At 40.5% G+C, this 72,089-nt stretch overlaps 1 protein-coding gene across 1 annotated transcript; it reads right to left on the bottom strand.

Annotated features, from left to right (window-relative positions):
- Positions 1-39,833: 39,833 nt before the first annotated feature.
- Positions 39,834-54,368, bottom strand: ADH7 (alcohol dehydrogenase 7 (class IV), mu or sigma polypeptide). The gene is given in 11 exon segments (XM_010805967.1): positions 39,834-39,864; positions 39,970-40,108; positions 42,751-42,804; positions 42,807-42,872; positions 44,814-45,087; positions 50,226-50,442; positions 50,535-50,622; positions 51,239-51,326; positions 51,328-51,378; positions 52,251-52,351; positions 54,353-54,368. Coding segments are annotated over 11 exon segments (1,125 nt in total).
- Positions 54,369-72,089: the final 17,721 nt, after the last annotated feature.

The following is a 72,089-nucleotide window of genomic DNA, read 5'->3' as shown; positions in this document are numbered from 1 at the left end:
GCATTTCAGTTCAATAGAGGCTACAGGTCCCCTGACCCATTGCACCAGATTTTGTGTTTTTTTCTTTATTCTCATCGCTGGCTCCCAGACCATTAGAGCAACAATTGGAGCCCAACCTGGGGCTGGAGCGAAAGACCGCTATGAGCAAAAGTGAAACTAAAGCGACACAGAACCTGGGACAGTTGAGAGGCCTCTGAAAATTCCCGCTTGTACGTCCTTCAGGCATTTAATCAGGGTTGAAGTGGGAAATGTGGAGCGTACAGAACACTATTGCACCTATATTTATTTATTAAGACAGCTCTTGAAAGCGAGAGGAGCTTCTATTAGTGAAGGGTGATTATTAGAATTGTAAGCAGTGGATAAATATTGCTGCTGGTTCCCGTCAATAGGGACCTTAGGTCTGAAAGTCTGGGAAAAGGTTGTAGCCGGGTTAAAGAAAGAACATACAAAAAGAACTCCGTTCCCTTTTTCTATTTGAACTACATGGGCCTTAATTAAATCAGTACTGGAACTTTTGCAGACTTCTGATTCTTTTGATGAAAGTGATGATGACTCCTTAGAAAGAATTTCAAAGTCCAGAATATGTGGAGTCTGAGGGAAAGGGCAAGCCATCTGCAAAACCCGCCCCCTTGGCTCCCCAGGAGGATGATGAGGGATTTTTTTCTCTGCCTCCTTCCCCATCCTCCACTCCCACAACCTGCTTCTGGAGAAAACATCTTCAGTCGAGAGTCTATGCCCACGCCTCATCTTTCATCCATACACAAAGGAATTTTACAAGCACAACAGGAAGGAAATTTAGAGGCTTTTCGTACTGCCTTGCCCGTGCCTATTCATGAGAGGGTAACTCCTGGTGTGAATCCGAACAACCCTAATGGAGTCTATGAGGCTGTTCGTGAACCTTTTCCTTTTAAAATCGCAAAGAAATTAAAACAAGCAGTACAATATTATGGTGTAAATTTCCCATCTATGGTGGGAATAGTTTAGGGTGTGGCAGAGGCCAATCACCTCATTCCAGCAGATTGATGACATTAGCAAAAACAGTCTTAGCTGTGGTGATGAAAGGACGAAAGAGCAGATAACCAAGGAGGGTTTTGGAATGCAGGAATGGAAAAACCAGACCCTTGTGCCCTTCCTTCCCCCATGTTGTAACTATTAATGGAACAGTATAATCTGTCTCCCCTCCTACCTCATATGGAAGAGGTATTTGCCTTACTCTTCCCCTCCCACCAAGTATACATGCCTCATCCAATCAGCAAATGACCCACAAGACCCCTATCCCATTCCTCCTACCCTGGGTATAAAAGTGGACTAAGGACTCCCATTCAACGTTGGTTCTCCCTTGAGCTGGCCCACTGTTCTAACAGCATCTACCATTCTGATAAACTTTATTTCCCTCTCATTCTGTCTCATGTCTGGCAATTCTTTTCCAACATGCACCCAGACCATGACATTAGCCCCAGGGGAATTTCTTCAATTTAGAACTTGGTGGCAAGACCATGCTGAGACTTTGACTGCACATAATCAGACTCATAATATCCCTATTTTGTTGGAAAAACTGTGGGGATAGGTCCATGGGGGAGAGTGCAAGATTAAATACGTATGAATGATCAAGCCATAGAAAAATTGCGAAGATATTGCTTAAGGGCCTGGGAAAAAATGGAGTAAAAAAGCAAGACTTCTGTTTCCTTTCAAAAAATTGTCCAGGGTCCTAAGGAACCCTATACTGAATTTATTGCCCAATTATGAGAGGCAAACTGCCAGCAAGTTACAAATGCTGAAGTGGCAGATGTCATATTACAATTGTTGGTTTATGATAATTCTAACACTGATTACAAGAAAGTAATGAACCCTTTCAAAGGAAAAGCTAGTTTGAATGATTATGTTAAACTATGCCAGGGAGTAAGAACTGTTAAGTAGTTAGAATAGGAAAAAGGAGTCCAGAATGGTGGTGGCTAAAAGACAAAGAAGGGAAAAGCCTGCAAAAATAGAACAAAGGAAGGTCCAAGGACCTGAGTGTAGACCTGATGTAACACAAACACCCTTCTTGGCTAGCCCAATTTACATAGGGCAGGGTCAGGGGGAGAAGAAAAAACATAAAAAGAGGAGCCAAAATTGAGCTGGGGTGGGGGTGGGGTGGGGTGGGTGCCCGGGTGGTGGTGGTGGTGTGTGTGTTGGGTGGAAGGTGGGGGTGGGGGTGGGAGGATGGTTCTCTCCTCTTTGCATCTTTTGGGTCGGCCCTCCCTCATGCCTCAAGGATGTATTTTCCTTTGCTTGCCAATAAAACTGAGCTATAACACTGGGCCGTCTGTAGCTTCAAATTTTTGCTGTGGAGAGACAGAACCGAGGAAATTACAAACTTCCCCAACAGAACCAAATCCTTTAAAGCTGATTTATTAGCTCAGGCTATGGCTGGATTATGACTTCCTTAAATTCTCCGATTCTTGTTTTAATTGTGGGAAACCTGGACATACTAGAGTTGAATGTAAGTTCAAAAAAGGGAACTTTCAAAAGAGTAATTCACAAAAGGAAAATGTCCCTGACCTCTGCACAAAATGTAAAAAAAAGAAGCCATTGGGCAAATCAATGCCATTCTGAATTTCATAAGGATGGCCCCTTTTGGGAAATGGCCTCTGGGGAAATCTCCCAGCCCCAAGAAACAAGGGAGCCTATCCTGTTCAGACTCCACAAATGTCTTTCCCAACTACTCCTGCCAGGAACAACAACAGTCAGAATTACTATGCTGTGTCTTGGAATTAAAAGATGCTTACTCCTTGGAAGAAAAGTTATGACCAAACTAGACAGCATATTAAAGACCAGAGACATTACTTTGCCAACAAAGGTCTGTCTAGTCAAGGCTATGGTTTTTCCAGTAGTCACATAAGGATGTGAATTGATGTGAAGAATTGATGTGGTGTTGGAGAGGACTCTTGAGAGTCCCTTGGACTGCAAGGAGATCCAACCAGTCCATCCTAAAGGAAATCAATCCTGAATATTCATTGGACGAACTGATGTTGAAGCTGAAACTCCAATGCTTTGGCCACCTGATGTGAAGAGCTGACTCATTTGAAAAGACCCTGATGCTGGGAAAGATCGTAGGTGGGAGGAGAAGGGGAAAACAAAGGGTGAGATGGTTGGATGGCATCACCATCTCAATGGACATGGGTTTGAGTAGACTCTGGGAGTTGGTGATGGACAGGGAGGCCTGGCATGCTGCAATTCCAGGGAAGCCTGGAATGCTGCAGTCCATGGGGTTGCAAAGAGTCAGACATGCCTGAGAGACTGAACTGAACTGACTGAACTGTCATGGAATTATCCCCAGCAACCCAAAGAAACACAGCCTTTGATATAAATAGTAAACAGGATATTATTGTTACTCCTGGAGAGACACCAACTATTATTTTGACAGGAATATTTGAATCACTTCAACAGGGAACTGTTGGATTATAGTTAGGAAGATTGGGATTAACTTCCCAGGGAATTCAAATTCATACCAGAGTTACAAACATGATTATGAAGGCAAATTAAAGGTTATGGTCTCTATCACTCTTCCTTGGAAGGTTTCTAAAGGGGATAGAATTGCTCAGCTTTTAATTCTACCTTATGTGGAAAAAGTTGGCTTAAAGCTCAACATTCAGAAAACGAAGATCATGGCATCTGGTCCCATCACTTCATGGCAAATAGATGGAGAAACAGTGGAAACAGTGTCAGACTTTATTTTTTTGGGACTCCAAGATCCCTGCAGATTGTGATTGCAGCCATGAAATTAAAAGATGCTTGCTCCTTGGAAGGAAAGTTATGACCAACCTAGATAGCATATTGAAAAGCAGAGACATTACTTTGCCAACAAAGGTCCATCTAGTCAAGGCTATGGTTTTTCCAGTAGTCATGTATGGATGTGAGAGTTGGACTGTGAAGAAAGCTGAGTGCCAAAGAATTGATGCTTTTGAACTGTGGTGTTGGAGAAGACTCTTGAGAGTCCCTTGGACTGCAAGAAGATCCAATCAGTGCATCCTAAAGGAGATCAGAACTGGGTGTTCATTGGAAGGACTGATGTTGAAGCTGAAGCTCCAATACTTTGGCCACCTCATGAGAAGAGTTGACTCCTTGGAAAAGACCCGAATGCTGGGAAGGATTGGGGGCAGGAGGAGAAGTGGACAACAGAGGATGAGATGGCTGGATGGCATCACCAACTCGATGGACGTGGGTTTGAGTAGACTCTGGGAGTTGGTGATGGACAGGGAGGCCTGGCATGCTGCAATTCATAGGGTGCGAAGAGTCAGACATGACTGAACTGAACTGAACTATGTGGGTATAGGATATTCAGACAAAAAGTGGGGCTCTGGAGGATTTGGAAGCACAGGTCAGGCTGTTATTTTTCTCAATGAAAAGATTTTGGAATCCAGATCCCCTTGTCAAGTCAATATAAGTGGCAAACACTTTCAAGGTTTACTAGATACTGGAGCCTATGTTTCTATCATCAGCTCTCAACAATGGCCTAAAACATGGCCAACTAGGCCTGCTCCAATATCTGTTGCAGGTCTAAGACAGACACAAGGACTAAAACAAAGTGCTATGGTATTGTCTTGTTCAGGGCCTAATAAGCAACCAGTCACTATCCAACCTTATATCGCTGATATACCTATCAATCTATGGGGTCACGATCTCTTAAAACAATGGCATGCTGAGATACATATTCCTCCAAATCATTATAGTCACCAAATTATGTTCAATCAAGGTTATATACCAGAATTGGGACTCAGCAAAAATCAACAAGAAAGAATTTATCCTTTGACTATTCAAGAGTTCAAACCACCTCCTTTTCACTAGTGGCCACTTCTCTTATTAATCTTCCTCCACTCACACCCATACCTCTTAATTGGAAAACTGATCAACCTGTGTGGATAGAACAGTGACCTCTAAAACAAGAAAAATTAGAGGCTTTACATAAATTAGTTAATGAACAACTTAACAAGGGACATATTATTGAGTCCTTTAGCCCTTGGAATTCTCCAGTGTTTGTGATACAAAAGAAATCTGGCAAATGGAGAATGGTTACTGATATGAGAGCTGTTAATGCTGTTATTGTTCCAATAGATGCTTTGCAGCCTGGTCAACCTAATCCTAGTATGATTCCAAGAAATTGGCATTTGTTTGTTATTGATCTCAAAGATTGTTTTTTCATTATTTATTCCTTTATATCCTGATGATCAACCTAGATTTGCCTTTTCAGTTCCTTCCATTAATTTAAAGGTGCCACATAAAAAATTTCAATGGACGGTATTACCTTAAGGTATGCTTAACTGTCCCACTATTAGTCAAAATTTTGTAGCCAAGGCTTTACATCCAATGCTACAATTCCCTCATGCATATATCATTCATTATATGAATGATATATTATGTGCCTTACCTGAAATTGATAGCCTGCAGGAGTTGTTTTTAAAGCTAAAGGTATGTTTAGAATGTGCTGGCTTATATTTCACTCCTGATAAATTACAATACACTGAACTTTTTCAGTACTTAGAAAATATAGTCATTTGTACTACAATCAAACCACAAAAGGGACAAATACACAGAGACTTAAAACTTCAAATGACTTACAAAAATTACTAGAGATACTAACTAGATTCAGCCTAAGTTAGGGATTCCAACTTATTTTTTATCCCATTTACTCTCTCTATTAAGAGGAAATCCAGAGCTTAATAGCTCCCAACAACTAACTCCTGAAGCTAAAAAAAAAAAAAACCCAAAAACTAAGAATTATAAAACAAACTGTACAAAACTGCCAAATAGACAAAATGGACCCTTCAGAGCCTCTCCAGTTATTTGTCTTTCCTACCCCTTATTCCCCTACTGGGTTGATTATACAAACTCCTTTAATAGTTAAATGGATATCCTTAGCTAATTCACAAACAAAATCTATTACCCCTTATTTAGCTATGATACCCACTATAATTCTAAAAGGAAGAGAGATTGTTCAACAACTTACTGGACATGATCCCTGTGTTATTTTCACTACACTAACTTCCAAAAAATTAAAACATTCTCTTCAAAATTCATCATCTTGGCAACTAGCTCTAGCTGCCTATGTTGGACAAATTGACAACCACTATCCTGATTTGCCTATCTTACACTTTTTAAAACAAACAAGATGGATTTTGCCTAAAATTACTAATGTCAACTCCATTCCCTCCATTCCTTTCATTATTACAGATGACACTCAGATCAGATCAGATCAGATCAGTTGCTCAGTCGTGTCCAACTCTTTGCGACCCCATGAATAGCAGCATGCCAGGCCTCCCTGTCCATCACCAACTCCCAGAGTTCACACAGACTCACGTCCATCGAGTCAGTGATGCCATCCAGCCATCTCATTCTCTGTCGTCCCCTTCTCCTCCTGCCCCCAATCCCTCCCAGCATCAGAGTCTTTCCCAATGAGTCAACTCTTCGCATGAGGTGGCCAAAGTACTGGAGTTTCAGCTTTAGCATCATTCCTTCCAAAAAAATCCCAGGGCTGATCTCCTTCAGAATGGACTGGTTGGATCTCCTTGCAGTCCAAGAGACTCTCAAGAGTCTTTTCATTTTTTTTTTTTTTTTAAATTTTTTAATTTTTTTTTTTAAAAAAATTTTTAAAAAAATTTCAAGAGTCTTTTCAAACACCACAGTTCAAAAGCATCAATTCTTCGGCGCTCAGCCTTCTTCACAGTCCAACTCTCACAGCCATACATGACCACAGGAAAAACCATAGCCTCGACTAGACGGACCTTTGTTGGCAAAGTAATGTCTCTGCTTTTGAATATGCTATCTAGGTTGGTCATAACTTTCCTTCCAAGGAGTAAGCGTCTTTTAATTTCATGGCTGCAGTCACCATCTGTAGTGATTTTGGAGCCCAGAAAAATAAAATCTGACACTGTTTCCACTGTTTCCCCATCTATTTCCCATGAAGTGGTGGGACCGGATGCCATGATCTTCATTTTCTGAATGTTGAGCTTTAAGCTAACTTTTTCACTCTCCACTTTCACTTTCATCAAGAGGCTTTTGAGTTCCTCTTCACTTTCTGCCATAAGGGTGGTATCATCTGCATATCTGAGGTTATTGATATTTCTCCTGGCAATCTTGATTCCAGCTTGTGTTTCTTCCAGTCCAGCATTTCTCATGATGTACTCTGCATATAAGTTAAATAAGCAGGGTGACAATATACAGCCTTGACGAACTCCTTTTCCTATTTGGAACCAGTCTGTTGTTCCATGTCCAGTTCTAACTGTTGCTTCCTGACCTGCATACAAATTTCTCAAGAGGCAGATCAAGTGGTCTGGTATTGCCATCTCTTGAAGAATTTTCCACTGTTTATTGTGATCCACACAGTCAAAGCCTTTGGCATAGTCAATAAAGCAGAAATAGATGTTTTTCTGGAACTCTCTTGCTTTTTCCATGATCCAGCGGATGTTGGCAATTTGATCTCTGGTTCCTCTGCCTTTTCTAAAACCAGCTTGAACATCTGGAAGTTCACGGTTCACGTATTGCTGAAGCCTGGCTTGGAGAATTTTGAGCATTACTTTACTAGCATGTGAGATGAGTGCAATTGTGAGGTAGTTTGAGTATTCTTTGGCATTGCCTTTCTTTGGGATTGGAATGAAAACTGACCTTTTCCAGTCCTGTGGCCACTGCTGAGTTTTCCAAATTTGTTGGCATATTGAGTGCAGCACTTTCACAGCATCATCTTTCAGGATTTGGAATAGCTCAACTGGAATTCCATCACCTCCAAAGCTCACTAGCTTTGTTCGAAGTGATGCTTTCTAAGGCCCACTTGACTTCACATTCCAGGATGTCTGGCTCTAGGTCAGTGATCACACCATCATGATTATCTGGGTCGTGAAAATCTTTTTTGTACAGTTCTTCTGTGTATTCTTGCCATCTCTTCTTAATATCTTCTGCTTCTGTTAGGTCCATACCATTTCTGTCCTTTATCGAGCCCATCTTTGCATGAAATGTTCCCTTGGTATCTCTGATTTTCTTGAAGAGATCCCTAGTCTTTCCCATTCTGTTGTTTTCCTCCATTTCTTTGCATTGATCGCTGAAGAAGGCTTTCTTATCTCTTCTTGCTATTCTTTGAAACTCTGCATTCAGATGTTTATATCTTTCCTTTTCTCCTTTGCTTTTTGCTTCTCTTCTTTTCACAGCTATTTGTAAGGCCTCCCCAGACAGCCATTTTGCTTTTTTGCATTTCTTTTCCATGGGGATGGTCTTGATCCCTGTCTCCTGTACAATGTCACGAACCTCATTCCATAGTTCATCAGGCACTCTATCTATCAGATCTAGGCCCTTAAATCTATTTCTCACTTCCACTGTATAATCATAAGGGATTTGATTTAGGTCATACCTGAATGGTCTAGTGGTTTTCCCTACTTTCTTCCATTTCAGTCTGAATTTGGCAATAAGGAGTTCATGGTCTGAGCCACAGTCAGCTCCTGGTCTTGTTTTTGCTGACTGTATAGAGCTTCTCCATCTTTGGCTGCAAAGAATATAATCAATCTGATTTCGGTGTTTACCATCTGGTGATGTCCATGTATAGAGTCTTCTCTTGTGTTGTTGGAAGAGGGTGTTTGTTATGACCAGTCCATTTTCTTGGCAAAACTCTATTAGTCTTTGCCCTGCTTCATTCCGTATTCCAAGGCCAAATTTGCCTGTTACTCCAGGTGTTTCTTGACTTCCTACTTTAGCCAATTAGAAAAAGAAAATATATAGGCACATTTACACTAGTTATTGAAACACCTAGATATTCTACACAACAAACAAAAATTCCAGCTATTACACACACATTACAAAATATTCCCAATTAATATCTTATCTGATTCTCAATATTCTGTACATGTCACTATATATATAGAAACAACAACTATTAAAGATACTATCCCTTTCATATTATATACACTTTTTACAAATTTACAACAAGTGATTAGACACCAAGAATTTCCATTCTACATTACCCATATTTGGGCTCAGACTAATTTACCAGAACCTTTAACAAAAAATAACGCTCAAGCCTTTTATTTCCAACCTTTACAGAGACATCAGCCTTTCATGATCTGACACATTGTAATTCAAAATATTTAAAAACCAAGTTTCATATCACTTGGACTCAAGCTAACAGATTATATATACTTGTCCTACATGTCAGACTGTTGCAATAACCACATCTCCAACAAAAGGCAGGGAAATTAGTCCCATGGCCTAAAGCCAAATCAGATCTGGCAGATGGATGTAACTCACATTCCATCCCTTGCAAAGTTTGCTTATATACATATCACGGTTGATACTAACTCTAAAGTTATCTAGACAACTGCTTGCTCTAGAAAATCTACAAAACATGTGATTACACATTTGCATAGGTGCTTTGCTACTATGGGCCTCCCACAAAATATAAAAACAGACAATGGACCAGCTTACACTAGTACTGCCTTTAGAGATTTTTTAAAATCTTGATTTATAAAACTTCATGCAAAAATCCCCTGTAATCCCCAAGGGCAAGCTATTGTAAAATGAGCTAATCCCCAAGGACAAACTATTGTAAAATGAGCTAATCCCCAAGGACAAGCTATTGTAAAATGAGCTAACAGATCTCTTAGAAAAATATTACAAAAACAAAAAGGGGGAGATGGACTGTCACTTCCCCCACAGCAAAAGTTACATAAAGCATTATTTACTTTAAAATTTTTGCATCAAGATAATGATTTCACTGCAGCAGAATGACATTTTACAAAGGAACAACAACAGCAAAAAAATTCACCCCAAACCATCTATTACATGGTATGATCCAGTAACACACTCATGGCATAGGGGGGAAATCTGATAACCTGGGGAAGGGGTTTCGCTTGTGTTTCACCAGGTGATTCAGAAACACTTATTTGTATTCCCTCACCACCATCTGAAACTGTATCATGAGCGAACTCCTGCAGAAGAGATGCTTTGTATGGGACAGAGAGCACCCAGTAATGAGTTTCAAAGGCCTGAGTCTGAAACAAAGATAACGATTTCCTTCCCTTTGATGCATCAGAACAAGATCCCCAACTGGGGACAAATTAAAAGATTAACACCGAAATCAGAGGAGATCTTACAAAGTGAAGGGAAAGTTGTCACTTCTAACAATCTGGCTGTTGCCCTGTTTGCTGTTATCATCAACACAGTGAGTATACCCCTAGCAACAGCTGAATCTAAAAATCATACTTATTGGGCATATATACCTAACCCTCTATTAATAAAAACCCTTTGATTGGGGGGATTCTATGATCCCCATTTATGTTAATGATTCTTCCTGGATACCAGGACCTGAAGATATACGTCTTCCTCTTTTTAAACAAGAGGAAGGGACTCCCTTCAATGTTACTTATGGGTATGTATCCTGGCCAATTTGTGCAGGACCAGCTACAGAATGTCTTAAATTTATCTACGCAAGCATGGCTGTTCACTAATTCTTTAAATAGTAACTATACTAAGGTTCCGGAGAAGTCAATGGCACCTCACTCCAGTACTCTTGCCTGGAAAATCCCATGGACGGAGGAGCCTGGTAGGCTGCAGTCCATGGGGTCGAGAAGAGTCAGACACGACTGAGCGACTTCACTTTCACTTTTCCCTTTCATGTATTGGAGAAGGAAATGGCAACCCACTCCAGTGTTCTTGCCTGGAGAATCCCAGGGACAGGGAAGCCTGGTGGGCTGCTGTCTCTGGGGTCGCACAGAGTTGGACACGACTGAAGTGACTTAGCAGTAGCAGCAGCATACTAAGATTCAGGTACATCTTCTCTCTGGTCTGAGTTTTGCTTATAACAACTCAGAACCCAATAATGACACCAACTCAGACAGACCTTTATACGAGCATCACAAGCTGTAGACTGAAAAACAAGATCGTATTCAGTGGGATAATTGCTGTGGGACTGAGGGAGTAATTTTGATTAATGGTTCTTATGGAATTGTATAGGACTGGTGCACTATTGGGTATGCAGTCTCTAATTGCTCTCATCAAAATCAGTACTGCAATCCTCACAAAAGGCTGCGTTGGCAGGTTCATAAGGTCTTTAACCATACTAATATTACCACCCATTCAAATCATCCAATTATATGACGTGGTAATGGCATGTCATCCCCCCTTGCCACAATTAGATCAAGAAAAAGGACAAAGAGGTATTTGGAAATTGGCTTTAAGTCCTAAAAAATTCCGAATTTGGGATGGACATTATTCTGATAAAACTAATTATTCATTGACATTTAATATCAGTTCAGTTCAGTTCAGTTGCTCAGCCATGTCCGACTCTTGGCAACCCCATGAATTGCAGCACACCAGGCCTCCCTGTCCATCACCAACTCCCAGAGTTCACTCAAACTCATGTCCATCGAGTCGGTGACGCCATCCAGCCATCTCATCCTCTGTCATCCCTTTCTCCTCCTGCCCACAATCCCTCCCAGCATCAGAGTCTTTTCCAATGACTCAACTCTTCACATGAGGTAGCCAAAGTATTGGAGTTTCAGCTTTAGCATCAGTCCTTCCAATGAACACCCAGGACTGATCTCCTTTAAGATGGACTGGTTGGATCTCCTTGCAGTCCAAGGGACTCTCAGGAGTCATCTCCAACACCACAGTTTAAAAGCATCAATTCTTCAGCACTCAGCTTTCTTCACAGTCCAACTCTCACATCCATACATGACCACTGGAAAAACTGTAGCCTTGACTAGATGGGCCTTTGTTGGCAAAGTAATGTTTCTGCTTTTGAATATGCTATCTACATTGGTCATAACTTTCCTTCCAAGGAGTGAGCATCTTTTAATTTCATGGCTGCAATCACCATCTGCAGTGATTTTGGAGCCCAGAAAAATAAAGTCTGACATGTTTCCACTGTTTCCCCATCTATTTCCCATGAAGTGATAGGACCAGATGCCATGATCTTTGTTTTCTGAATGGTGAGCTTTAAGCCAACTTTTTTACTCTCCTCTTTCACTTTCATCAAGAGGCTTTTTAGTTCCTCTTCACTTTCTGCCATAAGGGTGGTGTCATCTGCATATCTGAGGTTATTTATATTTCTCCTGGCAATCTTGATTCCAGCTTGTGCTTCTTCCAGCCCAGCGTTTCTCATGATGTACTCTGCATAGAAGTTAAATAAGCAGGGTGACAATATACAGCCTTGACGAACTCCTTTTCCTATTTGGAACCAGTCTGTTGTTCCATGTCCAGTTCTAACTGTTGCTTCCTGACCTGCATATAGGTTTCTCAAGAGGCAGGTCAGGTGGTCTGGTATTCCCATCTCTTGAAGAATTTTCCACAGTTTATTGTGATCCACACAGTCAAAGCCTTTGGCGTAATCAATAAAGCAGACGTTTTTCTGGAACTCTCTTGCTTTTTCGATGATCCAGAGGATGTTGGCAGTTTGATCTCTGGTTCCTCTGCCTTTTCTAAAATCAGCTTGAACATCAGGAAGTTCATGGTTCACATATTGCTGAAGCCTGGCTTGGAGAATTTTGAGCATTACTTTTCTAGCGTGTAAGATGAGTGCAATTCTGTGGTAGTTTGAGCATTCTTTGGCATTGCCTTTCTTTGGGATTGGAATGAAAACTGACCTTTTCCAGTCCTGTGGCCACTGCTGAGTTTTCCAAATTTGCTGGCATATTGAGTGCACCACTTTCACAGCATCATCTTTAAGGATTTGAAATAGCTCAGCTGGAAATCCATCACCTCCACTAGCTTTGTTAGAAGTGATGCTTTCTAAGGCCCACTTGACTTCATATTCCAGGATGTCTGGCTCTAGGTCAGTGATCACACCATCGTGATTTAATACCAGTACAAAATATTTTCAGGCTTGCATAAGAGATCCTTATGTACTCTTGAAAGGAGCAATTTCTATCAATGAAGTGTACAAGAACTTTCTTGTCAAGGCTGCAAATTATATACCCATTTAAATTGGTCACTTTATAGTTTTAATCACTCATTTGTTATATTAAGAAGGAGATTGGGAATATGGCTTCCAGTAAATCAAACCAGACCTTGGGAAAACTCCCCTGAAACACATGGTCTTTTAAAGGTTATAAAGAAAGTACTGCAATGTTCCAAAAGGTTTATTGGGCTCCTTATAGCAGTTTTGTGGAAATTATTGCTATATCCATGACTGCAGCAGCAACCGGGGTGGCACTGCATCAAACTATACAAATGACTACATTTATACAGCAGTGGCACCAAAGTGCAAATTCTGCCTGGGAAGTCAAACCCACATAGACCAAGAAATTAATAAAAAATTCACTGATTTAGAAGATGCAGTTCTCCTACTAGGGGATGAAGTACAAAATTTAAAATTACAAATTCATCATAAGTATGATTGGAATATCTTCATTTTGTGTCACACCTCATAAGTATAATCAAAGTGCATATCAGTTCAGTTCAGTTCAGTCACTCAGTCGTGTCTGACTCTTTGCGACCCCATGAATTGCAGCATACCAAGGCCTCCCTGTCCATCACCAACTCCCAGAGTTCACTCAAACTCATGTCCATTGAGTCCGTGATGTCATCCAGCCATCTCATCCTCTGTCATCCCCTTTTCCTCCTGCCCCCAATCCCTCCCAGCATCAGAGTCTTTTCCAATGACTCAACTCTTTGCATGAGGTGGCCAAAGTACTGGAATTTCAGCTTTAGCATCATTCCTTCCAAAGAACACCCAGGATTGATCTCCTTTAGAATGGACTGGTTGGATCTCCTTGCAGTCCAAGGGACTCTCAAGAGTCTTCTCCAACACCACAGTTCAAAAGCATCAGTTTTCTTCACAGTCCAACTCTCACATCCATACATGACCACTGGAAAAACCATAGCATTGACTAGATGGACCTTTGTTGGCAAAGTAATGTCTCTGCTTTTGAATATGCTATCTAGGTTGGTCATAACTTTCCTTCCAAGGAGTAAGCGTCTTTTAATTTCATGGCTGCAATCACCATCTGCAGTGATTCTGGAGCCCCCCAAAATAAAGTCTGACACTGTTTCCACTGTTTCCCCATCTATTTCCCATGAAATGATGGGACTAGATGCCATGATCTTAGTTTTCTGAATGTTGAGCTTTAATCCAACTTTTTCACTCTTCTCTTTTACTTTCATCAAGAGGCTTTTGAATTCCTCTTCACTTTCTGCCATAAGGGTGGTGTCATCTGCATATCTGAGGTTATTGATATTTCTCCTGGCAATCTTGATTCCAGTTTGTGCTTCTTCCAGCCCAGCATTTCTCATGATGTACTCTGCATATAAGTGCATATACTTGGGATCAATTATCTAAGCATCTGAGAGGACATGTTCATAATAATCTATCCTTAGATATTTCCCAATTACAGGCTGCTATTTCTAATATGCAGATTGCTCACTTACAATTACTCCCAGAAAATGATTTATTTGAAAAAATTGATGAAAGTTGACATAAAGTTAACCTCATCATGTGGATTAAAACTTTAAGAAGAGGATTGCTTGGTACTATATCAGGATGTATATGCTTAACTGTTTTATGTCTAGTCCTCAGATACACAAGAGAAACCATCTGAGAATTGATGAAGAAAGAAGTTGTTCAAATGACATATCTACACCTGCAAAAACAAAAAGGGGGATATGTACTGGGAATTCCTAACAATGTATTTTCACAGCCTTGAGAAATTCCACAGAAATAACACCTGGAAAAACAGCATATATTAAGAAACTATGTTAATTATTATCTTTCATGTTTTTCTTAAGAATAATCTCCTTGTTACACACCCCAATGCCAGACTCAGAAGAGAATATGACTGGGATCATGAAAGCATGGACCTTAGAACACTGGGTCTGCGTCAGGCATGAACGCTGCCTACACACTTGCTGATTGTTCCCGAGACTACCCCAGAAGGGAATGGCCAGTGGTAAAAACAAGGAGATCTGGACTATGTCAATGTAGACCCTGACATTTAGTAGTACGTGATTAACACAACAGGTGTGTTGAGAAAGATAGGGCCAAAGAAACTCTTGTAGTCTGCAATTAGGAATAAAAGCTTGACTCAGAGTGGACTCTGCACCTCAGTCCAATAGAGGCTACAGGTCCCCTGACCCATTGCACCAGATTTCGTGTTCTGTCTTCATTCTCATCACTCGCTCCCAGACCATTAGAGTAACAATATGGCACAACTATGCTATGAAAAACAGTGTGGCAATTCTTCAAAAAATTAAAAATAGAACTACCGTATGATCCAGCAATCTCATTTCTGGGTATATACCCAAAACAATATAAAAGATCAAAAGCACGATCTCAAAGAAAATCACACATCATGTTTATAGGAGCACTATTTGCAGTAGCCAAGAGGTAGAAGCAATTCAAATGTATATTGATAGATAAGTGGATAAACAAGTTGTGGTATATACATACAAAGGAATACTATGTAGCCTTTAAAAGGAAGGAAATTCTGTTACATACTACAACATAGATGAACCATGAGGATATTTTGCTAAGTTAAACAGTAACAAAAAGAGAAATGCCATTTGATTCCACTTATATGAGGTATCTCAGTAGTCATATTCATATAAATAGAAAGCAAGGTGATAGTTATGGGGAGGGAGGAGTTGTTACTCAATGGGTATAGAGTTTCACATTTGCAAGGTGAAAGAGATCTGAACATCTGTTTTACAATAATGTATATATACTTAACACTACTGACCAGTACATTTAAAAATGGTTAAGATGGTGAATTTTGTGATATGTGCTTTTTACCACAATGAAAAAAGAGACAGCTTTTTGTCCCATTGAACTTTTAGATGTCTGAAGTGAAAAATAAACTAGATGAGATTAACAACAGATAAGATGTTGCCAGAAAAAAGACTGGTGAATTTTTAAAAACCAGTAAATAAGAGAAATTATCCAAAATTAAAAACAGAAAAAAAAAAAATAAGAAAGCATTAGTGATATGTGAGATAACTTCAGGAGGACTAATACATGTACAATTTTAGCCCTAGAGGGGAAAAAAGCAGGGGAAGATACTATATTTGAAGACATAGTTGGTTGACAATTTTCTATATTTGGTGAAAATTATAAACCCACAGATCCAAGAAGTTCAGTAAACCCCAGATGCAAGATACATAAACTATGCCAAAGCAAATCAGTCACATTGCTCAAAACCAGTGATAAAGAGAAAATTTTAAAAAGAGCCAGAGAATAAAGACTGATGCACAGCTCTTTTTGGGGGTTACAGATGTGTTTTTATCTTGACTGTAAACATATGTAAAGTGTATCATATTGTACATTTTATATTTGTGCAGTTTTTTTTTTTTTGTCAACTATAATGCAAAAGAACTTTTAAAAAAGTCAACTGGTTGATCAAAGAAATCTGTCTTCATTACTTCTCTAACAGTTATTAGGCTGGCTTTATCTTCCTTTTATTCAGCTGTGTTCATGGCCCCATAACAGGGAAATATTTTTTTAAAAAATGGAAACTTCAGATTGCAGTAAGAATGCCTTTGATTAAAGGCATAAAACCATAAATTCATGTTTTTAAAATATAAAATTAAACATCAAAAGACAATCTTTCCTATTTCTTTTACAAAGGAAAAAAAATATTTATTTTCCCGCATGACTATTTAAAATTTCCCTGGGAGAGGAATTTTTTAAAAATTCTCTATTTTTTAATTGAAGTATAGTTGATTTACAATGTTGTAGGATTTTACTGAACAGCAAAGTGAATCAGTTATATATACATGTATGTACGCATTCTTTTAAAATATTCTTTTACATTATGGTTTATCTCAGGAGACTGGGTATAGTTCTGTATGCTATACCATAGGGCCTTGTTCTTTATCCATTCTAAATGTAACAGTTTGCATTTACACTCTAAACTCCCAGTCCATCCCTCTCTTTCTTCCTCCCTCCCTCTTGGCAACCACGAATCTGTTCTCTATGTCTGTGAGTCTGTTTCTGTTTCCAAGATAGATTCAATACTGTCATATTTTAGATTCCACATATAGGAGATATTATACGGTATTTCTTTTTCTGACTTATTTCACTTAGTATGATAATCTCTAGTTGCATCCATGTTGCTGCAAATGGCATTATTTTATTCCTTTTATGGCTGAGTAGTATTTCATTGTATATACATACCACATCTTTCTTATCTATTCATCTGTCAATGACCTTTATCCATGTTTTGGCTATTCTGAATAGTGCTGCTATGAACATACAGACACATATATCTTTTTGAATTATAGTTTTGTCTGGGTATTTGTCCAGGAGTGGCATTTCTGGATCATATGGCAACTCTGTTGTTAGTAAGGAACCTCCATACTGTTTTCCATAGTTGCTGTACAAATTTACATTCCCACCAACTGTGTAGGAGGGTTCCGTTTTCTCCACGGTTTCTCTAGCATTAGTTGTTTGTAGACGTTTTAAAGATGGCTGTTCTGACTTCACTGTAGCTTTGACTTGCCTTTACCTGATAACTAGTGATGTTGATCATCTTTTCACGTGTTTCCTGGCATCCATATGTCCGCTTTGGAGAAATGTCTATCAAGGTCTTCTGCCCATTTTTTGATTGGGCTGTTTGTTTCTTTGTTGTTGAGCTGTACAAGCGGTTTATCTATCTTGGAGATTAAGCCCTTGTCAGTCTCATCATTTGTAAATATTTTCTCCCATTCTGCAGGTTGTCTTTTTTTTTTTTTTAATGGTTCTCTTTGCTGTACTGTAGCCATGAAATTAAAAGATGCTTACTCCTTGGAAGGAAAGTTATGACCAACCTAGATAGCATATTCAAAAGCAGAGACATTACTTTGCCAACAAAGGTTCATCTAGTCAAGGCTATGGTTTTTCCTCTGGTCATGTATGGATGTGAGAGTTGGACTGTGAAGAAGACTGAGTGCCGAAGAATTGATGCTTTTGAACTGTGGTGTTGGAGAAGACTCTTGAGAGTCCCTTGGACTGTAAGGAGATCCAACCAGTCCATTCTGAAGGAGATCAGCCCTGGGATTTCTTTGGAAGGAATGATACTAAAGCTGAAACTCTGGTACTTTGGCCACCTCATGTGAAGAGTTGACTCATTGGAAAAGACTCTGATGCTGGGAGGGATTGCGAGCAGGAGGAGAAGGGAACGACAGAGGATGAGATGGCTAGATGGCATCATGGACTCGATGGACGTGAGTCTCAGTGAACTCCGGGAGTTGGTGATGGACAGGGAGGCCTGGCATGGTGCGATTCATGGGGTCGCAAAGAGTCGGACACGACTGAGCGACTGATCTGATCTGATCTTGCTGTACAAAAGCTTGTAAGTTTGATTAAGTATCAATTTGTTTATTTTTGTTTTTCTTTCTTTTGCTTTGGGAAACTGACCTAAAAAGAAAGCAGTCTGATTAATGTGGAGACATAAGTGACTGATACAAAACCCTTTCTAAGAACAACTCTTTAAGGGAGGAGAGAGAGAGTGAAAAGCTAAAGGCAGGGTGACTATATGTTTCAGTTTTTCTGGGACCCTATTTGTTTGTGCTTTTTGTCACAGCATAATTATTAATAATACTGCCATTTTTTCTTAAGATGATATTAGTTTAAATAATAAATTATATGAACATCTACCAAGTCTGGCTAAGATGTAGGAGATGGGAAAAAGAGGCAGAAGTACATGGAGAACACAAGTCAAGTTTTTCTGTATCTCATAGTTGCCTAAATCTTCTGCTTCCATATCAACCTATCAAGAGGGCATGAATCAGTGGCAGGAATGGTACTAATCCAAGTATATGGAGAAAACCAGACTTTAGTAAAGGAAAAAGAAGTCAACACACAAATAGAAACAGATAAAATGACAAAAGGAAGTCTGGGCCGAGGCCAAATTCCATTCCTGAGTTCCATTATTGCTGAGGGAGTCCAGCTGTCTTCATATCCTGTTTATTGCTTGAGTGTTTATTCTTCTTTGGATTCCATGAGTTAACACATTCTCAATTTGTCATGGACATCTGCTTTATTTAATCTGGAATATCCCATTATTTCTTCTTCAGTTAAAAAATTTTTTTGACTGCTCTAGGTCTTCATTGCTGCATGTGGGCTTTCTCTAGTTTTCAGGATTGGCAGCTACTCTCCGCTTGTGGTGCATGGGTTTCTCATTGCCGTGGTTTCTCTTGTTACAGAGCTTGGGTTCTACAGCACAGACTCAATAGGTGTGAAACATGAGCGTAGTTGTCCCACAGCATGTGGAATCTTCCAGGACCAGGGATCAAACCCATGTCCCCTGCATTGGCAGGCAGATAATAACCACTGGATCACCAGGGAAGTCCTCCATTATTTCTTCTTTTGAAGTTAAATCCTTTTTCCTTTGGGAATTACCCTTTCCTGACTCCATGTTTTTCCAATGGAGCTGCTTCTGCAACATCCTTGTTGTGGGGATAAGCACAAGGCCCAGACCAGGCCAATCATAGCATCTCACCCTTCCAACAGTGACCCTGGGATGGGCTCAGGAACCCTGCCCCACTTGTTTGAACTTTTCTTTGGGATTTTTGAGTGAAGATCCTTAAAGAGGAAAGTTGTCTTTCTTCTGGGATTTATATGCTGGGATGACTTGAGTTCTGAGCTGTTCACAGAGAGAGTTGTCATGTGTAAACCAAAGTAAGGATGGACTCAATTAAAATGAATATAAATATTCAAATCAGCATCACTGATTTCACTTTTTTCTGTCCTCTTGTAGCACCTATGGAGGTTTTAGGTAAGGTTACAGGATTTGTGTTAGAATGATTTTAACACTTAGTGATACAGCCTGAGGCTGAGCCTGTGATCTCATTGAGGCTGCATTTTTATTGCAGAGGTTTTATTGGAGGGCTTTTCAGGTAAAGAGACTTCCCGGGTGGCTCAGAGGTTAAAGCGTCTGCCTGCAATGCGGGAGACCTGGGTTCAATCCCTGGGTCGGGAAGATCCCCTGGAGAAGGAAATGGCAACCCACTCCAGTATTCCTGCCTGGTGAATCCCATGGGCGGAGGAGCCTGGTGGGCTACAGACCATGGGGTCGCAAAGAGTTGGACACAACTGAGCGACTTCACTCACTCACTCAGGTAAAGAGCTAAAGAAGGAAGTACCATCCACCCTAAAGTCCTTCTCCTCACAGCCTTCTAATAATGTCTCTGCAGTTCTCCTTTATCCTCTCAAGGGATTTATTGCCTGCTTTTGACAATAAGTTGCATCCACTGATTATCTTCTGTCACTTCACTGCATCCCACCATTACCTCAGCAAGGAGATGGGGTGGTGTTGGAGCTCTGACTAACAGGTGAATTGGGAGCTTCCAGAGGGAGGCAACTCCCTTCCAGCAGTAGAGGCAGTCACCTGCTCTGGTCTCCCCAGGTCTTTGTCAGGGAGCCTCCAAAATCTCAAGGGAGGGGGCTCTGGGTTTCTCCATGGGCATAGCAGCTTCCAAAGGAGGTGCTCTTCTATACCTAAAGGCTTTTTTATTTTGGTGTCTGTTCTTATGTTCATGTAGCTTAAAATATGTAGGCTGGGTCGGGGGGCAGTCCTAAGATGGCAGAGGAATAGAACGGGGAGACTACATTCTCCCCTACAAATTCATCAAAAGAACATTTAAACACTTAGTAAATTCTACAAAACAACTTCTGAATTCCCGCAGAGGACATCAGGCACCCAGAAAAGCAGCCCAGTGTCTTCAAAAGATGTTTTATCAACGGTGCTGTATAGATGGAGAAGTCCTGAGACTATTGTAAAAATAAGACTGAAAACCAGAAGCAGGAGACTTAAGTCCAAATCCTGAGAACACCAGAGAACTCCTGACTCCAGGGAATATTAATCGACAGGAGCTCATCAAACGCCTCCATGCCTACACCGAAACCAAGCACCACCCAAGGGCCAACAAGTTCCAGAGCAAGAAAGGAAAGGAAAGGAGAGTGAAGTCTCAAAGTTGTGTCCAACTCTTTGCGACCCCATGGACTGTAGCCTACTAGGCTCCTCTGTCCATGGGGTTTTCCAGGCAATTGTACTGGAGTGGATTGCCATTTCCTTCTCCAGGGGATCTTCCCAACCCAGGGATCGAACCCAGGTCTCCCACATTGTAGACAGACGCTTTACCGTCTAAACCACCAGGGAAGTCCCCAGAGCAAGACACACCACAACACAGGAACACAGCCCTGAGCGTCAATATAGAGGCTCCCCAAAGTTACTCCAAACCCACTGACATCTCATAACTCGTTACTGGACACTTCATTACACTCCAGAGAGAAGAAATCCAGCTCCACCCACCAGGACACCAACACAAGCTTCCCTAACCAGGAAACCTTGACAAGCCACCCGTACAACCCCACCCACAGTGAGGAAAACTCCACAATAAAGAGAACTCTACAAACTGCCAGAATACAGAAAGGCCACCCCAAAATCAGCAATTTAAACAAGATGAAGAGACAGAGGAATACCCAGCAGATAAAGGAACAGGATAAATGCCCACCAAACCAAATTAAAGAGGAAGAGATAGGGAATCTACCTGATAAAGAATTCCAAATAATGATGTGAAAATGATCTAAAATCTTGAAATCAAAATGGAATCACAGATAAATATCCTGGAGACAAGGATTGAGAAGATGCAAGAAAGGTTTAACAAGGGCCTAGAAGAAATAAAAGAGTCAATATATAATGAATAATCCAATAAATGAGATCAAAAACACTCTGGAGGCAACAAATAGTAGAATAACAGAGGCAGAAGATAGGATTAGTGAAGTAGAAGATAGAATGGTAGAAATAAATGAATCAGAGAGAAAAAAAAAAACGAATTAAAAGAAATGAGGACAACCTCAGAGACCTCCAGGACAATATTAAACACCCCAACATTTGAATCATAGGAGTCCCAGAAGAAGAAGACAAAAAGAAAGACCATGAGAAAATACTTGAGGAGATAATAGTTGAAATCACCCAAGTCCAAGAAACCCAGAGAGTCCCAAAAAGGATAAACCCAAGGCAAAATACCCAAAGACACATATTAATCAAATTAACAAAGATCAAACACAAAGAACAAATAGTTAAAGCACCAAGGGAAAAACAGTAAGAACAACAAGGGGATTCCCGTAAGGATAACAGCTGATCTTTCAATAGAAACTCTTCAAGCCAGGAGGGAATGGCAAGACATACTTAAAATGATGAAGGAAAATAACCTACAGCCCAGATTACTGTACCCAGCGAGGATCTCATTCAAATATGAAGGAGAAATCAAAAGCTTCACAGACAAGCAAAAGCTGAGAGAATTCAGCACCACCAAACCAGCTCTCCAACAAATGCTAAAGGATCTTCTCTAGACAGGAAATACAAAAAGGGTGTATAAACTCGAACCTAAAATAATAAAGTAAATGGCAACAGGATTATACTTATCAATAATTACCTTAAATGTAAATGGGTTGAATGCCCCAACCAAAAGACAAAGACTGGCTAAATGGATACAACAACAAGACCCCTATATATGTTGTCTACAAGAGACCTACCTCAAAACAGGTGACACATATAGACTGAAAGTGAAGGGCTGGAAAAACATATTCCACGCAAATAGAGACCAAAAGAAAGCGGGAGTAGCAATACTCATATCAGATAAAATAGACTTTAAAACAAAGGCTGTGAAAAGAGACAAAGACGGTCACTACATAATGATCAAAGGATCAATCCAAGAAGAAGACATAAAAATTATAAATACATATGCACCCAACATTGGAGCACCACAATATGTACGACAAATGCTAACAAGTATGAAAGGGGAAATTAGCAATAACACAATAATAGTGGGAGAATTTAATACCCCACTCATACCTATGGATAGATCAACTAAACAGAAAATTAACAAGGAAACACAAACTTTAAACGATACAATAGACCAGTTAGACCTAATTGATATCTATAGGACATTTCACCCCAAAACAATGAATTTCACCTTTTTCTCAAGTGCACACGGAATCTTCTCCAGGATAGATCATATCCTGGGCCATAAATCGAGCCTTGGTAAATTAAAAAAATTTGAAATCATTCCAGGCATCTTTTCTGACCACAGTGCAGTAAGATTAGATCTCAATTACAGGAGAAAAACCATTAAAAATTGCAACATATGGAGGTTGAACAACACGCTGCTGATAACCAACAAATCACAGAAGAAATCAAAAAAGAATGAAAGCACAACAACCCAAAACCTGTGGGACACTGTAAAAGGGGTGCCGAGGGGAAAGTTCATAGCAATACAGGCATACCTCAAGAAACAAGAAAAAAGTCAAATAAATAACCTAACTCCACACATAAAGCAACTAGAAAGGAAGAAATGAAGACCCCCAGGGTTAGTAGAAGGAAAGAAATCTTAAAAATAAGGGCAGAAATAAATGCAAAAGAAACAAAAGAGACCATAGCAAAAATCAACAAAGTCAAAAGCTGGTTCTTTGAAAGGATAAATAAAATTAACAAACCATTAGCCAGACTCATCAAGAAACAAAGGGAGAAAAGTCAAATCAATAAAATTATAAATGAAAATGGAGAGATCACAACAGACAACACAGAAATACAAAGGATCATAAGAGACTACTATCCATAATTATACGCCAATAAAATGGACAATGTGCAAGAAATGGACAAATTCTTAGAAAAGTACAACTTTCCAAAATGGACCAGGAAGAAATAGGAAATATTAACAGACCCATCACAAGCACGGAAATTGAAACTGTAATCAGAAATCTTCCAGCAAACAAAAGCCCAGGTCCAGACGGCTTCACAGCTGAATTCTACCAAAAATTTAGAGAAGAGCTAACACCTATCCTACTCAAACTCTTCCAGAAAATTGCAGAGGAAGGTAAACTTCCAAACTCATTCTATGAGGCCCCCATCACCCTAATACCAAAACCTGACAAAGATGCCACAAAAAAACTACAGGCCAATATCACTGATGAACATAGATGCAAAAATCCTTAACAAAATTCTAGCAATCAGAATCCAACAACACATTAAAAAGATCATACACCATGACCAAGTGGGCTTTATCCCAGGGATGCAAGGATTCTTCAATATCTGCAAATCAATCAATGTAATACACCACATTAACAAATTGAAAAATAAAAGCCATATAATTATATCAATAGATGCAGAGAAAGCCTTTGACAAAATTTAACATCCATTTATGATCAAAACTCTCCAGAAAGCAGGAATAGAAGGAACATACCCTAACATAATAAAAGCTATTTATGACAAACCCACAGCAAACATTATCCTCAATGGTGAAAAATTGAAAGCATTTCCCCTAAAGTCAGGAACAAGACAAGGGTTCCCAGTCTAACCATGACTATTCAACATAGTTTTGGAAGTTTTGGCCACAGCAATCAGAGCAGAAAAAGAAATAAAAGGAATCCAAATTGGAAAACAAATAAAACTCTCACTGTTTGCAGATGACATGATCTTCTACATAGAAAACCCTAAAGACTCCACCAGAAAATTACTAGAGCTAATCAATGAATATAGTAAAGTTGCAGGATACAAAATCAACACACAGAAATCCCTTGCATTTCTATACACTAATAATGAGAAAATAGAAAGAGAAATTAAGGAAACAATTCCATTCACTATTGCAAATGAAAAGAATAAAATACTTAGGAATATATCTACCTAAAGAAACTAAACACCTATATATAGAAAACTATAAAACACTGGTGAAAGAAATCAAAGAGGACACTAACAGATGGAGAAATATACCATGTTCATGGATCAGAAGAATCAATATAGTGAAAACGAGTATACTACCCAAAGAAATCTATAGATTCAATGCAATCCTTATCAAGCCACAAACAGTATTTTTCACAGAGCTAGAACAAATAATTTCACAGTTTGTATGGAAATACAAAAAACCTCGAATAGCCAAAGCGATCTTGAGAAAGAAGAATGGAACTGGGGGAATCAACCTGCCTGACTTCAGGCTTTACTACAAAGCCATAGTCATCAAGACAGTATGGTACTGGCACAAAGACAGAAATATAGATCAATGGAACAAAATTGAAAGCCCAGAGATAAATCCATGCACGTATGGACAGCTTATCTTTGACAAAGGAGGCAAGAATATACAATGGAGAAGAATAATCTCTTTAACAATGGTGCTGGGAAAACTGGTCAACCACTTGGAAAAGAATGAAACCAGAACACTTTCTAACACCATACACAAAAATAAACTCAAAATGGATTAAAGATCTAAATGTAAGACCAGAAACTATAAAACTCTTAGAGGAGAACATAGACAAAACACTCTCTGACATAAATCACAGCAGGATCCTCTCTGACCCACCTCCCAGAATACTGGGAATAAAAGCAAAAATAAACAAATGGGACCTAATTAAAATTAAAAGCTTCTGCACATCAAAGGAAACTATAAGCAAGGTGAAAAGACAGCCTTCAGAATGGGAGAAAATAATAGCAAATGAAGCAACTAACAAACAACTAACCTCAAAAATATACAAGCAACTCATACAGCTCAGTACCAGAAAAAGAAACGACCCAATCAAAAAATGGGCCAAAGAACTAAACAGACATTTCTCCAAAGAAGACATATAGATGGCTAACAAACACATGAAAAGATGGTCAACATCACTCATTATCAGAGAAATGCAAATCAAAACCACAATGAGGTACCATTTCACGCCAGTCAGAATGGCTGCGATCCAAAAGTCTACAAGCAATAAATGTTGGAGAGGGTGTGGAGAAAAGGGAACTCTCTTACACTGTTGGTGGGAATGCAAACTAGTCCAGCCACTATGGAGAACAGTGTGGAGATTCCTTAAAAAACTGGATAAATAGAACTGCCATATGACCCAGCAATCCCACTGCTGTGCATACACACCGAGGAAACCAGAATTGAAAGAGACACGTGTACCCCAATGTTCATTGCAGCACTGTTTATAATAGCCAGGACATGGAAGCAACCTAGATGTCCATCAGCAGATGAATGGATAAGAAAGCAGTGGTACATATACACAATGGAGTATTACTCAGCCATTAAAAAGAATACATTTGAATCAGTTCTAATGAGGTGGATGAATCTGGGGCCTATTATACAGAGTGAAGTAAGCCAGAAAGAAAAACACCAATACAGTATACTAATGCATATATATGGAATTTAGAAAGATGGTAACGATAACCCTGTATGCAAGACAGCAAAAGAGACACAGATGTATAGAACAGTCTTTTAGACTCTGTGAGAGAGGGAGAGGGTGGGACGATTTGGGGGAATGGCACTGAAACATGTATAATATCATATAAGAAATGAATCACCTATCCAGGTTTGATACAGGATGCTTGGGGCTGGTGCACTGGGATGACTCGGAGGGATGGTACGGGGAGGGAAGTGGGAGGGGGGTTCAGCATGGGGAACACGTGTATGCCCGTGGTGGATTCATGTTGATGTGTGGCAGAACCAATACAATATTGTAAAGTAAAAAAAAAAAAAATATGTAGGATGGAACTAGAAATGCTTTACAGGTAGAACTGGGGTGAAGTCCTTTGAAATATTTATTCACCCAAAAGGGCCTCTTGAGGGCTGAATGCTCCATGGACTATATCCTAAGCATACAATAAACAAGGCAGGTTCTCCTACCTTCTTGCCCCAGCTCTCAGAGCTGCACTGATCAGCCCTCCCCTCATTCACAGTAATAATGAACAAATACTGAGATGAGCCAGGATGCAGTCTCACTCTCTCTCTCCATTGCTACACAGGGGCATCAAAGTAAGAAGCATTCAAAAGCTCAAAGGCCAATGGAAAGGATCCTTCACCCTGACACAGAGTTGTGTGTGTATCTCCTGTATGTCCCTGAGTTCTCAGAAGGGCAATGCCTCCCCTAGTTCCATCCCCCCGATCCCAGGGAACTCCTCCTTACTTAATGAAATCCATGTTCTTAGCCAGGAGAAAGCTAACTTGTTTGTTGTGTACAAGTCTATTAAAAAAAAAAAAAAAAGGCCAATTTGGATTTTTTATCACAGTCTCTTTTTGCCACATGGTAGGCAGCTGAAGCCAGAAAGGACCCAAGGCACTCATATACACAGTGAGCACATGTCCCTCTTCCACTGTGACCAAGCGAAGTGACCCCTTTGGCCCTCCCGAGACCAAGGCCACACCAATGGAGACCATTGCAGTCACTTCTAGGACACTTCTTTCACTATTCCTGAACTATAACATGACTTCAGTTCTATACAGTTGAAAGGAAAGCTGCTCTTAGGTTTTCTTGAATCCCACATACCACCTAGGGAATACTCGGTCTACAGAGAAGGCCCTTCTTTCAAAGGATCTCTGACTGGCAGGCTTCATTTTTCCCTTTGAGAACACTTGCTAAAATTGAGCAAAATTTGTTCTGGTGATTTCTACTGCATTTCTGAACTTTGGGTAGATGAAAGGTGAATGAATTATACATAGGATTAGCCATTAAAAGTTGATTGTTAATGAAGAGATAGAGAGCAAACTAGTGGTTACCAGTGGGGAGGGTGTAGGAAGGGAAATTTAGGGGTGGGGGAGAGGGAGGTACAAATTACTGGATGTAAGATAGGATCAAAGATGTTTTGCACAACATGGGGAATATAGCCAATATTTTGTAATAACTGTAAACAGAAAGTGACCTTTAAAGTTACATAATGTTTTTTTAAAAGTTAATTGTTAATGATGACAATAATTATGTCCTTGATTCTCCCTAAAACTGGTTTTTGTTTCAAAGTTCAAGAGAGAAGCCAGCCAATACTAGCTTTGAAACAAATTGCAAATTCTGTTACTGCATCTTGAGCCTGTAATAGCTAAAGGACACTGATAATTGAGTGTAGTCTTTATATCTGCCCAGAATTTCAAAAGTGTCTTATGTGAAAGAATTAGCCTGAGGCTGATACCAAGAGTAGTGCCGCTAAATATACATAGAATTCTAACCTTGGTTCTCAAAGAATAAGATTTTTATTCCCCTTACATAGAGAAAGAAACTGTTACATAAGACAGATCCAGTGACACAATGAATGGTGGGGATGATTGGAGAAGCTGTGGAGGCAGATGTCCTGTTCAGAGACCTAGGTGTGTTTCATAGATTTGTAGGTTAATATAGCAGAGAAAATGGTTTCTTCTGTCCCAGTACTTTGTCTTGTCAAGACACAAATCTTCTTTTAAGCACTGCATTATTCTATATCTCTGAAAAAAAATTTATATATAGAAATACATCATATATTCATATCATAAAAGGGGAGGATGGTGGTCACAAAGTCAATTGCAGATTTCATGCTGGCTTTAATTTCTCCCTAGAACACCATTTTATCAAATTTCAAGACAATCTATTGGCTCTCCATCTTAGAGATCCTGGAACTATGTGAATGGACTAATGGGGGCAAAGAGCTACTTAGGATATTAAAGAAGCATACATCTTTTCTTAATAAGACTGCTAAGAGGTCAAATTGCTTTTCTTTCAGTTGGGCTATGTAAACTCAGTGTGGTAACCTTAGATATCTTATGCTGATAAGAACCTGGTGACAATGTATGGTTTTTATTGATAATAACTGCTTTAAAATTATGTTTGGTAAACAAATTGTTGTAAAACCTAAAGTCCATGAGAGGGTTACAATAGTGTAAGGGGAACAGTTGTGAATCATCAGAGACCCACTAGTAATATGAAGGAGCACTATGGTCAAATCATCCAAGTCTTTGGTTGGTAAGTAATTTCATGAGAAATTCTCAGTCACTTTTGGATCAGCTTAGGTTGTCTCTGAATAATTCCAGAGGGAGTCATTTATTTACTAAATATTTATTGGTGAAACCCTATGGTGCTTCCCTACCATGTCCTCAGCCTGCCTTTTGTCTGAAAAATATTTAGGCAAGGAATAAGTTTAGTCAGAGATGTGAGAAAATGCAGAAACAAAGGGAAACAGTCCAATAAGACCAAATAAAAATAGTTTACTCATTAAACATAGTTAAGGATCTCCTCAAGGGCTATAGATAATATTCTGAGCCATGTCCTGTGACTTGTCTATTAGATACTGAAACCTCCACCAGGAGGAAGAAGTTAACTACATGATGACTAGACTATAGCCATGACATAAGCTGCCATACTTCCAAGAACTGGCCTCAAGAAAATGGGAAAAAGCTGACCATGGAACTGAAGATTAACTCTACTTTAAGCAATCAAGATGATGCTTATCAGACCACTGATGACCAATTTCAAAATGACTGTCCAAGATGACCGTGCTGTTTCTGAATGTAGCCCCTTCCCTCTGTCTATAAAAGCTCTTGCCCACTGATTGGCAGTAGAGGGGGGAATCAGTTTTTGGATAGGAGTCTGCTTCCCCCTCGTCCCCATCCTGAAATAAAGCAAACTTTCCTTTCCACCAGCCTTGCCTCTTTATTGGTTTTTGAGTGGCAAGTAGCCAGACCCTACTTTCAGTTATATTGAGACCTAGGCGACAAGCACTGTGCCAGGTACTGGGGAGAGAAAGAAGAGTGAGGTAGATGCCCCATGCTTGTGATACCCTGCCTGACCTTCAGATCATTCTCTGTCCTGCTCTGTGCTCTCAGGAGGCTGATCCCAACAGCTGGAACAACAGGCCTCCCTGGCCTATGGATTCTGGCTGGGTCAGGTCAAAGAGGTTACCAGCAGATGATCAAGGGTGAAGGACAGAAAGACTGGGATATTTCTTTCCTGTCTTCCTCATCACCCATCCTGGTTGGGCAGGGACTGTTTCTTCTGCTCTTGGCCACTGCTCCTGTCAGGCAGCCCGTCTGCTATGTCTCCAGCTCTTGCTGGCTTCTGGTAACTCTTCCCTGCCCTTGCCCTTCAGGCCTGGAAGTGATACCAGTTTCCCACTGTAATAAGACTTTGAATACTTCATCACCCCTTGTTGGAATGACCCACACTGCCTACAGTTCTTAAAAGAAAAAGGAAAAAAAAAAAAAACCCTTCTTAAACTTTCTTCAATTAAACTCTAGTTTGATTAAGTTTACTATTTCCTGCTAGGTTCCTGACTGACATTGGTCTTGCCCTCAAGTTAATTACCAAACAAGTCAATAAGCAGCAGCGATTCAATGTGAATATGACTGTGATGAAAATTCCAGTTTCTGGCTTCCTGGGTTAGAAATTCACCAACCTGTGGAAGAAAGACCAGAATATGACATGAAAATGTTAGTAACAACCAAGGTAAACACTTAGAGATCACTGAACGAAAAATGTCATTTCAACCTACGCTTATTGGTTTAGAACATAGGTGAGGAAATGTAGGGGTAGGAGGTTTGAAGAACATAAAATAGGAGAATGGGGTCAATTCAGTGGGATTGAGCTAATATTAATAAAGGTAAATAAAGTATAAAAGAAAGACTTTCCCCAATAGCTTCCTAAGTTTTCAAAATCATTTGTAAACTGGAAAATTATTTATATACTGATTAACAAATAATTTTCTGTACATTCCCTCTCATTTGTGAAGCAATCCCTAAATCAGGCATGATAAACATGGAAAGATGTGCTTTGTTCAAGTCACATGGTGATCCAGCATTTCATTTTGGTGTTTTCATCAAGCACAAAATATTCAGCTGTTGCTTCATTTTCCCCAACTCTACTACAAGAGAGAAATGAACAAGGCAGTTGAAAAAGTGTCCCAAGGTACATGTAAAAGGGAGCAGTGGTTTCTGATTTTTCTTCCTATTTTAACTATGAACTTGCTCATAACTCTTTGGCCTAGACAGTGCCAATTTCAGCCTCTTTCCAAGTCCAGAGGAAACCAGTCCTCAGGGGATCTTTTTTTTATACTTTTATTTAAGAATCTGTATGCATTTTTTAAGAAACACTATTGTATGTCTGTTCTTGTTAACCTCTCCTTTGGCAGCTGAAGACAGACACAGAGACTTGTGAGGAAACAAACACACACAGAATATGACAATCTAACATGGCACACAGAATGACCAACTCACACTTAGGCTATTGAGAGAGCAGACAGGCGATGAGGTCAGAGGGAGTGTTCTTGAGGAGTGAAGACTAAAATGAATCCTAAAGGAGATGCAGGAATTTGCTAAGACGAGGGAGAAAATTGGGGGAATAGTCTAGGAATAGGAATAGCAAGAGAGAAAGCAAGCAGGAAAAAGACAGCCAAACACGGTGAGTGCAGAAGAAACCCAAGCATTTTAGTGTTGCCTGAGTGTGGTGAGAGGGAGGACCCTTCAGGAAGGGCCTTAGACTCGTGTTCATGTCCAAGAAGCAAAGTGAAGTTCTGGAGTCACTTGTAAGTAAAGGAGCGGCTTGTTCAGATTTGCTCCTTGGCTATCTCATTCTGGAGATGGTGGGAAAGACAATTCTGAGGGGAATAAGACAAGAGGCAGGGTGTAGGGAATTTCCCAAAGCTCTCTCTGTAACTACCTTAGAGGAAGATAATAGGATATCAAAACATTTCTCTTTAAGTAGGTAATTTCCCAAAGATTAGGGAAAATGAAGTTACACATACTGTGTTTTGGTTGAGTACATTCATCCCTTGATATCCATGTGCAATTAGTTCCAGTACCCACTGTGAATGCTCAGATTCCATCATCTTCCTTCCATATCCACATGTTTGACATCCAAGGATATGGAGGGCTGACTCAAAAAACGTACACTTAAAAACTCAGTAAATCAGTGACTTCGCTGGTGGTCCAGTGGTTAAGACTTCACCTTCCAATACTGGGTGTACAGGTTTGATGCCTGGCCAGGGACCTAAGATCCCACATACCTCCTGGACAAAAAACCCAAAAACATAAAACAGAAATGGTATTAAATGGCTTACATCAAAACAACAACAACAAACCCAAACTCAGTAAATCTAACTAAAACAATGCCATGATTCCCAAAGTATCACTAAACTTGTTTTTGGTAAAAGAAAAAGCAGTTAAGTCCATGGTATTTAGACTCAGAATCCTCAATCTTGGTTTTCAGGGGAAATAAACCAGTGAAAGATAAATCTACTTTTTAAGAGAAAGGGAGCAGTAAGTTCTTGCTCTGATAGGAAGTTCTCACATCAACGAGGTCTGTCAATAGAGTGCACCTGAGCTTGGCATTCTCCCCACCCTTTTCAGGTGATGTCTATTCCTCTCACACTCGCCTAACAGGAGTCAACCAGGGCGGAAGCCGAGCTGCTCCACAGTGAACAGGCCTTCAGTCTCCACCCTGCACTTCCTGTCCATGCGGAGGCTGGGAAATATCCTGCTCTGAGCCTCAGGTAAGAGAATGTAGTACAAGGAGGTTGGTGCCACTTCCTACTTTGCTCTCAAAAGCCTTTTTGGTATTTTAAAGAACAGAAAAAGAGTGCTCATTGTGGGCCTTCCTGTGGATAGACTTGGAGGATTTGAACAAGTCTGTTCAAAGCTGTACTGTAATAGGCAGGCACTTGTGTTGATGTTTGTTGTAGGAATTTGGGCAAGAGATGAGGGAACAAATCACAAACTGGGGAAACTTGGTAGTAGGGAAGAGGGCAAGGGAATTGATTGGTTCGTGGTTTCGGAGGTAAAATCAAGAGGTCTTAATAAATCATTTGCTGTGGAAGCTGGTGGAAAGGGAATATTCTAGCAAGGGGCCTGGCTTTTGAGTTTGAGTGGATGGTAGGGCCACAGACCGAAGTGAGGAACCAGGAGGCAGATCAACTTTGGAGATACTAAGGGTTTAGTTTTGGCCATGCTAGTTTGCATTGCCCCTGGAATAGTGAGGTGGTTATTTCCAGGAGGTGGAGAGACAACCCATATGGGTGCAGTCAAAATGCCGGGCTAGTCTCGGGGTAAAGTAATCGGGATATAGACGCTCAGAGATATTTCCTTGTGTAAATTTTAAAAAAGAGAAAAATATTATTGGTTAAAAGGGGAGAGACCTCATGTGGGAGGCCTCCTAAGTGTGGTGTGGAGACTTCTGGGGATGGCTAGGTGTTTTCTTTCAGGGCCTGTTGCTGTTCCTACAAGCATTGCCTGCTGCACTGACACCAAAGGAGCGTGCTTGATCTCTTCTGTGAAAGTCCTAAGTCTAGTGGCTGGGGGCCAGTTGAGCCTCTGAAATATACATCCAGTGTAGGGAAGTTACCCAGTTTCTTCACTTTTACTCTGACTATAATTAGAGGAAATCATTTGGATGAACTGAGATATTCAAAGCAACGAAAAGAAAAAGATAGATATTAATATCCTTCACACAAGATGAACTGTAGAATTTGGAGAAATTGGCATTCTTACAAAATGACATGTTATGATGATAATTTGTTTCAAAGGGACAACAGCCAGATTAGGCTAGAATTCTGCCATACCAAGCTTCTAGAAGCAGGTAGAGGTGAAATAGGGCCTCTTGGTAGTGCCAGGGCTGAGCTCCTGATGAGAAAACTGTGTTCTCTCTTTCTCTACCCCACTTCCCCCTCTTTCCTGCCCCTGCTGCAAGTTATTTTCTCCTTGATCAAACTCAAGAATTTCTTTCAGATTCAGCCAAGTGTTCCCCAGAACCTTCAGTGGTTTCCTGGGGAATGCCTTTTTTTTTCCTGATTTTCAGATGCCACGATTAATTCACTAGCATGTGTCCCCTATTTTGCAAAAATAAGCTGAAAGTGCTTTCAGTTCAGTTAAGTCCCTCAGTCGTGTCTGACTCTTTGCAACCCCGTGAATCGCGGCATGCCAGGCCTCCCTGTCCATCACCAACTCACAAAGTTCACCCAAACTCATGTGCATCAAGTCGATGATGCCATCCAGCCATCTCATCCTCTGTCGTCCCCTTCTCCTCCTGCCCCTAATCCCTCCCAGCATCAGAGTCTTTTCCAATGAGTCAACTCTTCACATGAGGTGGCCAAAGTATTGGAGTTTTGGCCTCAGCATCAGTCCTTCCAATGAACACCCAGGACTGATCTCCTTTAAGATGGCTTTAGCTCCCTTCATTCCTGAGGAGGTGTTCTTCAGTCATCTTTTCCAAAGTAAAGAGAAACCAAGAGCCATCATTCCTATTACAGCTTTTGAAAGTTAGAGCTAGGTGGGACCTCAGGAAACAGGTACTGAGTTTCAAACCCAGACCTTCTGAATCAGGTTACCACATCATGCTTTTGACTAAACCTGTGTAATCTACAGTCATAGTACAGTATTTGTACTTCATGGGTTTTTGGTAGGAAAGTTTGTTTTACACAAGGCTATGCTGAATGAAGCATACTATATTTAAGGCATTCCAGGTCATTGTGAAAGATTTGGTTCTTTGACAAAATTTGCATTGAAACATAAAATGCTAAACAAGCTAAAAGAATTTTTCTCCAAATGTGCAATTGCAAATCCAAAAAACTTTTCTAATTAAAATGTTGACTTGACTTTTAAATTAGTCTTATTCATTTACAGGAGAGAAAAATAAATCCAAATTTGCAATTAAATATTTGACTACTTGAAAGAGTAGTTGCTACTTTAATTCTTTGACTAGCATGATGATGTATTTAGTTGGACATTTGACACAGCCAGAAATATATAATCCTCTCAACTTAATTGTTGAATCAGTCAGTAATGTCTGCGTAGTGTTCATTGGGCATAGAATGTTTTACTAGGCACTGTTTCAAGAAAAAAATTTTAGCACAGTATCTTCTAAAACTTTGCATGTGTAGTGCGTTGAATTCTCACAGAAAAGACATACTTCACTTTTCTGTAGCCTGTTGGGTGACTGGCAATGTCAGAAGAGTGGTGGAAAGAATTACAGGAATCTAAGGCTGATTGGTGAAGGGAATCCAGTTCTATGAGGGAGTCAGAAACAAGAAGATGAATAAAATAGATATCCATGAAGGAGGTGAATATGGCAAGCTAGTTTATGAGGCCTCAGTCAGCTAATTGTTACAGAGGAATAGAAAAACTTTTTGATACAGAGAGGAGTGAGAAATAAAGAAAATTCTGATGGGAAGAATTTTGTAGGTTGGAGTTAAGGTCATGGGGGAAAGAGTATTCCTGGGAAAGCTATATCTATCCATCTACAGCCATTTTCTGGAGAAGGCAATGGCAACCCACTCCAGTACTCTTGCCTGGAAAATCTCATGGATGGAGGAGCCTGATAGGCTGCAGTCCATGGGGTCTCGAAGAGTCAGACACGACTGAAGCGACTTAGCAGCAGCAGCAGCATAGCCATTTTCTTCTTCTAAATAAAAATCATTTGATGTTAATCTTGGTAATAACTAAAGCACGTTCTTTTCTGGACAAGTGCATATAAAAGCTGACTATTGAGATAAATATATAAAAGTCTTCATAAGGAATCAGCATTTAGAATATTATTAATGTTTTGAGGCCATTCTAACCTGTTCTAAGTTCCCAGTAGGAGATGGTCAACTTTTCCAGATTACTGGCCTTTGGATATGTGGTTCCTCCAACTGGGAGAATTCTGCCCCTCTCTTCATGGGGCCTGTTCCAGCTCATCAGATGTGAGCTTAAATTGCACCTTCTCAGAACGGCCTTCTAAGACACGTTATAGAAAGTTGGAAGATTCCTTCCTTCCATTTTTTTTCTCTAACACAGTGCTTTAGTCACTGCCCTACTTAACACATCATGTGTTTAAGTGATATATTTGTATGTTTATTTACTTTCTTATTAAGTGGGTGTCTTGCTACACTCTATGCTCTGTGAGGGCAGAGGCTACATCTGTTTTACTCACCACCATGAGCTACGTGTTTACCTAACTCATTGCTTGGTATGTGGTTGAAATGAAAAGAAAAATTGCATAATAAATTCATACCTTTCATTCATGATTTAAGTAGATAAAATTGTAGATTATTTTTTAAACAAGAAGTTGGATGTTTATTTAACATTCTTATAGTTATTTCTTTAATCCTCTGATTTAACAGCCAAGGACTCAGTTTGATACTGCTTCATGGCTTTGTTGATTAGAAATGAAAAATACATAAAAACTATGAGTTTCCTGATCTCTCCTTGCTGCTGCTGCTGCTAAGTCGCTTCAGTCGTGTCCGATTCTGTGCGACCCCATAGATGGCAGCCCACCAGGCTCCGCTGTCCCTGGGATTCTCCAGGCAAGAACACTGGAGTGGGTTGCCATTTCCTTCTCCAATGCAGGAAAGTGAAAAGTGAAAGTGAAGTCACTCAGTCGTGTCTGACTCTTCACAACCCCATGGACTGAAGCCCACCAGGCTCCTCCGTCCATGGGATTTTCCGGGCAAGAGTGCTGGAGTGGGGTGCCATTGCCTTCTCCGGATTTCTCCTTAGGACCAGCATTTTCTGTGATATGAAAAACTGCTCATAGGCAGGTTTCCCTGCGAAGACTGAAGAAGGTTTTTCTGTTTGGCCATGGTGAGCTCAGAAGTAAGAAACGATTTCACAAAGTTTCATAATAAGCACTAAAAATATAAAATTGTGACATATACAACATTTTAAAAAATAAAATTTATAAGAAACTCTAGGCATAAAGTGGAGTTCATTTAAAAAGCTGGTCTGAGAGAGATAAATGTTTATTCCTTTTTAGATTCATTTCTTCTGATGTAATTATACTTGTATATAACTTTAGATATCCTTGTGTAACAAGTTTTCTCAAAATTTGAGGTAAGGGTCATAAACATTAATATACTTTATGTATTTTTCTGGTTAAAAATGCTTTTGGGGATCAGTTTTCCTTCATTAGGTGTTTGGGTTGTAACTGTAGATGTTGCTAATGGATGAGGAAAGTCTCTGAATGATTCTTAGGTAGAGAGAGAGTGTGTGTGTGTATTGCTTGTATATGTATATATTTTCTAATAAATTGTAACTATAAGTGCTTTGAGAATTGCCGTTGCTAAACAGTTGATGATGAAGGTACTTCACAAAGGAATTTAATATGCCTTTTTAGCTATTTCTGCTGTTTTTTGTTTTGCTTTGTTTTTCAAACCTAGATTAAGTGTAGATCAATAACGCAAAGGAAAGAAATTTTACCCCTTGGGTTCAAGCCACTTTCCATTGGGAAATACTCATCATGTAAAAGTAAATACTCTTAAGTACCTAGACTTTTTGCAATCTTCCAAGGCAGGAATGTACAAGCTGTATTGCAACCTTATACTGAAACCTCCAATTTCTATTGTACCCACATTACTTACTTTTCTTACAAAGTATTTCACATGTTTCATGTAGATGTCTTAATGCTTTACCCTTAGAGAATAAAAGTTTTATAATAAATAGAACTACCCTCTTAAAAAATCACCACAAAACATTTTATAAAATCTTTAAATTTTATTAAGAATTTTAAGTATATTGTGTATATAGATACAGGGCTTCCCCAGTGCCTCAGAGGTAAAGAATCCACCTGCAATACAGGAGATGTGAGTTCAATCCCTGGGTCAAGAAGATCCCCTGGAGAAGGAAACGGCAACTCATTCTTGCCTGGAGACATGGACAGAGAAGCCTGGTGGGCCATGGGGTCACAAAGAGTTGGACACGACTTAGCAACTAGACAGCAAAAATGTAAATAGATATAGCAAGCTATGCCAGTACAGATGTATACAATTAAAAACATTATTTTGTTAAATGGAGTCATTACTAAGCAAATCAGGACATAGGGACTGCTTTATTGAAATTACTATTAGGATATATATGTAATATATATATTACACTGTGATTGTAGCTGAACTTGTATGTTTAATAGTATTATCAGTTCAGTCGCTTAGTTGTCCGATTCTTTGTAACCCCATGGACTGCAGCATGCCAGGCCTCCCTGTTTATCACCAACTCCCAGAGTTTACTCAAACTCATGTCCATTGAGTCAGTGATGCCAGCCAACCAACTCATCCTCTGTTGTCCCCTTCTCCTCCTGCCTCCAATCTTTCCCAGCATCAGGGTCTTTTCCAAGGAGTCAGTTCTTCGCATCAGGTCACCAAAGTACTGGAGCTTCGGCATCAGTCCTTCCAATGAATATTAAGGACTGATTTCCTATAGGATGGACTGGTTTGATCTCCTTGCAGTCCAAGGGACTCTCAAGAGTCTTCTACAACACCACAGTTCAAAAGTATCAATTCTTTGACACTCAGCTTTCTTTATAGTCCAACTCTCACATCCACACGTGACTACTGGAAAAACCATAACTTTGAGTATATGGACCTTTGTTGGCAAAGTAATATCTCTGCTTTTTAAAATGCTGTCTCAGTTGGTCATAACTTTCCTTCCAATGAGTAAGCGTCTTTTAATTTCATGGCTGCAGTCACCATCTGCAATGATTTTGGAGCCCCCCAAAATAAAGTCTGTCATTGTTTCCACTGTTTCCCCATCTATTTGCTATGAAGTGATGGGACCAGATGCCATGATCTGAGTTTTCTGAATGTTGAGTTTTAAGCCAACTTTTTCACTCTCCTCTTTCACTTTCATCAAAAAGCTCTTTAGTTCTTCACTTTCTGCCATAAAGGTGGTGTCATCTGCATATCTGAGGTTATTGATATTTCTCCCGGCAATCCTGATTCCAGCTTGTGCTTCATCCAGCCCAGCATTTCTCATGATGTACTCTGCATATAGGTTAAATAAGCAGAGTGACGATATACAGCCTTGACATACTCCTTTCCCAATTTGGAAATAGTATTATAAAAAGACATATTTTCCTGAAATATTCATGTATGCTGACAAGTCTCTTATACTATGCTTTTCAGTTTCATCTAGTTATAAAATGATTCTTAATCATTTAAAATGCACTCCTCCCTTGTATCCTCCCTTTCACTATTTCTTTCCTAATCAAGTAACTTACATTATGCAATGAGCTGTTTTCAAAACCTAATTCAACTTATCTTGGAACAAGTGCTTTTTAAAAATATTTACATTTGAATCCAAAAAAAAAAATGGTTACGTGTTAAAGGCTATCCATAAAATTAATATTAGTGTAGGAAATGCATGTGTCATATCTTTATGTCTAAATCTACTGTGTAAAATTCTTTTAAAAAGTCTTTATTCCAACATAAAAATCCAAGTATATATATATGTATATGTACTTGATATATATTATATATGTACTTATATGTATGTTATATATTACATATATACAATCTTAAAATATGTAATTTTGGCTTTAGAACATGTAAGTTAAAAATGTTAATATTGCTGACCTAAGAACCCAGATAATTCCCAGGTGCTCATAAGACACTGAATGTTTATTTCATGAAGACTATATATCTTCATATATATATATCTGTCTTCAATCTTGTGCTTCTGCTTGTATTTATGAAACAGATCCATGGTCACAGCAGAGAAAGTATAAAAAGGGAAGGTCCAGGTCACCATTACACAACACAGACCTTCTGTCACCTAGAACCTCAAAATGTCAGGACTGAATTTAACTAAGGTAATAACTGTGCAAAATGAGAGCAAGCATGCCCCTGTTCACTGCAGCACTGTTTACAATAGCCAAGATGTGGAAACAACCTGTGTCCATGAATGGATGAATGAATGAAGTGTGTGTGTGTGTATAATGGAATATTTAGTCATAAAAGAATGAAATTTTGCCATTTGCAACAAAACGGATGGCCTCAAGGGCATTATGCTAAGTGAAATGAGTCAGTCCAAGACAAATGCTATATGATCTCACTTGTATGTGGAATCTAAAATAACAACAACTTCATAGATACAGAGAACAGATTAGTGGTTGCCATAAGCAGGATTATGGGGTGGTAGAAATAGGTGAAGGGAATCAAAAGTTAAAAAAACAAGTAAGCAAACAAAACCTAATCTTCAAGGATCAGAAGAAAACACACTTTTAAAAGCACTTTAAAAACTATAAAGTAAGGAAATTTTGTGGCAATACTTGAAGAAGTGAGGGGGTTTGTGATGAAATAAAAATACCTAAGATGAAATCAATCTACTATTAAAAAATCAGAGGTTTTAAAAATTGGTTTTATAGGACAATGACACAATAAGTCTAAGAAGAAGACTTATTCTTTTTGTAAGTCTATATCAATCTTGCTACATAAAATAATATAAAATATGAAGGAAACATACATTTATAAATATTAAATTTAAAAAGTAGCCTATGGGGAGAAGACAAAATAACCATAAAAAAGAAGGTACCTTTGTCCTGAGTTAAGCAGTTCAAATCTTTCATTGATTTTTCTAAAAGGTAAATCATGTGTTATCAATTTGTCCAGGTCAAATTTCTTTTCCAGGAAATCAGTCACTAGGTTTGGAACATAATTTCTGCTTTTCCAACCTGTAAACAAGCTCATGTGTTCTCTTTGCTGCTGCTGCTGAGTCGCTTCAGACTTTAATAAATGATTTTTATATTTTTTTATCTTCTATTTGTTCCTTCTCTCTCTTGCCCTGTTACCTCTACCCTGGGTGATGCTATTCTCAGCAGCACACAATGGAACTGCATTTCTCCCTTCTTAAGAAACAAATGCAGAAACCCCATGGAAAACCTTTCTTGCCCCCACATCTTCTAGCTACCCCATATCTCTTCTCCTTTTGCAGAAAAACTACTTTACAGGAAGAATTGTCTCCAGTTCAATGTTCTCGGTTCCACTTCCTTTTCTCTTATTTTCTCTTGAGCCCACTCAGTACCTGGCTGCTATAGTTCTTGTCAGGGTCGCCAGAGACACAGACTATGGTCAGTGTGAGCCCAAGCCTTTTCTCTTTCCACAGTACCTGGGACACAAAAAAAGAGAGGCTGGTTGGTACAGATGAGATTCTTCAGAGAGGGCTCTTTAGAGAAAATAAGACTACTTGAGAAATAAACAATAAGAGATATAAGTTGAGCTTCCTCACTTTGACTATTTGTGTGACGTGGGGATATTATGGATTATTGATGAGTTAGAAGTAGAATTCACATATTAACTGAATGTCTTTTGAGTATATGCTAAGTACCAGGTGGCTTCCCTGATGGCTCAGATGGTAAAGAATCCACCTGCAATATAGGAGACGTGGGTTCAATCCCTTGGTTGGGAAGATAACCTGGAGAAGAAAATGGCAACCCACTCCAGTATTCTTCCCTGGAGAATCCCATGGACAGAGAAGCCTGGTGGGCTACAGTCCATGGGTTTGCAAAGAGTTGGACATGACTGAGTGACCAACACTTTCACTTTAAGTACCAGGTACCATTTCAGAGATGGGAACATGATGGGGGTCAAAATGCCCTGTCCCTAATCTCAGGAAGAACAGGAAGCCTAAGAATCCTCTCCCTTTAGTCCAGGGAGACTGACAGTAAACAAATACTGCAGAGCACATCATCAATGACAAGACCGAAGGAGAAAAACAGAGTAGGAGCAGTAGGTTGTGCAGAGGCCGAGGCTAGGCAGGTGGGGAGGGAATGTGATTTTTCAAAGCTTAGGGAAGGCCAGTCTGATAGGGTAACATCTGAACAAAAACATAAAGGACAGGAACTATCCAGAAATCTTGGGGTAAAGTAGTTCAGGGAGAAGGCAGAGTCATTATAAAGGTGTTGAGGTGAAGTGTTGGCCAATGAGAACAGTGAGGAGGCCAGTGTGGCAAGAAAAGAGCAAGAGCAGTAGTAGCAGCTGGGGTCAGAGGGCCGGATCATAGGGGGCCTTTTGGCCATTGCATGTTTGAGAGTTTATTCTGAGTGAGAAAGAAACATTAGAGAAGACATTAGAAGAAGACATGGGAGAAGGGTGACCTGATCGGATTTCCCTTTTAATAGTCTCACTCTCTGGCTGCTCTGTAGGGAATACTCTAGGAGACAAAGGGCAAAAGCAGGCAGACCATTTAAGTCATTGATGTCACGCAGGAAGAGGTGATGGTGACTTGGACGAGTGATGGTGCTGGTGAGAAATGATCAAATCCTGGGTATACTTTGAAGGCATAGACAACAGGCTTTGCTGAAATAGTCATGCTTTGAGAGAAAGAGCATAACCCAGGGTTTGAGGCCTGATTAACAGGAATGATGGAGTCATCATTTATTGAGATGGGACAGCTGGGAGGCAGGAGTGGTTTGGGGCAGGTAAAGTTCACATGTCTATCAACTGTCCAAGTGGACGTGCCAGGTAGGCAACCTTTGTATCTTCAGGTCTAGGCTGAAGACATAAACTTAAGTGTTATGGGTAGAGTGTATTTAAAGTCTTGAGACCACAGAAAATCACCTTGGAAGGAAGTGTAAATAATGAGAAGAGGACTGAGCGCTGAACCTTAGGACACACCAAAGTTAGAATCTTAGGGATGTACGGGAACCCAGCAAAGATTCCTGGAAGAAGTGACCAATGAGGAAGGAAGAGGAGGAGGAATAAAGGAGAAAGAAGAGGAGGAGGAAGAACAATAGCAGCAACAACAAAGTAATATCTAGAAGTGAGGTGAAAAGAGTGTTTGAGAAAAAGGGAGCCATCAGCTATATCAAATCCTACTGATAGTTCATTTAAGACCAGGACTGAGTTGACCATTGTCTGTGTCAGTCTTTCTGGTGTTAATTTCAATCATCCCCATAAAATAGGACAATCCCTTTTATTTTGGGTTTAGATCCAGAACTTTCTGTTGATGCTATTTAGTGAATCAAATAAATTCTATTTTTCATACACATTCTCACGTATGTTGAAAATAATAGATTAAATCAGAAATTTCTGTTCCATAAAATCATCCCAATAGGGAGTGCTGGAGCCTCTCATTCGGGCCTTAGGAGAACTTGAGTTGTGGATGCTAATACTAAAAATATGCCCACCAATACTAGCACTAAATCAAGGTAGGGGGATTATCTTTTGTATCATATGGCCACAGTCTCTTTTTAGATCACTTCATAACCATTCTTGGAAGAAAGACTTTTCAGGGAAGATATGATGAGAAAACAGACTTCTCATTGTCAACAGAGTTAAAGCCACACTCTCAGGCCAGAGGCTCTGTCGTTCTTACCTTCAAAAATGCACCCTTTCCACATGTGTCCAGTGAAGAGCAGCACTGGGTGGACGTGAGCATCTTGGCTGATGGAGGAGCCCCTGCCACCACACTGACCACTTAGTTCATGCTGCAGATGCAAAGGCATCAATCCAAGTGTAGAATGAAGGAGAATGTGTCTCATCTCATGTTATAGACTCAGAAATACCCTATGTACATTCTGGTTCTAATAGTTGATTTATTTTCCAAGTCATGAAGTAAAATTAGGCCCACATGCCTTTTGCTTTATGCTTATTTTTAAAAAATTCTTAACACAATTTTAGTCACAACTTAAACTTGTTCATACATTTGACTTTTAAGGCAGAAAGTAGAATGTGGTCAGTGTTCATGGCATTTTCAGTTTACCATGGACCAAAATGCAGGGGAAAATTTCCTATATTTTCAGAACAATATCACCACTGAGAAGGTTTAGAAAGCCATTTGAACTAAACTAAATCAAATTACCTATACTGAATCAATTGACCCAGTTTTCTTTTATTAAACTTTAATATGAAAATGAAATCAAATGTTAAAATGTAGGACAAAGAAATCCCTTTCTCGGTTGCATCTCTGAGACTAATCCCACATTTGCTGGTCATCCACCCATTAACTATTCGTTAATGGTTTTTCTGAATACTTGATAGGTTGTAGCAATAGATATTATTTATTAGAGATACATGTTCATTAAAGTATCATCTGGAAATCAACAGACCCTAACAATATCCAATATTGCATATTGACTGTATAAACGTGGTATTTGTTGCTATGTAATAATTCTAAGTGACACCAGGGAAGGGGAATAACAACAGTGGTAAAGACTACTTATTCCTAAGGTACCAAAAGTATTAGAGCAATTTTAGTCTACTGCTCAATTGGAGCAGAATTGACTGTGTCCCATATTGTCCCATATTGCAGTTCTCCCTTCTTACTGTGGAAGGGATGCATTTTTGAAGGTAGGAACAACAGAGCCTCTGGCCTGAGAGTGTGGCTTTAACTCTGTTGACAATGAGAAGTCTGTTTTCTCATCATATCTCCCCTGAAAAGTCTTTCTTCCAAGAATGGATATGAAGTGATCTAAAACGAGACTGTGCTCATAATGATACAAAAGATAATCCCCCTACCCTGATTTAGTGCTAGTATTGGTGGGCATATTTTTATGCCCACCAATCTAAGCAGATCTAAGAAGATCTGCTTAGATCTTCTGACCTCAGATCTAAGCAGAAGTCTGGTGCTGCTGACTGCCACAAGGGAGGTGTATTTTAGAGAACTGAAGGCTTCTATTTTGAGAGAATTCAGATAAGAGACGGAGCAGGCAATGGCAACCCACTCCAGTACTCTTGCCTGGATAATCCCATGGATGAAGGAGCCTGGTGGGCTGCAGTCCATGGGGTCAAGAAGAGTCGGACACGACTGAGCGACTTCACTTTCACTTTCCACTTTCATGCATTGGAGAAGGAAATGGCAACCCACTCCAGTGTTCTTGGCTGGAGAATCCCAGGGACCAGGGAGCCTGGTAGGCTGCCATCTATGGGGTCGCACAGAGTTGGACACCACTGAAGTGACTTAGCAGCAGCAGCAGCAGATAAGAGAAGGTAAAGGTCAGGTATACAGTGAGAAATTGGCTACACCATGGTTTTGAGGGAAGATGGCCAAATTTGGAATAGCCCCTCTACCCATGCCCTTTGCTCCTGCTCTTTCCCCAGAGAGTCACTTTAGGCTATTTGGCTTACAAAAGTTCAAGAGATGTAATCATTGTTCAAAAAAAAAAAGAAAAAAAAAATGCCATATATACAAAGCAGAGTAATACTTGAACAATTTTCCCTGATGGTTGACTCCCTCGCAGTGTGGTCACAGGAGAGTGGTATGATGTGATACTTAACTTTACAGGTAGACCTGCATGTTGGCTTTTGTGTGGCTTCAGGCACAACTGCTTCATGATTACCGGGTATTTTGCCTAATAGGTAGTTACTATTAGTAAAGCTATGGAAAATGAGTTTACCTTTGTGCAATCAAGGTAGCTTGTGTATTGTGTGGCTCCCGTATCATGGCTCTTACCATAGTTTCAAGATGCCCAATAACTTCAAAACTGCAGCCTGTAGTGTCACCTGTCATTTCTGACAGCACCTCACTGATGGGCTTGGTGAAGTCCTTGGGGCTGATGCACTCAGTGGCTCCTACAGCCATGGCCTTTTCAAATTTGTCTTTGTTGAGGTCAGCCCCAACGATCCTGGATGCACCAGCTGAATTACAGCCCATGATGACCGAAAGGCCAACTCCTCCCAGGCCAAAGACCACACACATTGAGCTAGGGGTGACCTGTGGGGAGACAAGTCGTGTAAATGCTAGACCTAGGGTAAAAAGGTAGAACCTGCAAACTATCTCCAATCTTAGAATATGAAATTCAGAAGATCACTTTGATGAGTTACTAGGACCGAATGACTCATTCTCGTGACAGTGCCACAAAGAGAACCAGAAACAGCACAAACCCATGCCAAATTTGTTTTAGATTTGGTTTAACCAGCATGTTCTTAGTGATCATAACTGAGTCTTTTGTAAATAAATTATTTTTCATCAAAGTTGAACCTCCATGTTGCAATAGATTATCGATCCATGCATAGCTTCAGACAGAAAATATAGTTAAATCAGTTGGGGGATTTGTACCCTGTACTATGTATTATTAGGGTTTCCCTTGTGGCTCATATGGTAAAGAATCTGCCCGTCATGCAGGAGACCCAGGTTCAATCCCTGGGTTGGGAAGATCTCTTGGAGAAGGGAATGGCTACTGATTTCAGTATTGTTGCCTGGAGAATTCCAGTGGACTATGCAACCAGCACATAGTCCCTGGGTTGCAAAGAGTCAGATGTGACTGAGCAACTAACACTTTTACTTCATGCTATATTAAAGAAGATTCTAGCCAAAAGTCATCTTCCTGCTATGCTATGCTAAGTCACTTCAGTTGTGTCCGACTCTGTGTGACCCCATAGACAGTAGCCTACCAGGCTCCCCCATCCCTGGGATTCTCCAGGCAAGAACACTGGAGTGGGTTGCCATTTCCTTCTCCAATGCAGAAAAGTGAAAAGTGAAAGTGAAGCCGCTCAGTTGTGTCCGACTCTTAGCAACCCCATGGACTGTAGCCTACCAGGCTCTTCCATCCATGGGATTTTCTAGGCAAGAGTACTGGAGTGGGGTGCCATTGCCTTCTCCGCATCTTCCTGCTAGAACACTCTTAATCCTATTACACAGCAGCGAGCAAGGAAACCTGAAAACAGAAAGACCTGTATCTATATATGCATGTGTTTTGAAATGTCTAAACTTATAAGCAGAGATTTATGTGGGTAAGACAATGGCACCCAACTCCAGTACTCTTGCCTGGATAATCCCATGGATGGAGGAGCCTGGTGGGCTGCAGTCCATGGGGTCAAGAAGAGTCGGACACGACTGAGCAACTTCACTTTCACTTTTCACTTTCATGCATTGGAGAAGGAAATGGCAACCCACTCCAGTGTTCTTGCCTGGAGAATCCCAGGGACAGGGGAGCCTGGTGGGCTGCTGTCTCTGTGGTCCCACAGAGTCGGTCACAACTGAAGCGACTTAGCAGCAGCAGCATGTGGGTACAGAGGTGCCATACGCACTCTCCATGAGCTGTAATTTCATCTGTGGCCTCCCAAGCTCTCGGTTCAGTTCCTGAACTTGGAGCTTTGAAATCCATGTGGCCATTCTCTCAAATATCATTCATCATTCACTCATCCACACAACACATTTTATTGATGACTTCTTTGTGGTCAGAAACTAAACTGGGCATGTTCTGCCTTTTCTCGTAATTTCTCTGGTAGTTTTACTAGCACAGTAAAAAAGTAGAATACTAATTTAAACTATATCCAACATCCCTTCTCTCATCTCTTTCTTGGAATAAATCTGTTTCAACAGCCATATGTATATTTTCCACAAACTCCTCACCTTTTTAGTCTTCCACATATTTGGACATCCCTTTCCTTTATTCATTCATACATCTCTTTTTTTCCCCAATTATTATTTATTGAGTCATTACTATGTCCAGGCTCCTTGCTAAGCAGTGCAGTGAACAGAGACTTGGCCCACACCTTTCTGGAGCTTGTGGGCTAACGAAAAGAAGAGGTATGAGAACTTGAGATTTGGGACCATACTATTAATGAAGCAGTCATGTTACCTTGAATAACAGAAAGAGATTCCTGCTTAGATGTAGTAGATAGAAAGAAATAAAGAACTTCTTTGAGCAAGCAGATGATTTTTTTTTTTGAGAAACCATTTATTTCTCCTTAATTTTTAGATTATATTTTACTAGGATGCAAATCTAAATTGGTAGTCTTTCTGTTTCTTCCCTGGTGGCTCAGTGATAAAGAATTTGCCTGCAATGCAGGAGACCTGGGTTCAATTTCTGGCTCAGGAAGAACCCCCTGGAGACAGGAATGGCTACCCAGGAATGGCCACCCAGGAATGGCCATCCAGTATTCTTGCCAGGAGAATCCCATGGACAGAGGAGCCTGGCAGTCTACAGTCCATGGGGTCACAAAGAGTCAGGCACGACTAAGCAGCTAACACTTTCACTTTTCTGTTTCTTCCAGTATTGTATCTTTTCCCAGCAGGTGATCTTTAAACTGAGAATAATGTTAATGAAGCAGCCACATAAGGGCTCAGTAGATGAGCATTCCAGACAATCAGAATACTTCGTGTAAATATTTTCATGCAAGACAGAGACAGCTCAGCAGGCTTACAGATCTCATGAGAGGCAAGTGTGAGTGGATCATAGTGGGTTAGATGAGATTGTTCCAAGAATGGGAGCTATTGAAGGATTTTTAACAAAAGGGTGGGAAGATTTGGGAGAATGGCATTGAAACATGTATAATATCATGTATGAAACGAGTTGCCAGTCCAGGTTCGATGCACGATACTGGATGCTTGGGGCTGGTGCACTGGGATGACCCAGAGGGATGGTATGGGGATGGAGGAGGGAGGAGGGTTCAGGATGGGGAACACATGTATACCTGTGGCGGATCCATTTCGATATTTGGCAAAACTAATACAATATTGTAAAGTTTAAAAATAAAATAAAATTTAAAAAAATATAATGCAGACCAATTTATGTTTTATAAAATTACTCTGATTTGTAAATGGAGACTTACTGGAGATTGTCCAGAGGAGTAATGAAAACAATAAAAGGAAGGCCATTGCATCCAGTGAAGATATGATGAAGAAAGTGGAAAGATTTAAAATATACCTTGTAGGTAAAGTTAGCAGGACTTGCTGCTGGATTGTATATAAGGTGATGGAGAGGGAAGATCGAGGATGAAGAAAATTAGAGTGGGCATAAATATGTCTGGGTGACAGGGAGGAAGAAAATTAAGAATTCCATTTGATACATACTCAGTTTGAGATACCTGTGAGATCCTCAAAGGGAGATGTCAGGTATGGCATTGGATGAAAGAATTTGGGGTTCAGAGAGAGTACTGGAGATAGAATTTTCAACTCAACTAATATATGGACCATTTTTTAGACTTTGGAGTTGGATGAGACCACCACATATGCGATTGTTTGTGGGAATGGTTTAGTTTATGAATTTTGTGTTATTTTACCCACTTCTTCTATTTATTAAGAGTGACATAGAGAGTCAGTTTAGTTGCTCAGTTGTGTCTGACTCTTCGTGACCCCAGGCACTGCAGCATGCCGGGCTTCCCTGCCCATCACCAACTCCTGGAGCCTGCTCAAACTCCTGTCCATTGAGTTGGTCATGCCATCCAACCATCTCATCCTCTGTCATCTTCTTCTCCTCCTGTCTTCAACCTTTCCCAGCTTCAGGGTCTTTTCCAGTGAGTTAGTTATTTGCATCAAGTGGCCAAAGTACTGGAGCTTCAGCTTCAGCGTCAGTCCTTCTAATGAATATTCAGGACTGATTTCCTTTAAAATTGACTGGTTTGATCTCCTTGCAGTCCAAGGGACTCTCAAGAGTCTTCTCCAACACCACAGTTCAAAAGCATCAATTCTTCAGGACTCAGCCTTCTTTATGGTCCACATCCATACATGACTACTGGAAAAACCATAGCTTTGACTCTATAGATGGACCTTTGTAGGTAAAGTGATGTCTCTGCTTTTTAATATGCTGTCTATGTTGGTCATCGGAGAAGGCAATGGCACCCCACTCCAGTACTCTTGCCTGGAAGATCCCATGGACGGAGGAGCCTGGTAGGCTGCAGTCCATGGGGTCGCTAAGAGTCGGACACAACTGAGCGACTTCCCTTTCACTTTTCACTTTCATGCATTGGAGAAGGAAATGGCAACCCACTCCAGTGTTCTTGCCTGGAGAATCCCAGGGACGTGGGAGCCTGGTGGGCTGCCGTCTCTGGGGTCGCACAGAGTCGGACACGACTAAAGCGACTTAGCAGCAGCAGCAGGTTGGTCATAGCTTTTCTTCCAAGAAGCAAGTGTCTTTTAGTTTCATGGCTGTAGTCAGCAACTGCAGTGATTTTGGAGCCCAAGAAAATAAAAGTCTGTCACTGTTTCCATTGCTTCCCTGTCTATTTGCCATGAAGTGATGGGCCCAGATGCCATGATCTTAGTTTTTTGAATGCTGAATTTTAAGCCAGCTTTTTCACTCTCCTCTTTCACTTTCATCAAGAGGCTCCTCAGTTTCTCTGACATAAGTTGAGTCCAAATAATCACTCTTAAGCTTTCACATTTTCATACTATATATGCTAGCCATTAGAGGTTGCATTTTGTCCCCCCACCTAACTACTTATTCATATGTTGAAGTCTTAACTCCCAGTACCTCAGAATGTGATCTCATTTGGAGATAGGGTTTTTGCAGAAGTAATAAACTTTAAAATAAAGTAATTAGATGGGTTCTAATCCAGTATGATTGATTTCCTTATAAAAAGGGAAAATTTGGATAAAAAGACTGGCATAAAAGGAAGGTGATATGAGGAGACATTGGGAGAAGATGGCCAAGGAGAGAGACCTGGAACAGATATTTCATTCACAGCCCTTAGAAGAAACCAGTCCTGCCAGTACTTTGATTTGGGGTTCCTAGTTTCCAGAATGTGAGACAATAAGTTTCTGTTGTTTAAGCCACCCCGTCTGCGGTGGTTTGCTACAACAGCCCTAGCAAGTTAACACACCAGCATTAATAGTTATTTTGTGAAAAAAGATTAATTTTAGATGTGAATCTAAATTTTAGAAAAAAATCTGAAGGAAATACAGAAGAAACAAAATTAAATCTAGAGATTTTATTTTCTCTTATTCAGAAATAAAATTTTGAATCTGAATTTTTCATTTTCTTCCAGTTGATTTGGCATTGTGTAGAAACAGCCTGCATAGGAGATGCTTTCAACAGTTTTGTTTTGTTTTTTTTTTTAATTTCAGTTTTCCTAAATAAAAAAATCATTTAAAAAATAAAATAGGAACTAGCCCACCCTGCTTCTTACCTTGCCAATCTTAATAGTGGCCCTGTATCCAGTGGAAAATCCACATCCAGTTAAACAGACTTTCTCAGGAGGAGCTGCATCATCACTCTTAGCAATGGAAGTTTCATCCACCGCCGTGTACTCAATGAATGTACTGGTGCTCAAGAAGTGATAGACTGGCTTGCCCTTGCATGTAAATCTGGTGCTGCCATCAGCCAGGACTCCATGACCAGTGATGCTGTTTGATATGTCAAATACTCACATTAATTCAATTCAAAAATTAGCACAGGAACAATTAAATGGCATTAGAGAAAAGTGACTGAAACCTACTCTGTCCTTATACAAGGGTTGCCATCTGGGTTGCGACAAGCATTGCATTCTCTACACTGAGGCAGAAAGTGGGGGATGACTTTGTCATCTAGAGAGAAAACATGATATAATGTGTTGGTCATTAATGTTAAAGGATAAAATAGACAAATGTGAATTGAGCCCATGCCACATGCAAGAAGCCTAAGAGTAGAGGCATGCCTTGGAGATATCACAGGTTCAGTTCTAGACCATTGTTGTAAAGTGAGTCACACAAATTTTTTGCTTTCCCAGTGCATGAAAAAAATCATGCTCATACTATCCTGTAGTCTATTAAGTATGCCATAGCATTGTGTAAAATAGCAGTGTATATATCTTAATTTAAAATTTTGCTATTGGAAAAATGGCACTGATAGACTTGATTGAGGCAGGGTTGCCTCAAACTTTCAATTTGTTAAAAAAAATGCACTTTCTTAGAAGCATAATAAAGCCAAGTGCAATAAAAAAAGGTATGCCTGTATTCTAAAGTTTATAAGCACACCAAATTTGTTTGCTAAAGTTTGAGACTTTGCCAAATTAAATTTCACTCTATACAACCCATTTTCCTTGTGTTCTTTTATCCTCCTCAATTCATTAAGGCTCCTCTAATAATTCCTAGTTTGCACTATTTCCTTTGATAGGATAGACAACCCTACTTATCTCAGACTTGTGGCTCGACATTTGCACACCTGGTTTCACTGTAGTGACTCCTTCTCCAATGCTGTCTACAACCCCAGTGGCTTCATGTCCCACAATCACTGAAAACTTAGACACTATTGCTCCCTTTTATCACATGGTCATCTGTTTGACAGATTCCCATTGCCAACATCTGGGTTCAAAGATAAGAACATTCACCAACCAGCAAAGGGGTTGTTTTACAGTTGGGAAGACATTTATCTTTTTCTTGAAAAGACTATAATTGTTTATGCTGGATGACTGCCCAATATAATAGTGTTGATTCTCAAATTCTGAGCTCAGGATCAACCATCAAACCAAAATCTCTCTCTTTAAGGAATTTATAGTACTGCTGCCTCTGGCTGTATTTTTGAATCTCAGTCTTTTTGAAGTAAACTGATGTTCCTGTGAGGGAACTAGAATGCAGTTTGTTACCAGGCACAAAAGTAGATTTTTACAGTTAGTTCCTCCTCTTGATGAAAGACAGAGGGAATGGGAATGGTTTGCAGAAGAGAAGTGAGCAAAATTGTATGTTACCACAGTGCTCAGATAACAAGAGATGGTCAAAGAAAGATGGCAGCAATGACTATTCAATAACCTGGTGATCAAAACAATAGTTAGGCTCTGTCCAAAGGAGTGGGGGGAATGTTCCAGGAAGCTGTCATTTCTCCAGGCACAAATGAGTTCCTTATTCTTTGTGAAAAGTAATCTCAATGTTATTTGATACCCAGAAGATTTTAAAAATAGTCATTAGTGATAATGATTAACCGTTTTTATCAGTGTCAATAAAAATTCAACAAATAAAAGTTATATAGAGCAGATTAGTAGACTTGTTTTTAAAAATCAATAACTAAGTCATTAATTTTATACCCACTATGGCCTTATCAATTAAAAAAAAACAGAATGAGAATTAATAACTGAAAATTGGGAAACATTTCCTTATTTAAGGATCCCACCTCACAATAATGATATACTCAAAGTAGGGGTGATAAAATTTTAGGCTTATATGCACTCTCAGGTGATTACCTTAATACAGACTTCTTTTGCCTTTGATGGAACAACTTGTATCTCAGTGGAAAAGAGTTTCTTCTGTTCCCATAGCAGAGCCACTTTACATTTAATAACCTAAGAAATTGGTGAGAGTTATAAACAGGCTCCAACCTTGTCTTTGCAGTTACAGACCCTCTGAATGATACGAATCTGAACAGATCACTTTGTAATCTTTAGAGATCATCTTATGTACACCTGTGATATACTAGGAGAGCAGCCCAGAGACACTAACAACTGGATCGTGATCACAGAGTACATGGTAAGCAGGGCTGGATCAGATTCTGAGGTACACCCTTTCCGGCCCTTAGCTTTTTCTCTGCCTGTGCTCACATAATACTTTACTAAACTAGGTTCTTTTACTACCATTTCAAAGTAACAAAATGTCACCTGTGTATCACTCATTCACAAGGGCAGATTTATAAAAGAGAAAATGTTGTTGCTATATCTTCAAGAATCTAAGCCAGTATTTAATAGCTGTGTAATCATGTAGCAATGGTGAGGTTATTAGAAAATTAGCTTGTTTAGAGATGAAGGAAACCATGAACATCATGATGGGTATAGACTGTGAATTCCTGGATGACTGTGTCTTTGCACCTCCTAATCCCTTTTTGTACCCAGCCCAGTTCTTGCATCTCATGGGTCTAGATAGGTGAGGTAAAGCTTCTTATCTCTGCTGCTGCTGCTGCTACTAAGTTGCTTCAGTCGTGTCTGACTCTGTGCGACCCCATGGACATCAGCCCACCAGGCTTCTCCCCTCACAGAAGTGGAAATTAAAGGATGGAGCGTCTCAGTGAAGAGCCTTCAGCTGTTCAACTGGTTTTGGTAGTTATTTAATTAAAGAATTTTGCTGACATTACTGAAATCAGAGAAGGGGAGAGAGAGAGAGATTGTTTTCTTGACTTGGCATCCTCAAGTCTGCTTAGGAATCCTATAAAATATTTTAGTTCATTTGTTCAGACACCAAATGAGTTATCAGTTGTCTTTCATCTTACTTGTCAACTAATACACCATTTCTAAGACCTGCTTTAGATGGAGAGTTACATGGCTCTTTTACAAGAGATTTTGAGAAATGATATGCTGGAAACAGTTGGGATGCTGAAAGCCATCAGTGATTTTAACATTCACCCTCTGCCTCTCTGAGGCAAATGTCATGGGTCACAGTGTTGCTGACTCTATTGTTTTATTCCTGTCCTCTTTGTTGTCGTTGTTCAGTCACTCAGTCTTGTCTGACTCTTTGTGAGCCCATGGACTGCAGCACACCAGTCTTCCCTGTCCTTCACCATCTCCTGGAGCCTGCTCAAACTCATGTCCACTGAGTCAGTGATGCCATCCAACCACCTCATCCTCTGTCATCCCCTTCTCCATCTGCCTTCTATCTTTTCCACCTCTGCCAGCAAGTAATGTCTCTGCTTTTTAATACACTGTCTAGGTTTGTTGTAGCTTTTCTTCTAAGGAGCAAGTGTCTTTTAATTTCATGGCTGCAGTCACCGTCTGCAGCGATGACCCCATGAACAGTATGAAAAGGGTCACAGTGCAATGTGGTCCAATCTTGATGCTAGAAATTTCACATCACAATCCCACACTAATTCCTGCTGGATTAATAGTTGAGATTTAAAGTCAAACTATAAATATAAAGTACATGGAGCATTGAGGAGTTTTTGTGCTTGAGAATGACAGAAAAAAGTCATACTGGAAACATCTACGAATGAACATTTTGTGTCTCAAGAAGTAGTAAATAGCAGTATGTGCCATTGAAAGTCAATTTATGGAAACATTTTGCTTACCAGAACAATTGCCCAGCTATCCTGAAATTCAGTTATTAATAATGTCAATAGAAGCCACATTTTTCCATTTTTCTTATTGAAAAAGCTCCCATATGCTGTTTTATCCTATTTCTACTGGCATTCTCTGAAATCCTAACCCTTTGCTCTCCCTCATGCCCCAGGGTATGCTTGCTCAACAGGCATTTAATTCCCCAAGAAATATCCCCAAGTATTTAATTATGTTAAGATATTCAAGTTCTAACAACCAGACCCACATTATTAGATCATGAGGATACAGAAATGTTCTGCTTAATTTCCCAGCAGTGCCCATTTTGTCTTTCTTTTTGCTCTGTATTTCAGTAAACAGACTTTTTCTGCCTGTTGTTTAGCTCAGTCTGCTGTAAATAACAGCGTCTTGTGCCCTCAGATAAATGGTCTGGCTCAAAAGTTCTGCCTTGAGTGATATGACTCATGTCTTCAAGACTTCCAATGAGCCATAAGCCTCACCCTTGGCAGTCAAGTTTTGAAAAGAAATATGGTAACCTGTAATGATCAAACCATGAGCAGAGCTCTAACAAAGACAAGATAGTCAATCCTATTGAAAATGACTGAAAGCTTTTTTATCCATCTTATTTCTGGGGATATAAAAATATATAAGGTTAGTTTAGCTCAACATAACTCAGTAAAAATGGATTGTGTGCTTCTTTAGCTGCTCTGCAAGGCACAGTTGATTTTAGGGATGTGTGTGTATGTATTTATTGATGTTCTATTAATACTTCACAACACAGAGACTTGATGTAGTTTGTGGAAAACATGTAATTAAACATAAATGAAAACAAGGCCAAGAAAATGTAAACGATTGGAATAGAAGGTCAAAATTAGAAAAGAGGAGTCAAGAATATATAGAACATGGGTATGGGTAACTATGGTTTCTAGATATTTGAGGGAATAAAAGATATGTAAAATTTGTTAGCTCTGCGTGTGGACAGATTATGGACTGAACCCAAATCACCATTACACACAGCTGTCTTGTACAGTTGTAAAGTTGCGTACAGCACAAAGTCATACAGTGCAGAGGAGAAAGGGAACTGAAGTCCAGCCTGTATCCGGCTCTCAAATGTTAAGGGTTTTCATTTACTTGGCAAGTGTTTCACTCTTCTGAAGTAGTTGTTTAACTACTTTGAGGGACTTTTTCTGAAAATAAGATACAATGGTTCTGGAATCCTTGAGATTTACTGACTATTGATAGGAGAATACCCAGGATGGATTTTATTTTTTACACTATTTGGGAGTGCACTGGCACATTCACCTCCAAGTAAATTTATTTTACACAAAGCAGATTTTACTCTTGTGGAATCAGGCAGTAGGGCAGGTTTTCCAAGTCTACAAAGCTGTTCAGATTGTGAAATATACTTTTAGACAACAAATATGAGCAAAATTTTCTTTTAAAAACCTGACATAAGCTTTGCCCACAGATACCTCTCTCAGTGTAATATATTAAATGTTGTAGGTCCACCTTAAAATCTACATACCTAATTCAGGATTATGAACTAGAAGGACCTTGTTTATCCATCCTATATGTAGTACTTACGTCTGCTAACTCCTGTCTCCCGCATCGATCCCCAACCTCTGTCCCAGTCAGCAATCACAAGTCTGTTCTCCATGTCTATGAGTCGGTTTCTATTTTGTAGTTAGATTCATTTGTGCCAATTTAAGGTTTCACATAGAAGTGATATGGTATTCTCTTTCTTTTTACTTCACTTAGTATGATAATCTCTAGATGTATCCATGTTGCTACAAGCGTCATTATTTCACTCTTTTTCATGTCCGAGTAGTATTCCATTGTATATATGTGCCACGTCTTTGTCCATTCATCTGCCAATATACCTTTAGGTTGCTTCCATGTCTTGGCTATTGTGAATAGTGCTGCTGTGAATACAGGGGTGCATGTATCTTTTTGAATTATAATTTTGTCCAGAATATGCCCAGGAATGAGATTGCCAATATATTTAAAATTAAAAGAAGAAGAAGAAAGTACATGAAAGAAAAAAATAAAATTATCAATTAGAATTAGTCATGCTAACTTACATACATGGGTGCATGTATCTTTTTGAATTATAATTTTGTCCAGAATATGCCCAGGAATGAGATTGCCAATATATTTAAAATTAAAAGAAGAAGAAGAAAGTACATGAAAGAAAAAAAAAAAATATCAATTAGAATTAGTCATGCTAACTTACTGGCCAATTTAAATCCACAGATAAAAGCATTACCAGTCAATCAGCCTTGACTGGGAGCACCATTTTCTTAGCAGCAAAACACTGAAGAAACCCAGTATGTCTCACAGGTATTACCAGACAGAGTTAAGAGTTAAGTGAACCAAACATCTATTCTGAGTCTTAATCTTCAAATCAAAGACGGCAAAGTTTATGTCAGCAACAAAAAGTTGTTTACTTAAGAACATAGGCAAAAGAGTACCAATACTCAAGGTGCCAGCACAAATACAGAAGTCCTCACTTGGTAAACTCCCTCATGTGAAATTTTCTCAGTCATGTCCAACTCTTTGCAAATCATCCTGGTTTGCCAGGATTGAGGGGGTTCTCAGGACACAGGAGTCTCGGTGTTAAAGCCAGGACAGTCCCAGGCAGCTGAGTTGGTCACCCCTGTGCGCCGGCATCATCACACAGTCTGTGTGTGTGGTGGGCAGAGTCACATGAGCTTCAGGGTGTCAGCTGTCCTCTCTGAGTCCTGGTTGTCCCCCTCCATCCTCCGTCATGGACCTCAGTCAGGAATTGGATCACCTAGTCTCACATTGACAGCTGCTGCTGCTGCTAAGTCGCTTCAGTTGTGTCCGACTCTGATAGATGCCATAGATGCGACCCCATAGATGCCAGCCCACCAGGCTCCCCCGTCCCTGGGATTCTCCAGGCAAGAATACCGGAGTGGGTTGCCATTTCCTTCTCCAATGCATGAAAGTGAAAAGTGAAAGTGAAGTCGCTCAGTCGTGTCCGACTCTAGCAACCCCATGGACCGCAGTCTACCAGGCTTCTCCGTCCATGGGATCTCCCAGGCAGAAGTACTGGAGTGGGGTGCCATTGCCTTCTCCGCACATTGACAGCAGGGGAGTCATACTAGTTAGTGGAGTCAGGAGAACTAGGTCTGACTATCAACTCTAGCAGTGACTTGTAAGTGCTCGTGACAAGACACTAAATGCTCTGAATTTCCCAGTGAAAGGGAATGATCTGACTTCAGGGCTTGTCATGAAGCTGAAGTGAGGTACTGTGTGTGGAAGTGCCCATCAAATTGTGGAACACTCAGTGTATGAAAATTACACTAAGTGATATCTCTAAAGTTAAAAAGGTAGGAAAGAGGCCTTTGTGTGCAAAGGGAAATGGACCTCTGTTTATTGCTGAATCATTCTTAATGAGCAGAAATAGTTACACAGTTGGAATATCCCAAGGCATTAAAAAATCTGCTAGTAACTTGAACCACAGTGACTCTTCTGCCTTAGCAAGCCAAACCTGAAGGGGAAATTTCACTGTGGCCTCTGTGGCTAAAATTTTCAAACTCAGGTGGTAAGTCAAACAACCAGCTGCAAACTGAAACTTATCCTTTAATCCTTGAGCTATGCCAAGCCAGGCGAGGATGAGGCCAAGCTGGAAAGTGGGGTTGAGATGGGGTTTCTGCAGCTTTGCCCTGACAGGCGAAGATTTTGCTAATCCTTTTTCAGGTACGCAGTGCCAGCTCTCAGAACTGCAGTGTGAGATTATGCTTGACAGTTTCAGAAAATTTTCTTCTGCACGCAGAACCTGAGCAGGGAAAGAATCCTGAGAAGATATTTCATAATAATGCCAGGGCTTCACATCACTCCAGCACATCTCCATTGTGCTCAGCTCGCCAGCCCAGTGTGCTGGTTGATGAGAATTTCCATTTAAAGAGGTCAGGAATTGTGGGGAAAGTATAAATCCAAGCTGTTTTGTCCTCCTGTTGAGCTTCCCTTAAGAATAAAACAAACCAGATAGGGAAATTGGTTTTGCTATGTGTCAGGCTGAGGACTAGTTGAAAATAATTCTAGAGCGCCAAGGCCTAGCAGTGCTTCATTACAGACATGGCCTAGGGATTGCTTCTTGCAGAGGACGAACCACAAACTATCACAGCAACAGGAAGGGAGCTGCCTTAGGACCAGAAGACAGGAGATCGTGGCCTTGGGAAAAAGGCAGAGATGGCTCTGGGAAGCACTACATGGCATTAAGTCAAATTCATTGGTTTCTTCTCTCTTTGCATCTGTTTCTAGAGTTCCCTTCAGGGCTTGTCTGGATAAAACATGGAGTAAGAGTCCGGAATATTAGCACCAGACGTACCCACAGACCACTCCTCTATTACAAAAGCCCACTCCATGTTCAGAAGGAACTCTTCATGGCACAAGGAGAATTTGGCTTTCATAGTCAATCGGCTTTTTCTGCAGTTTCACCCAGGCTCTCCTTGTGTTTTAAATTATTATTAAGATGGTTAGAGGGTAGATCCAGGGGAATGTTGAATCCCATCTCCGTGGGTTCTGTGGCCTAAGAACTTATCAGTTTTGCAAGTTCAACAACTTGATTCTATTAGTATGCCTAAGTTTGATTAGATTCTGAAGGCTGATTCACATGAACCACTCTCATGACGAATTGATACCCTGTATCAGTTCAGTTCAGTCGCTCAGTCGTGTCCGACTGTTTGAGACCCCGTGAATTGCAGCATGCCAGGCCTCCCTGTCCATCACCAACTTCTATACCAATTCATTATTTTATAATTTATTAATTTATAATACTCACCACTATAACTTTGAACAGATTCTGCACAAGGAACATAATAGATGTAATATTCAAAATATTTATCAGACCTGAAAGGCATGAGCACCAATTAGTCAGAATGGGTCCACAATCCATTATAATAGATGCCAGCTGGCCTGCTGTTTTAGAACATATTAGGAAGACAGCCCTAGAAATAGAGGCAAGAGTTAATATTTAAGTAACCCACTTCCTGCCAGATACTAATATGCGATCAATTCACTTGGATTTTAAAAATCAAAACCTTACAATGATCCTTTGAGGAAGGCATTAAAAAACTGACTATAGATTTCAGACAACCTGTCCTTGGTCCCACAGGTAGTTAGATAATCTGGGTTTACATGCAGGTGCATATGTATCATACTGCAAAATTAAATCCACCTCACCCCACCCCCGGTACATTCATACTGGAAGCAAATTTAGATCATATGGTCAGCTAGTGTTGATATTATAAGAGGAAAGAGATTAAAGGAATTTTTAAAATTTTAAGGTTTTCCTTAAGAATGCCAAGATTGTCTCAAAAAAAAAAAAAAAAAAAAAGAGTTAGACTTATTTGGCTCAGTTGGGCTAGAAAAGCTAACCTCTCTGGACCTGCATGTTTATCCTGCATAGGACAGAGTTGAGTGTGTGTCCATGCCTGGCAAGAATGAAGCTAAAATAAAAGTGAGGCATTTAACTCTGGAGCATTTGGCTAAGTACCAATGCTGAGAGTATTTAGAAAACTTTATAGCAACTTGACAGAATAAGTATATATCTATTGAATCTAATAATTAAAAAAAATACAGGCTAGTATTTTTATATCTTTGTTTTTTATTTCATTTTTCTGATAATTCATTTATATTATATTGTACAAGAGGATCAGTCCATGATGGAGTCGGGGAGGGAAGGTAACGGTTTTTCACCATAGATGATTTGGAAAGCACAACTCGAAACCATCTCTTTGGATAACCTTGGGTATGTATTAGTTGCTCAGTCATATCTGACTCTGTGACCCATGGACTGTAGCCCGCTAGGCTCTTTTGTCCATGGAATTCTCCAGGCAAGAATACTGGAGTGAGTAGCTATTCCTTTCTCCAGGGGGTCTTCCTGACTTGGGGATCAAACCCAGGTCTCCTGTGTTGCAGGCAGATTCTTTACTGTCTGAGCCACCAGGGAAGACCTTGGATTACCTTGTGTCATGCTAAAGGCCACACTTCGAGGGAGATTCTCCCTGTACCTGCTGCCCTTCTCAGGCTGTCATTGGGTCCTTTATCATCTTTGGTTTCATTATCAGGGTCAAATGTAACATCCTCAGGGGTAGGCTTGTCTCTGCCAGTTCTTCTCAGAGGACACGGTTGCAGCACTCTTTCTTTTCTCTATAATATACCTGGAAAAAATGGCATATATAAGTATAAAACATGAATCTCCACTAAGTGGTAAAAGAAAAAGGCAGGGCTCAGTTGCGCTTGGAGATTAGCAGTGGGTGCCTGGGTGTCTAAGGCTGACTTGGAGGCTCCTCAGCCAGCTGCACTTCTGAGGGGAAGAGCCCAGGGCATTGTTAAAGATCTGTGATTAGGCAGAATCATGGTCATGCTTTTCTTTTCTGGTCTGAGGAATGATGGTATGTGACAGGATGGAGCCGTATGGCAGTTCTCACTGAGGACAAGACCCAGGCTTGCATAACATGAGAGAGCCAGTGGCTAAATGAGGTCTGAGCTATCCTGTGGGGGAGGACTAAACTGTGAATAACTCTGCAGCTTGTCCTGGATCATTTCAAATCAAGAAACTTCTGACTTAAATATAAAAAGTTTAATTATGCCCCAATATAGAGAATTTTATTTTTCTAATTAAAAAAATCAACAGAGTCTAGGACTTTCCTGGTGGTGCAGTGGATATGAATCCACCTGCCAGTACAAGGGACATGGGTTCAATCCTCTGTCTGTGAAGATTCCACATGCTGCAGAGCAGCTAAGCCCATGGACCACAATTGCTGAGCCTGAGTGCTGCAGCTACTGTGCCTTGGGCCTGTGCTCTGCAACAACAGAAGCTGCTGCAAAGAGAGGCCTAAGCACCACTACAAAGAGTAGCCTCTGCTCATCACAACTAGAGAAAGCCCACACACGGCAACAAAGACTCAATGCAACCAAAAATAAACAAATAAAAATTTAAAAAATAATAATAACAAATAATTGTTCTTAATATAAAAAATCAAAACAGTCTAATTAAGGGTTTGGTTTTGATGTTGGGGCTTCCCAGGTGGCCCTACTTGTAAAGAACCCGCCTGCCAATGCAGGAGACATAAGAGACATGGGTTTGATCCCTGGGTCAGGAAGATACCCTGGAGGATGAAATGGCAACCCACTCCAGTATTCTTGCCTGGGAAATCCCAGGGACAGAGGATTCTGGCAGGCTATCATCCATAGGGTCACAAAGAGTTGGATACAACTGAAACAACGTAGCAAGCAAGCAAGATATCACTTCCTTTAATACTTGAGATCTCGGATGTGAGAGTTGGACTGTGAAAAAGGCTGAGCGCCAAAGAATTGATGCTTTTGAACTGTGGTGTTGGAGAAGACTCTTGAGAGTCCCTTGGACTGCAAGGAGATCCAAACAGTCCATTCTGAAGGAGATCAGCCCTGGGATTTCTTTGGAAGGAATGATGCTAAAGCTGAAACTCCAGTACTTTGGCCACCTCATGCGAAGAGTTGATTCATTGGAAAAGACTCTGATGCTGGGAGGGATTGGGGGCAGGAGGAGAAGGGGACGACGGAGGATGAGATGGCTGGACGGATCACTGGCTCGATGGATGTGAGTCTCAGTGAATTCCGGGAGTTGGTGATGGACAAGGAGGCCTGGCGTGCTGCGATTCATGGGGTCACAAAGAGTCAGACACGACTGAGCGACTGATCTGATCTGATCTGAATAATTTTCCGAAACATTTTAGTGCATAAAGCACTAAGGAAGGACAGAAAAATAAAGTATTTTGTATCAGAATATGCTTGAAAATAAGAGATATGGCCACATTTCTGCCAACATGATCTCTGATTCCTCTGCCTTTTCTTAATCTATCTTGAACATCTGGAAGTTCTTGGTTCACGTGCTGTTGAAGCCTCACTTGGAGAATTTTGAGCATTACTTTGCTAGTGTGTGAAATGAGTGCAATTGTGCAGTGGTTTGAACATTCAAAGCTATGGTTTTTCCAGTAGTCTTGTATGGATGTGAGAGTTGGACCATAAAGAAGGCTGAGAGCCGAAGAATTGATGTTATTGAGCTGTGGTGTTGGAGAAGACTCCTGAGAGTCCCTTGGACTGCAAGGATATCAAGCCAGTCAGTCCTCAAGGAAATCAGTCCTGAATATTCACTGGAAGGACTAATGCTGAGGGTGAAGCTCCAATACTTTGGCCACCTGATGGGAAGAGCCGACTCACTGGAAAGGACCCTGATGCTGGGAAAGATTGAAGGCAGGAGGAGAAGGGGATGACAGAGGACCAGGTGGTTTGATGGCATCACTGACTCAATGGTCATGAGTTTGAGCAAGCTCTGGGAGATAGTGAAAGACAGGAAAGCTTGGTGTGCTGCAGTCCATGGGGTTGCAAAGAGTCGGACACGACTTAGTGACTGAACAACAACAACTTCGGTCACATTGGTCTCTCTTTTTAACTGAATGTTCTTTCAATTAATGATAGCTAATATTTATTTTCTCATTAATTCATTATCTCATTTAATGTTCATAAACTCCCTCCAAGGAAAATGGTGTTACTATGTTTATCAATTTTATACATAGTAGTATATATCTGTTAATCCCAAATTCCAAGTTGATCCCCGCCCCCCCCCCCCCGAACTCTTTCTCCTTTGGTAACCATAAGTTTGTTTTCTATGTCTGTGAGTCTATTTGTTTTGTAAATAAGTTCATTTCTACCATTTGTTTAGATTCTACTTGTAAGTGATATCATATGATATTTGTCTTTGTCTGACTCACTGCAGTTAGTGTGATAATCTCTAGGTCCATCCATGTTGCTGCAAATGGCATTATTTCATTCTTTTTTGTGGCTGGGTAACATTCCATTGTGTGTGTATATATATATCATGTCTTCTTTATTCATCTGTTGGTGGAAATCTGGATTGCTTCTGTGTCTCGGCTGCTGAAATAGTGTTGCTGTGAACATTGGGGTGCATATATCCTTTCAAATTAGTTTTTGTCTTTTCTAGAATTATGCCCAGGGCTGGGATTGGTAGATCATATGGTAACTTTTTAGTTTTTTAAGATATATCCATACTGTTTTCCCATAGTGGCCGCACCAATTTATATTCCCACTAACAGTTTAGGAAGGTTCCCTTTTCTCCACACCCTCTCCAGCATTTATTATTTGTAGACTTTCTGATGATGGCCATTCTAACAGGTGGGAAGTGATACCTCATTGTGGTTTGGATTCATATTTCTCTAATAATTAGCAACATGGAGCATCTTTCAATGTGCCTATTGGCCATTTCTATGTTTTCTTTAGAGAAATGTCTACTTAGTTCTTCTGCCTATTTTTTGATCAGGTTTTGTTGTTGTTGTTGTTGATATTGAGTTGTATGAGCTGTTTGTATATTTAGAAATTAAGCCCTGTTGGTTGCACTGTTTGCAAATATTTTCTCCCATTCCATAGATTGTCTTTTCATTTTGTTTATGGTTTCATTTGCTGTACAGAAGCTTGTAAGTTTTATTAGGTCCAGTTTATTTTTGCTTTTATTTATAGTGCCCAGGGAGACTGACTTAAGAAAAATTGCTATGATTTTTGTCAGAAATGTTTTGCCTGTGTTCTCTTCTAGGAGTTTTGTGGTGCCATGTCTGTCACGTCTTATGTTTAAGTCTTTAAGCCATTTCGAGTTGAGTTTTGTCTATGGTGTGAGAGTGTTCTGACTTCAGTGATTTGCATGTAGCTCTGTCCAGCTTTCTCAATACCACTTGGTGCGGAGGCTGACTTTTCTCCATTGTATATTTGTGCCTCCTTAGTTAAAGATTAATTGACCATAGATGTGTGGGATTACTAAACCCATTTTAGAGGTGAGGGGTATAAGTTAAATAAACCTCAAAGGTAATCTCAAAGGGGAAATGATGTACTACTTGAGTGACATGAAAACTAAGTGTGGGTCATGGAAGTGTTTATAGGACAGCTGGACAAAGGTAGGAAGATGAGGAGGAGAAAAGGGGGAGGGAAAGAGCTGGAAGACAAGTAGTCTGAGATCTAAAATCAAGTTCTACATTGAGCCGTCATTCACAGCATGAAGAACCCTGTACAATAGTCTGAGTGGCCCTAAATCTGAGGAGCGGAGAGCAGCATGAAGCCTTTATTGACTTGCTCACCCACACACACAGTCAGCCTCAAGGAGGAAGGAAGGGTTCTTGAATACAAACTACCAGGCACATCCAGGCCAGGGTAGAATTATCAGACTCTTGGGTAAACACACCCAGGTCATCATCTGTGGTTCTACCTCATTTAAAAAAAATCATCTCTATTCTCAAAGAGTTAGCCACCCTCTTTTCCCCATTGCTTTCATCACTGGGCACTATAAAGCCTAAATAGCTAGTCAAGTGCTATATAAAGAATTTAGATGGAAACAAGACAGATTTCAGCGGGTTTGCATTTCAGACTTACTGGCTAGGAAACTTCAGGCAGTTGATGTAATTTCTTATACCCACATTTTTCTTATCTGCTAAATGGAGGAGCTAATGTCTTTCTTGTAGGGAGACTGCATTGAACAGTGCTTAAGAGCTCAATCTCTGGACTCTGACATCCATTTGAGAATGCCTCTACCTTTGATAAATTACTTAATTTCTTCATCTATAAAATAAGAATAACACTAATAGCAACTATTCCACAGAATGGTTATGAGAATTGAATGAGATACCATATACTTGACACACTCCCTGAGAAATGGTTAATGATCAACAAGTATTAGCTTTTATCATTATTACTGAAGCTCACACACAGTGTAGATCTGTCCAATGCATGGTAACTACCCTTAATAGGATACACATGGTGAGATTTGAGTCTTTTTTTTTTTTTGGCTGCATTCGATCTTAATCACAGCATTCGGGATCTTCGTTGCAGAGTGCTGGATCTTTAGTTGCAGCATGTGGGCTCTAGTTCCCTGACCAGGGATCGAACCTGGGCCCACTGCACTGGGAGCTTGGAGTTTTAACTGCTTAATTCTCAGACCACCAGGGAAGTCTCAGCTTTGAGTGATTTTATGCACATTGTTTTCTCTGAATTGCCACTCTTGTTAATACATGTGTATTTGATGATGAAAGGCTGGTTTTCTAGATCTCTTCTCTTTAGATATGTAAGTCTTCACACAGATATAGGCTCAAGGTGTGGAGAAAGTCTTAAGCAAGCTTGAATACTGCTCTATACATCTGTGAGGTCTAGCTTGGAAGAAAGCAGTGGGTTGAATATTCTCTTAACCAGAACCTCAGAATACAATCTTGTCTGAAAGTAGGGTCTTTGTGATGTAAATAATTGAGGTCATGCTATGTGTGTGAAGTCACTCAGTCGTGTCCAACTCTTTGCAACACTTTGGACTGTAGCCCATCAGGCTCATCTGTCCATGGGGTTCTCCAGGCAAGAATACTGGAGTGGGTTGTGATGCCCTCTTCCAGGGGGTCTTCCATACCCTGGCCGGTGGGTTCTTTACCACTAGCACCACCTGGGAAGCCCAAAGCTAATGCTAGTGTCCATATAAAAAGACCATGTGAAGATACAAAGCGGGAGACACAGACGAGAATGCTCTGTGACCACAGCAACAGAGAGCAGAGCCATGCAAGGACAAGCCAAGGACGCCAGGGAGTGCTGACAACTGCCGAAATCTAGAAGGGAGGTTGGGGCAAAGGTCCGTCTAGTCAAGGCTATGGTTTTTCCAGTGGTCATGTATGGATGTGAGAGTTGGACTATAAAGAAAGCTGAGTGTCGAAGAATTGATGTTTTTGAACTGTGGTGTTGGAGAAGACTCTTGAGAGTCCCTTGGACTGCAAGGAGATCCAACCAGTCCATCCTAAAGGAGATCAGGCCTGGACTGATGTTGAAGCTGAAACTCCGATACTTTGGCCACCTGATGCGAAGAGCTGACTCATTTGAAAAGGCCCTGATGCTGGGAAAGATTGAGGGCAGGAGGAGAAGGGCACGACAGAGGATGAGGTGGTTGGATGGCATCACCGACTCAATGGACATGGGTTTGGGTAGACTCCAGGAGTTGGTGATGGACAGGGAGGCCTGGCGTGCTGCGGTTCGTGGGGTCGCAAAGAGTCAGACACAACTGAGCAACTGAACTGAACTGTCTCAATGACTCTAGAAGAATGCAATCCTGTGGAGAATTTTATTTTGAATTTCTGGCCTCCAGAAACTATGAGAGAACAAATGCCTATTGCTTTAAGCCACTAAGTTTGTGTAATTTGTTAGCGTAGCCCTAGGAACTGATACATGAGGGATCTCCATCCAAAAGAGGGAGTAAGTGTCACAGTATCTCTCTTCTGCAGCAAGGAGGAGTGAAGGGGCACGTGTGGGGTCCTGAATGGCACACCAAAAAATGGGTTCCAGTAAAGGCAGGTGCAAAGAGCTGACTCATTGGAAAAGACCTTGATGCTGGGAAAGACTGACAGCAAAAGGAAAAGGGGGAGCGGCAGAGGATGAGACGGTTGGATGGCATCACTGACTCAATGGACATGAATTTGAGCAAACTCTGGGAGATGGTGGAGGCCACAGGAGCCTGGCGTGCTGCAGTCCATGGGCTCACAAAGAACTGGACATGACTGAGCGACTGAACAGCAACACCGACCAGAGGGCAGGTGTGTGTTCTCTCAGTGGCCTGTTGGGTGTCTGGGGGTAGTGCTGTGGCATGAGGAGCTGAGTGCCAGGCAGAAAGGGGCAGTGAATTATGATCACACTGAAAGGGACAGATGAGCCGAAATTGGGCCCCTGAAGTTCTACCAGGGTGACCCACCACACAGATTTGGGGGCTGTGACACACTAGGAAACACTCACTCACAAAGTCATGAATCCTTTTAAGTATAAAGCCGAAAGCTGACTACCTTCTTATGCTGCAATGACAGCACTGACATTCAACTACTGTATTAAAACAAGTTCTATCAGCCAGTTTTAAATTTAATGCTAACAAATTTTAACGCAGAGATAGCCTGTTAATGAAACAACTAAAAAAAAATTTTTTTTTTTAATGAAAGCTTTTTCTGCTTTAGATATCCCAGGGCTCAGGATGGGGACTGTCCTGAGTTGTCCTGCCAAGACTTCATTTTAACACCTCCTAAGAAACCTTTCTTGCCAAATTCAAACAGGGGAATCTATTCAAAAAGTAGCAAATCAAACAAGCATTCAGAAAGAGCTAAGTCATGGTAAGAGTGGAACCTCCCTCCAGCAGCTGGAAGAACCCAAAGGATGTAAGGGCTTGACCAGTTTTACAACAGGATGGCTTGACTGGGCAGCTGAGAAAGGGAAAAACTAAATCAAATTGGAGTCTTGGAAACTCAGTTCAGCTGAATCTCCTATTTAAGTCACAAATGTCACCAGTATAAATGGCCGTTCAGTTATCCCAACACTCAGTGGATCTTCCACACATCCAGTGAGGTTTTATTGGTTTCTACTATGGTATAGGTGCTGGGATATTGGTGGAGGGTACTGAAGTGATTAAGAGGTACTCTTTGTTCCAAGAAACTTAGAGTAGAATAGGTTATCAATAATTTTTTTGTCTCATCTAAATAACCCTAAATTTTTTAAAAGAATAAATAGGGTGACGAAGCATGGCCACCCCAGCAGATGTACACATGTATACATACGCACACACACTAAGAACATTGCCAACATCACAAAAACGACCAAACATTCTACTTTCCTACTTTGGTTGTCCACACAGTTTTGAATACTCTTCCCTTGAGGAGGTGGAGTTTCCCCTCTCCCTGAGTAAGCTGGACATGGTGACTTGATTGGGCTTCCCTCATAGCTCAGTCAGTAGAGTCTGCCTGCAATGCAGGAGACCTGGGTTCGATCCCTGGGCCAGGAAGATCCCCTGGAGAAGGAAATGGCAACCCACTCTGGCATTCTTGCCTGCAAAATCCCATGGAGAGAGGAGCCTGGAGGGCTACAGTCTATGGATTCGCAAGAGCTGGACATGACTGAGTGACTAAGCACATAAGTCAGTGACTTTATTCTAAGGTATAGACTTTGGTGGAGGTGATGAAGTGTAGTTCTGAGACTAAACCATAAAAGTCATTGGCATATGTTCCTTCCATGCTCTCTGTCTTGGGTCACAAGGGAAGCCCTGTACTGAACAGCCCCATGGAGAGGACCTGAAGTTTCCTGCCAGGAGCCATGTGAGTGAGATTGGAAGTTGGACTTTGACCCTGGTCAAGTCTTCAGGGACTGCAACCCCAGCTGACAGTTTGAAGGAGACGCTAAGAGAGACCCTGAGCCAGACCCAAGCTAAGCCTTCCTGGATTCCAGATGCTCAGCAACTGTTGTCATTGTTTAGTCACTAAGTCATGTCCAACTGTTTTACAACCCCATGTACTATAGCCCGCCAGGCTCCTCTGTCCATGGGATTTTGCAGGCAAGAATACTGGAGTGGGTTGCCATTTCCTTCTCCATTTTCTTTCTCCTCCCTTTACTAACTCCAGGGGATTTTACCGACCCAGGGATTGAATTCACGTCTCCTGTGTTGACAGGCGGATTATTTTGTGTGAGGTCATAAATGGTTGTTATTTTAAGCTGGTAACATTGGGGATGGGAGAAGGCAATGGTACCCCACTCCAGTACTCTTGCCTGGAAAATCCCATGGACGGAGGAGCCTGGTAGGCTGCAGTCCATGGGGTCGCGAAGAGTTGGACACGACTGAGTGACTTCACTTTCAGTTTTCACTTTCATGCATTGGAGAAGGAAATGGCAACCCACTCCAGTGTTCTTGCCTGGAGAATCCAAGGGATGGGGGAGCCCGGTGGGCTGCCGTCTATGGGGTCGCACAGAGTCGGACATGACTGAAGCAACTTAGCAGCAGCAGCAGCAGCAACATTGGGGATGATTTATTGCACAGGAAAGATAACTAAAGCAGCTGGTTAAAATGAATACTGCTTCCTTACCAATCACAACAGATTCATTTCTGTTGCCTTCTTGATAAGTGTCTTGATGTTATTCCTGATAAATGTTTTTGAAATGCTCAGTCAGAATTGCTTCTGTTTCCTGACAGCATCCAATCCAGGACAAAGCTCCACTTCCTGAAACCCTCCGGAGACTCACCTAACAGAAGCCCAAGTCTTAGAAATTTTTCTAACATCCCCTTGTTAAGATGACTCATGCTTCTGATGACACTCTATCTCTTACCACAACAGGCAGATAAATCCAAACCTTTGTTACAGTGCGTTCCTGGTGGACTTGGACTAAAGTTGTCACAATAGTGTGGCGCTGTACCGGGCAGTAAATTTCATGTACTGTGCAAGGATAAAAATCAATTCAGTCTGTTAATAGATACAATTATAAAAATATTAGCTAATATTTACTGAATGCTCACCATATGCCAGATATAGTGCTAAGTGCTTTACATGTATTATATTAGTTTAGTAAAATAACTTTATGTAGTGGCTGACGTTATTATCCCCATATTAGAAATGAGTAAATTGAGGTGTTGAAAGGTTAGGAACTGACCTAATGTCACACAGCTAGGAAGCAGTGGAATTTAAATGCAAACTTTCTCCAGACCAACATTCCTAACCATCAGTGGATTATCCCCCATCAATGTATATTATGCTGCTGCTACTGCTAAGTCACTTCAGTCGTGTCCGACTCTGTGCGACCCCATAGACGGCAGCCCACCAGGCTCCCCCATCCCTGGGATTCTCCGGGCAATACTGGAGTGGGTTTCCATTTCCTTCTCCAATGCATGAAAGTGGAAAGTGAAAGTGAAGTCGCTCAGTCGTGTCTGACTCTTAGCGACCCCATGGACTGCAGCCTACCAGGCTCCTCTGTCCATGGGATTTTCCAGGCAAGAGTACTGGAGTGGGGTGCCATTGCCTTCTCCAATGTGTATTATAACATTTACTTAAAATTGGATAGCCAGTGATTCCATAGTATCTCCTTCAGCCTGGTTGCAACCTACCCCACTAACTGGCAGTATTTCTGGAGTGCTACCTTTTCTAATCATCTAGAAGCAAATTTAAAATGTTTTTTATTAAGTTCTCTGCAGAAGAGAAGAATGGGGAGGGCTCAACAGCTAAAGAAATTTTGAAAGCCATGAATCTAACCTTCTCTTCTATAATCATCATGAATCTGGACTCCAAATACTCTACAGACTCTTGTTCTTAGGAGATTTAAGTATAAAAATCTTTTTTTGGAAATAAAATATGATTTCTGTTTTTTTCCAACCCAGTAAGTAATTGAAGAAATAATAAACACACTAAGAAACTTCCTAAGCAGTTAATCTAATTTCCCATTTGCTTCTAAATTATCACTTCTCATAAAAAATAATGTTCCTGCAGAGTTAGAAAAATAAAGTATGAGAGACTTGGGGCAGTGTTGGCATGACAACCAGGGAAGAGGAGAGCCTTGGGATAAAGGACAGTGATTGAGGAAGAGGAATTATCTCCGAGGAGCAGGCTCTGAGAGAAGAGTTACATGTATTTAAGCCAGAAGAAGAAAACCAGGAGACTGGAGTTGTCTGATGATCAATCATGCCTAAGGAGCTGTGAAGTGAAATATGATCACTGCTTCAGACTCCCCGTCAACACCTCTTCCCTGCTCTGCCCTTGTCTGCAAAGACGCTTCATCATCCCTTCATTCCACTCATTCATTTAGATATTCATTCTCATCACACTACATGCAAAATAAAACTCATGTACAGTATGGTTAAAAAAACAAGGCATAGTCACATAAAAAATGTAGTAAGAATACAAGCAGTGAATGTTAAACAAGGAGTGTTGCATTAATTCAGAAGACAGGGGCACAGTTTAACACAGCCTCAGGGACAAGCAATCCCACAGAATGGCTTTTGCCTATGGCTATTCCCAGATATAATTATTTGGATTTATTCACACATCTCCTCCATTTCATCAGTCTTTGCCTTGTCTCCCATTAATTGCATCATACAACTTGGGTCCCCCAAGTAAAGTCCCCTTCTTTACATGTTTTGGGGTCTGAGGCTTTCCTACATCTAATTCCCCAGACAAATTCTCTTCCTGCCTGCCTGTCTTTGTTCTGTGCAAGGACAGGACTCACCAACCCATCTAAGAAATGAATTTAGGTGCAAGAATTAAAGGAAATATACTGGCTCCAGATTTCTTCTACCACTTGATACCTTTTAAAAAGGTAGTCAAGTTTGGGGATAGCCTGAGTCATGCCAGAGTCACACCATATTCTGCCTATTCTGTTTTTTTTGTTTGTTTTGTTTTGTTTTAATCTTGGCTTCCAGAAGCCCAACCTGAGTTCACACTCTATAGCGCAGCCACCATGGAAATGCAGATTCTGCTCCTCCCCTCTCCATGCACCCCAGTAGAAAAGTGAAAGTCAACAAAACAAATTAGGTGATATAAAATTATTCATCAGGAAAAACAAATTATCAACTTTTTCAAGTGCACCATGAGGTTGGAATAGTTCCTTTTAAAGAGAAAAATGAAATTAGACTAAGCAACATAAATTAATTTTACATTTGAATGCATGTGTGCTAAGTTGCTTCAGTCGTGTCTGACTCTATGCAACCCTATGGACTGTAGCCTGCCAGGCTCCTCTGTCCATGGGATTCTCCAGGTAAGAATACTGGAGTGGGTTGCCATGCTCTCTTCCAGGGGAATCTTCCCAACCTGGGGGTTGAACCCATGTTTCTTAGGTCTCCCCCATTGGCAGGTGAGTTCTTTACTCCTAGTGCCACATGGGAAGCCATATATTTCAATGATCCATTCTAAAAACTTAAGAATTCATCTGAAAATATTAACTATATTTCCTTCCCCATATCCTTTTTGTTTTTCAGTCACTCAGATATGTCTGACTTTGTGACCCCATGGACTGCAGCACAACAGGCTTCCCTGTCCTTTACCATCTCTATGAATTTGCTAAAACTCATGTCCATTGAATAGGTGATGCCATCCAGCCATCTCATCTTCTGTTGTCTCCTTCTCCTCTTGCCTTCTCTCTTTCTCATCATTAAGGTCTTTTCCAGTGAGTCAGTTCTTCACATCAGGAGGCCAAAGTATTGGAGCTTCCGCTTCAGCA

Source organism: Bos taurus, chromosome 6, assembly GCF_002263795.3.
Source record: "Bos taurus isolate L1 Dominette 01449 registration number 42190680 breed Hereford chromosome 6, ARS-UCD2.0, whole genome shotgun sequence".
NCBI classification, from domain to species: Eukaryota; Metazoa; Chordata; class Mammalia; order Artiodactyla; family Bovidae; genus Bos; species Bos taurus.
This window is presented reverse-complemented; position numbering and strand designations above follow the sequence as displayed.